Below are 72,089 nucleotides of genomic sequence, written 5' to 3' on the forward strand. Positions count from 1 at the left end.
CTTCTTAAAATATAAATTCTGATTAGTTATGCAGTCCTCAAAGAACCACAGTACAACTGTGTTTATACTTTTGCCTCTTGGATCAGTACAAAACATCATGGCACATATGAATGATCCATTTGACATTAAACTGCCAAGCCGAATAATTGTCCTTGGGCTTACCTCAATTAGGTTCTATTGAAAACTGAAGCTACAGTGATGGTACAATTAGCAATTCCTGTGATATCAGTATGACAAGCAAGCATTCTGACCTTTATGATCTCCTCCTAGGCACTGCAGCAATTGAAGGAGTTTAAGACTGATTAAAATAGATTTCCATTTTTGCCTACTGCAAGGTTTTAGATGAGAGCTGTTTTTATTGACCTTCTCTAGGGGTTAATATTTTCGCAACAGGAGCTGAAATGAAAGAATGCAAAAACATGGTGGATCTCCAATGATCAAATTCTATCCTTATCTTACTGAATAAGGAAGTGTAATTTGATTGAAATTGAGATATTCATTCTAACAGCATTTCCCCTGATGAAGAGATCTATAAGGAAAGAAAATACAGAGAAACGCAGTTTTGAAATTGCCTTGCTATTTATTATGAAAATGGGTGTCATTTATTATTCAGCTGGTGGCAAGTGTGAACAAGTTGCCAATAAGTGCTTTAATAGTATACATCTAAAGGCGGAAGCTAGATAGTGCTAGGGATACAGAACAACGGTCAAAGATTTGCCATATAAAGAGGAATTGGAAACAATTAAGAAACAGGATCTAACAATGTCCTTGGCCAGGAGTTTCCATGCCCGCCAGCGTCGGGTGTGTTTGGTGGTGTGAGCGGACAATGTGGTGTGATTGGGTTCATGGTGGCATGAAACCAGTTCATGGTCATCCGCTTAGCCCGCTGATGGCAGGCTGCATTCTCTGCCATTGGACATTGGTAACCTCTTTGTAATACATCAGCATATTATTATTAGGTCTGACCACCGGAATCGTCCCCCCGCACTGGATCATCTGCCCAAGTCAGCAGGAAAACACGCTGGTGCAGAACAAGTCTTGACAAATGTGACGTGGAGAAGCCTGGACTTGGCCGCCAGAGCCTTGCTCACATTGCGGACATCCGAGGAGCAGAAGATGCTGGAGTCTGACAGCAACGGCACACTGGAGGAACATCCATGGCACGCTGGGCGGATTCTCATGGACATGCCTCTGCTGCGAAGCAGCTCACGGAAGTTGATTAGTCACTGTGGATACTCACAATGGATGATGGTCGAGGGGGTGGGAGAGGAAGGGCTAGGATTGGCTGGGAGAGGAAGAGGTGTCGGTGGGGTGAGGTTGGGAGGGGGGAATGAAGATGTCGGAGAGAGGTTAGGCCAAGGGAGAGCAGAGGGAGAGGGTGATAATGGGGGAGAAGATGGCAACTGGGGAAGTAAGTGTAAGGGTGGTGGAAGATGTAAGGGAAGGAGTGCGGAGAGGGATGGGTGTTTGGGGGAGGAAGGGGTGCAGAGAGGGAAGGGTGCCCAGGGGGAGGAAGGGGTGTGGAGGGGTGGGGAAGGAGTAAGGGTGGAGGAAGGAGTAAGAGTGGAGGAAGGAGTCAGGAAGGGGGATGGAGTAAGGCTGAAGGAAGAAGTGAGGCTGCAGGAAGAGATAAGGCTGAAGGAAGCAGTCGGGGTGAGGGGGGTTGAGGGACTAAAGATGGTGGAAGAGGTAAGGTTGGAGGAAGGAGTCAGGAAGGAGGAGGGACTAAGCTAGGGGAGTCCGGGGGCATGGGAGGACTGAGGGGGTGGTGAAGGTGTTCTGGAGGGGGGAGGGAGTTCCAGGGAGGTAAGGGGCTCCAGGGGGGGTAAGGTTTTTGAAGGGGAGAATGGGTTCCAGTGGGTGAAGAGGTGCAAGGTGGGGGGGCAGGTGTTGCAATGAGGGGAAGGGGCATGATGGGGGGAAAGGATATGGGGGGGGGGGATGCGTAGGTGAAAGAGCACCCAAGGGAAGCATGTGCGTAAGAGCGCTTGCATGAGGACCCAAAAGACCACACACACACACTTCTCCCTCCAGAATCACTTGTGGGCCAGCTGCTCCCTCTGCGGTGACAGAGGATGAGGTTGAAGGGTCACAGGCAAAGGGAACTTGGACGGAGAGGCCACTGAGGTTCCTGAGTGGATGACCCAGGGACGGCCAGTGCCCCTCCTCCTCCCCTTGGGTGCCCGAGGGCCCCGGCCTGACTCCTTTAGGGAAAGGAGCACCTAGAGGGACATCGAGGTGCCCCATTTCCCTCTCATGTTGCCACTGCAGGAACTCACCCATGGCTACCACGATGGAATACAGGTCTGCACGCATCTTCGCATTCTTCTGAACCAGGGTCTCCATGGCGTCCACCATCCTTGGCATGGAGACCTCTATGCATGCACAAGCAGGCACCACTGCATCCCAGAGAGCAGGCAGACGCACTCCTCCGACTCGCATGCCACTCTGTTGAGGGCTTTCAACAGCTCTGCATGATGTTCACCCACCTTCTGCTGACTCTCCAGGATGAGTTGGAAGGCCAAATCTAGAGGATCATCTTCTGACTTGGACCTCACAGATGCCTCATCCCCAGCAGTATCAGGGAGCTTGGATGAACCTGCCTCCTTCTGCTGCGGACACGTGTCCGTGCGTTGACCACCAGGTTGTGAATCCGAGCCTGCTCTAGATCTAGGTCCCGCTGAGGTGTGTGTCTCTGTGCTGGTGGAGGGTGTGGGGAAGCGCTGTAACGGGTCTTCCAGGCTGCTTATTTCCACCTCTTCAGTGGAGGAGGGGTCCTCATGGCTGCAAATGAGGACATGAATGGAGCTGAGGGACTGGCTGGCTGAGGGCGTCAGTGCCTTCGCAGAGCTCCCTATGAACCAACGTAGAGATAATTAATGCATGGCAGCAGAGTCAAAAGCAGGAGAGAGAGCACCCACAGTTGTGTTGAGGGAAGGATGATGTGGTGCAGGATCCTCCTGCTGATCCTCACCGTTGCTACAGGCAGGTCCACATCCTCACCAGTCAGCGCGATGGCACTCCTCAAAGTGAGTGAGGGGCCTAATGTGGGCCATTCCACCCCCAGTCTGGGTCCTCTCCCTGCTGTTGTAAGCCAGCGTTTCCTGCATGAAAACAGATGGAGAGAGTGTGAGCAGGACACATGGCACTGCATGGAATGTTTGTGTGGGGAGCAGAGACTTGGATGGGATGAGGGCGTGAGCTCCAGAGGATATGAGACTGATGGAGATGTGAGAGTGTGTGTAAGTTACTGATGTTGTCCCTTAAGGTGTGAGATCCCTGTGGATGTGTGATGGGTCTGTGAGTGTGTGAGTTGAGAGTGATGAGAAGAGTGAATTACCCTGCCAAAATGGATGAGACCATTCACCCTGTCACAGCACTTGGGTGGCTGTCCTCTTTTGCTGGGCATTGGCACTGGCCACCGCTTGCCAATGCTGGATTGATTTTGTTGCTGCCCTTCCTGCAGCCAGAGCAGGTGTAGAGGACATCACAGCGGGCCTCCAAGACATCGAAATGGCATTCCATTGACCGCAGTCTTTGCTTTTCGTGGACATCCTCCCTGCAGTAGTCGTTGGCTGGAAGCAGTGAGATGTGTGCGCGCGGCTGGACTTTAATTATGGTGCCCAGTGTGCTAAAGCGGCGAAGTGATGGCGTGGCCCGCCTGCCATGGAATGGCATGTTCCCAGTAATGCATAAGTAATGCATTGGTTTGGGAGGATATGGTGTGAAAACCCGCCATCGCGGCTGGCGGGCATACTGACGTTTTACCCGCCTGCTGCCACACTTAGTGAAAGTCTAGGACAGTTCCACCCCTTAACTCTAATCACTTACTAACAGGTAGGCAGGCTCCTGTTTCACAGAGAAATTATGTAATACAAAGCACTTTTACACAGTGCATGAATACTGTTCTTTTCTAAAAAAAATTACACGATTTTACATCGCTGCACCACCAAGATTTGCCATGAAAAATTCGTTTATTTTAATTATTTATATTTATATTATTTAGATTTGCCAGGAGAAATTAGTCTATTTTAATTATTTATATATTGTATTATGTGCATGGAGGACAACTTCCATTTTGTAAGTTGTGGACTCTTGTAACTGCATTATTCTTGAACTCCTTGGGTTGCATAGCTGTTGGCCCAATCCATACTGAAAACTCTGAATCATTGGCTGTAATGACAAAACTTGAATTTATATAACTCCTTTGGCATGGAGAAATATGCAAAGGTGCTACACATAGGTATGGTGGAAATGGATGCTGAGCCAAAGAAGTAGAGATTAGGAGGGGGTGACCAAAAGCTTGGTCAAAGAGGTGGCCTTTTAACAAGGTCTTGAAGAAGGTGGAGAGGAAGAGAGGTTGTGGTAATCTGAAGTGCAAAACACCTTTAAGAGAATGTGAGCAGATTGACCATGTGATTGTATTGCCCAGTTGCTGTGTAGTGTGGGCTACATTGTTAATCAGTAGTTGTAGAATAGCGTTTGGTCTGAGAAGCACACGTGTTAGTCCTCCATTGCTATGTTAATAAACAGAATGTGCTTCATCTTACAATGGTCTCTTCGTTGGCATCACCTTGATTGCCAACTCACTCACCAGTAGATGGGCGTGCAACCATGTTCACTTAACAAAGCGACCCATTAGAAGGAACATAACAGAGGTTGAGCGATGGAGTTCCACAGAATGGGATCATAGGCAGGCATAAGGTGAGGACCAATTAAAGATATTAAGAAAGGCCCTGATTTATAAAATATTGAAACAAACTGAAGCTTAACTCTTTAAAATGATGACTAAGTAGAAATGGAAGTAACTATATTATATATTGTTTAAACAATTTAATTTTCACCACAATTGTTCTTAACTAGTTACACAATTTTTAAAAAGCTGTAAGGAAATGCAGAGCATTATTGCAATTCGCAGCCTCACCATCCATTCAAAAATCTTGTTTCATTGACATACGAACAAGATGAGGACCATCTTCATTCCTCCAAACCTAGCAAGGCTTTAGCTTTTAAGAAAGGGTATTTACATGAATTACATGGAATGTGAGTAGAATATTATGGGCTGAATCTTCCGAGGAGTGGCAATCACCATTGGATTGCCACTCTGCTCCCACTTTCTTTTATTCATTCATGGGATATGGGCTTCGCTGGCTGGGCCAGCATTTATTGCCCATCCCTAGTTGCCCTTGAGAAGGTGGTGGTGAGCTGCCTCCTTGAACCACTGCAGTCCATGTGGTGTAGGTACACCCGCAGTGCTGTTAGGGAGGGAATTCTAGGATTTTGACCCAGTGACAGTGAAGGAACAGTGATATATTTCCAAGCCAGGATAGTGAGTGACTTGGAGGGGAACTTCCAAGTGGTGGTGTTCCCACCAGTGGTTGTCCTTCTAGATGGTAGTGGTCGTGGTTTTGGAATGTGCTGTCGAAGGAGCCTTGGTGAATTCCTGAAATGCATCTTGTAGATAGTACACACCGCTGCTACTGTGTGTAGGTGGTGGAGGGAGCGAATGCTTGTGGATGTGGTGCCAAACAAGCAGGCTGCTTTTTTCTGGATGATGTCAAGCTTCTTGGGTGTGGTGGGAGCTAGGCTCATCCAGGCAACTGGGGAGTATTCCATCACACTCCTGACTCGTGCATTGTAGATGGTGGACAGGCTTTGGGGAATCAGGAGGTGAGTTACTCATCGCACAATTCCTAGCCTCTGACCAGCTCTTACAGCCATAATATTTATATGGCTAGTCCAGTTCAGGTCCTGGTCTATGGTAACCCCCAGGATGTTGATAGTGGGGGATTCAGTGATGATAATGCTATTGAATGTCAAGGGGCAATGGTTAGATTCTCTCTTGTTGGAGATGGTCATTGCCTGACATTTGTGTGGTACAAATGTTACTTGCCATTTGTCAGCCCAAGCTGGATTATAGCCCAGGTCTTGCTGCATTTGGACATGGACTGCTTCAGCATCTGAGGAGTCGTAAATGGTGCTGAACATTGTGCAATCATCAATGAACATCCCCACTTCTGACCTTATTATGGAAGGAAGGCCATTGATGAAGCAGCTGAAGATGGTTGGGCCGTGGACACTATCCTGAGGGACTCCTGCAGTGATGTCCTGGAGCTGAGATGACTTACCTCCAGCAATCACAACCATCTTCCCTTATGCTAAGTATGACTTCAACCAGTGAAGAGATTTCCGCTTGATTGCCATTGACTCCAGTTTTGCTAGGGCTCCTTGATGCCACACTTGGTCAAATGCAGCCTTGATGTCAAGGGCAGTCACTCTCACCTCACCTCGGGAGTTTAGCTCTTTTGTTCATGTTTGAACCAAGGCTGTGATGAGGTCAGGAGCTGATTGACCCTGGCGGAACCCAAACTGGGTGTCAATGTGTAGGTTATTCCTAAGCAAGTGCTGCTTGATAGCACTGTTGATGACCCCTTCCATTGCTTTGCTGATGATCGAGAGTAGACTGATGGGACGGTAACTGGCCTGTTGGATTTGTTCTGCTTTTTGTGTACATGACATACCTGGGCAATTTTCCACATTGCCGGGTAATTGCCAGTGTTGTAGCTGTACTGGAACAGCTTGGCTAGGGGCGTGGCAAGTTCTGGGGCATAAGTCTTCAGTATTATTGCTGGACTATTGTCAGAGCCCATAGCCTTTGCAATATTCAGTGCCTTCAGTAATTTCTTGATATCATGTGGAGTGAATCGAATTGGCTGAAGGCTGGCATCGGTGATGCTGGGGACCTCTGGAGGAGGCCGAAATGAATCATCCACTTGGCACTTCTGGCTTAAGATTGTAGCAAATGCTTCAGCCTTATCTTTTGCACTGAAATGCTGGGCTCCTCCATCATTGAGGATAGGGATATTTGTGGAGCCTCCAGTGAGTTGTTTAATTGTCCACTACCATTCACAACTGGATGTGGCACGACTTCAGAGCTTGGACCTGATCTGTTGGTTGTGGGATTGCTTAGCCCTATCTATCACATGCTGCTTAGCATGCAAGTAGTCTGGTGTTACAGCTTCATCAGGTTGACATCTCATTTTAAGGTATGCCTGGTGCTGTTCCTGGCATGCCCTCCTACACTCTTCATTGAACCAGGGTTGATCCCTTGGCTTGATAGTAATGGTAGATTGGGGGATATGCTGGGCCATGAGCTTACAGATTGTGTTCGAGTACAATTCTACTGCTGCTGATGGCCCACAGCGCCTCATGGATACCCAGTCTTGAGTGGATGATGAACATTGTACAACACTCAGAGTATCCTTGCCTCCAAGTGGTGGTGTTCAACATAGAGGAGCACTGATTCATCAGCTGAGAGAGGGCGGTACATGGTAATCAGCAGGAGGTTTCCTTGCCCATGTTTGACCTGATGCCATGAGACTTCATGGGGTCCAGGGTCAATAATGAGGACTCCCAGAGCAACTCCCTCCCACTGTGCTGCCACCTCTGCCCTGCCAGTGGGACAGGACATACCCAGAGATGATGATGGTGTCTGGGATATTATCAATAAGATATGATTCTGTGAGGATGACGATGTCAGGCTGTTGCTTGACTAGTCTGTGAGACAGCTCTTCCAATTTTGGCACTAGCCCCCAGAGGTTTTCAGGGTCGACAGGGCTGAGATTGCTGTTGTCGTTTCCAGTACCTAGGTCGATGCCGGGTGGTCCGTCCGGTTTCATTCCTTTTTCGTGACTTTGCAATATAACTGAGTGGCACTTAAGAGAGTCTGGAGTCACATGTAGGCAACGATGACACATTAGTAAACCAGATGGATTTTTAACAATTATCAACAATGGTTATTAGACTTTTAATTCCAGATTTTTTATTGGATTCAAATTCCATCATCCACCATGGTAGGATTTGAACCCAGGTCCCCAGAGCATTACCCTAGGTCTCTGGGTTATTGGGCCAGTGACATTACCACTACGCCATCACCTCCCCATTTACTTACCTTCCACCAAAGCTCCACATATCTTGCCTGGATTTCCAAACAGCATCTCCTGAGAAATGTGGAGCAGAGAGCTCTCCTTCATAATGCAGGAGGAAACCAAACCACCCCCCTCTTTATGGTACTAGCTGCAGTGTACCAGTAAGTTAAAATGTAACAAAGTCACTTTGACAAGATACGGAGAGAAGGTAAGTGTGTAAGGAAAGTGGATGATGGGGTGGGGTGGGGGTGTAGTTGGGGCATAGGGGAGATGAAACTTCCTGGGCAATTCCTATGGAATCTTTACACTGGGACTTCCGAGTGATCCCCCAACGCACCTTCTGGGGTATCCCCGGGGTATGACCATCTGGAGAGCAGAGATCTGGGCCAATATTTTTTTTTCCACAAATATAGATAATTAAGAAATAGTTTTTAAAATTGTTTCTCATGTTATCAAGTAATTAGCAATATGCAAGAGCATATCAACAGAAAAACTCCCCTGGTAACAATGGAATTAATGGCCGGGATTTTCCCATCCCACCTGCTGCAGGGCCGGAAATTCCCACCCAACGTCAACTGACCTTTGGCTGGTTTGACAAATTTTCCGTCCCACTCGCGACGATTCACACTGCAGGCAGGACCAGAAAATCCCAGTCAATGGCTCCCTTTGTTTCCAGGGACAAAGTGATGGTCCCTCTTACACTAAATGACGTAAAGCATGCAGCACAGAAACACACCTTTGGCCCAACTGGTCCACTCAGTGATTATGCTCCAAACAGGCCTCCACTTCATTCATATCTATCAGCATAGCCTTCTATCCCTTTCTCCCTCATGTATTTGTCTAGCTTCTTCTTAAGTACATCATTAATCCCCAATGACTTGCGCAGTAGCTGTTTCTTCTTTACCAGCGGGCACTGTTGGGTTTCATTTTTATTATTCAAGTCTCTTGGCCGTGACTGTCAACGAAAGGGAAATTGGGCCATTATCAGCAAAACAGGGTGGGGATGTATGCCTAAAGAGCTTATGGTAACTAAAGAGCGGCTACACTTCAGCAGCAATGTAGAACAAAGGATGGAAAGCATTCATGCAGTGAAAAGCAATGGGAAATGACTGCTCTGAAAAGAAACCTAAAGGAAGAAATGGTCAACAATGTTAAAATGATGTAAGGCCATACAGTGCAGTACCAGGGATTATAGAACAATTGAGGAAAAACATTGTGCATCTTAACCTATAGTCTAGATGGAAACCATGTCACAAGTTTAAAATACATAGGTTTCTGATATTCAGGATAACTTCTCTTTTTATATGTGGGTAGCCTGGGAATTGATAGATTGCCCACATAGATGGTTTCAATTTTTTTTTATATTATGTACTGATTCTCCTATCTTTATATACTTTGTACCATATACTATATACTTCTCTTAAATTGCACTCTGGTCTGTGGGCCTTAGCTTTGATTTTACCTGATAAACTGTACATGGATGCATGTGGGCCATTTCTGACACACCAACCCTGGTGCTGTGGCTCACTTAGGCACCTCAGTTCTCTTTGGGCTTATATAGGTAGCCGTTGCAAGGCCCCCTCTGCCAGATTGGAGCCTTGTCAGTCACAAGCATGGGTCAGAGGTGGTCCTGACATGGACTCACATTTCTGCTCTTTAACTATCTTTGATTTTCATGCATAGAAGGGAGACATCACGGAAAAAAATCCTAAATGATTTTAATTTGGATTCTTATGAGCACAGTTTAAAAAAAATACTACTTTGCTTGCTTAAAATTCAGATCTTGAATTAAGGTCAGTTGTGTAGTCTAGTAAGAAACTAATTCTTATACATTTTTGAAGGAATGCATTTAGCAACTTCCACAAATTCAGGACACCTTAAAGCACCTTACAGCCAATGAACTACTTCTGAAGTGCAGTCACTGCTGTAATGTAAGAAACACAGCAGCCAAAATGCACAGGATAAGCTCCCACATATAGCAATGTGATAATAACCAAATAATCTATTTTTATGCTGTTGATTGAGGGATAATATTAGGGAGGACATCAGGAATAACTCCTCTGTTCTTCTTCAAAATAGTTCCTTGGGATCTTTTACATCCACCTGAGGAGGCAGACCAGGGTGCATTAACACTTTATCTGAAAGATGGCACAGCACTCTCTCAGTGCTGCATTGGAGTATCAGGCTGATTTTGTGCTCAAATCCTGGGGCCGGAATTTGCATGACTTTTTCAATTATATTTTCGCCCCTACCTTCCCGTCCACCCCCCATCTGACTCCCATAATATGCTAGATGGGCGGGTGCTGAAATCAGCAGTCCTTTCCCCAAATGTAAATGAATTATTAAGGGTCTATTAGATTTGTTAGCAAACCTATTGACCTGGATAATATGCTGTCTGCTCGATGATACAGCTGCCGTGGGTAGGTGGGCGGGTGTCAGCAGACTGTTTTTTACAGCCTATATGGAAGAAGGCAGGAAAGAAGAGTGATGCACCTCATTTGGGGGATGCCCTCTACACATCAGAGACATCCCCTACCCCACCAAAATATCAGCCCCACCCTTCCTTCGACACCACCTACCCTCCAAAACCTGCACATCACTGCCCTCCCTGGGCTGTGGGACCCCTTCCCGCCCTAAAGCTCCAGAACTTACCTTTCTGTGGCAGCCATTGATCTTCTTCATGGTCCTTCATGCAGTCCCAACAGCGCCCGCTACTGAGCTGTGGTGCTGCCGAACTGCCGGAGCTGCTGGCCAATCAGATTGGTCAGCAGCTCTCGAGGGTGGGGCTTCCTCCCGCTCTCAAGCACGTTAGCCCACCCACAGCAAGTTATGGCTGCGGGAGGGACTTCTTTCATGCATGTTGGCTTCCAGCCCTCTTTCTTTCTGATGGGAAGTGAGCAGTCCGCGCCCCGTAAAATGCAGCTGCTGAAGGGGGACTTGAACCGATAACCTTCTGACTCAGAGGAGGGAGTGTTACCACCTGAGCCTTGGCTGGCATAACACAGTAGGAAAGAATATTGGCCTGGATTTTGTGGTCAGTGGCACAGCAATGGCGCTCACAGCTGATCTTGAAGAAAGTTGCCCTCAACAGTCTAATGATCTCTGTGGCGTGTTTTTCCCCTTCCCAACAACAGTTTAAATCTGGCTTCAAATCAAGGGAATGTTTTGGTGTGCATAATCCATGATGTCAGGAAGCAGATAGGCAACCAATCAAATTGAAGTATTCACACATAATAAACCATGAAGTTAAAGGCACTTAAAATATTTCACTTTTAATGTAAACTTTAAGAGAGTGAAATAAACCAATGGCTGTATTAAGACAGAAGCTAAAATAAAACTTTAAATAAGTCTTAAAAATATGTAGCATTTTGATTCAACCCGAAGAAACTTGACATTCCACAAATAGCTTTTCAGGGCCAGTGAGTGTGTTTGGCAGTAGTTATGAAGTTAGTACAATGTTAAAAAACCAGTTACACTTCATTCAACAAGGTTTAACTTCTTCAAGGGTTTTTAGAGTGAGACTAAGGCCTGAATTATCGCTTCTGAGTTGGGAGCAGAGAGCAAGGAAAATTCCCAACTCCACAAATCTGAGTAGGGAGAAAATGTCCCAGATGGCCTGATTTTCATTCCGGGAGAAGGGGGGTGGGCAGATGTTAACTGGAGTTAACTGCCCAACCAACCCCAGAAATAGCCCGGAGGCAGCCAGAGGGGTTGCCGGATGCGGAGGGGGGCTGTGTGTAAAGCTGGCCTCGGTGCTCTGGCATTTTGACCCAGCTCTAAAAGAACAAAGAAAACAAAAAACAGCCCTCTATCCCTTACCCCTCATCACCCCCCTCACCCCCACACGCTCCCCATACCAAGTCATGCCATCTCATGTCCCATTCACCCATCATGACCCCTCTTACCCCCTATAACCAATCTATGCCCCTCTACCCACCCCATGATCCTTTATAGCCCCTATGTCAAGTTAGTGCCTATTCATGCCAACCCATCACCATTCTTTGCCCTTACACCCTCCATGCCAACTCACCAGTATCCACAATGGGAAGACCTCAGGATTCATGCAGAGATGAATCAAACTTCTAAATGTCTATTGATGACTTCACTTTTTAGAAAAATATCATTCTCATTGATAAAAACCCATTTACTACATTTAAATTCCTTCAACTATTTAATTGCTGATAGACAAGCATTTGTTTTCATTGCCCCACATCAAAGACTTTATAATCGTTCAGAGCTGTCAATCAAGCTATGAACTTGCAGCCCACTGTGATAATCATAGGTTTTGGAATCAGTCATGCAGCACAAATCCCATAATGAAAGCCCTCAGGATTATGGCGACAGAGTAAAATAGCATGCACTGATTTTTTAAAACTAAAGACTATTTTTTTAAATTTAAAGGCCGGAAGATTTAAATGCCTTGACATTGACTGTTCCAATGAGTTTATCCACTTTTTAAACACATTCATATTTACTTCTAACAATCCCAAAGGGCACTTCTCCCAAAGTCTCAAAGGTATCTCAAAGGTATCCCTGGACCTATCAAAAAGGGCCTCTCCAAAAGGATATCCTACCTCTCCACCGAATTCCAGTAAGTTTAGGTATTCTCTTGAAAAGTGCCAAGCTTAAAGTCGTGTTTTGGATGTCTCACTAAAAATTAGATCCGTTTGAAGGAAGCTGCACTTTTACAGATGCAGCTGCCTCCATGAACCATGGATGTGGAAACTGCAAGTGGCGCCCGTACCACCAAGCCACCACCTCGCCAGCAAAAATGGCGGGTGCCAGGTTCAGGGGCGGGACTCTGGAATTGGGGCTCCAGCGCTATTTTAGCTAAGCTGGGAACCCTCTCCATTGTTGCAAAAATTCAGGCCTAACATTACATGAGTAATCTCGTCAATAAATTATTGCAAGAGAGAGAGCAGACTGTGGCAATCTCTACAGTGCAACCCATGGAGGAACATAAGGTCAATGACAACAATTTCTGGATACCTGTGTTATTCTGTGCATGTCCATCTCCAAAGCTTCTATCATTTTCAGTGGAGTAACCATGGTAAATGCTGACAGTTTCATCATTATTATCATAACAAAACCCAGGCTATTGATTTTTTAAAAAGCAGCTAAGATATTTATCTGTACAATAGCAGATATCACAGTTCATAAGCATAAACTTTAATGGGGCATAATGAGCTGGAATGCAGATTGCAAAGAGAGTATCCAATTAATAAAATCACTCTGAATGCGAGCCTACTTTTAATTCATTTTAAGTTAATTCACCCAATAGCCTTGATGGCAATTCAAAGACTAGGTCTAATAAAAATGCCATATGCTACAATTGGTATAATTTCAAATCCGCCCATTTCTGGTTTTATTGGATGAGAGAATCAGAGAAACAGAGGGAAGAAATTTTCGTCAGGCGAGTGCGTGCCCGACCTGCTTGAGTGTGAAATGATGCACGTTGATGTCGCCCGAGTGTGCCGATGTCAACGTGCAGTTGCATGATAGTTCAGTCGGCGGGCCACTGCCGACTCTGGCGTGCCCGCCGACAATTAAAAAGCCTGTTAAGGCCACTAAAGAATCAATTAAGTTAAAATTTTCACTGCCCGTCCAACCTTACCGTTGGTGGGCAGGCGAAAAGGCCAAGCACCCTTTGCATTCTTTTCGAAACCTCATCCGCGGGTGGGATGAGGTTTCCAAAAGCAAGTAATAATAAAATAAAAGTTTTAAAATTTAATTAATAACCTGTCCCTGCTCATGAGCGGCCATGTTTTATTACATTTTTATTTGCTTAATTTTCTTTTTCAAAAACGCTTCATCTCCCTGAGGCAGTACGGGAGTGCTGAGTGCTGCCGCTCACGTTTCACGCTGGGTGGGCCTTAATTGGCACGCGAGCATGAAATCGCGATCCCTCCCCGATCGCGGACAGCGGTTGGCTTCCCAGCTGCCTCCGCCCACCCCCGCCGAGCCTGCCCGACAAGGAATAAATTCTGCCCAGAGAGTTATTACTATACAGAAAGAGGCCATTTTGCCTGTCCTGCCTGCCCAGGCTCTCTGGGTGAGTAATTCACCTCATGCCATTCCCCATCTTCTCCCTGTAACCCTGCATATTTTTCCTTTTCAGATAATAATCCAATTGTTTCGTGAATGCCTCAATTGAACTTGCCTCAACTGAACCTACCTCGACCACATTCTTAGGCAGTGCATTCCAGATCCTAACCACTTGCTGTGTGAAAAAGTTTCTCTTCATGTCACCACTACCTCTTTTGCCAATTACTTTAAATCTGTGCTCTCTTGTTCTCAATCCTGTCATGAGTGGGAACAGTTTTTCACTATCTACTCTGTCCAGACCCCTCATGATTTTAAATGCCTCTATCAAATCTCCTCTCAACCTCCTCTTCTCCAAGGAAAACAGACCTAATTTCTACAATCTATCTATGTAACTGAAATTCCTCATCCCTTAAACCAATCTCATGAATCTTTTCTGCACTCTCTCTAATGTATAGTGCTCCAAAATGGACGCAATACTCTAGTTGGGGCTGAACAGGTGTTTTATACAAGTTTAACTTAACTTCCTTGCTCTTGTACATTACGCCCCTATTAATAAACCCTAGGATACTATCGGCAGAATTTTCGCCCCGTTGGGAGGAAGTTTAAGAGCGGGCGCACAGAGGCGCGCCTCCAATTGGCGCCCCTGATTGGTGGCGTGCCGCCATTTTACGTGGGCGGGCCAATTAAGGCCTGCCCAGTGTGACATCCGCACGGAAGCGCTATGCGTTCCCTGTGTGGGCAGGGGGTGGGGGCTTGATTCCCTGATCCGAGAGTGCGCTCTTTCGCGCATGCACATGAAAGAGCACACTCATCTCTCTGAGGCTAAGTGCTGCCTCAGGGAGATCGGCGGCAAATTCAAAAATGTGAAATATAGAAAACTAAAATTTCCCTGACATGTCCCCTCATGTGATATTGTCACATGAGTTGGGACATGTCCATCAGTTTTAAATACACTTTAATTACATTTTTTCAAACCTACATGAAACCTCATCCTGCCCGTGGTTGAGGTTTCATGCTTTTTCTAATGCCCACCAGGGCTCCTGGCCTGCCCGCCAACCTTAAGGTTGAACGGGCAGGTCCATTAATTTCTTTAATGACTCTGTCAATGGCCTCAATTGGCCACTGACAGGTCGGCGGGCGCACAGCTGATTCTGCTGAGCCCCCGCCTATCGGAAAATTTAAATGGGGCGGGATGACGTCGGGAGTTCCGACCAACGTCATCCCGCGTCATTTTACGCGTCAGCCCCCCGCTCGCCCACCGGGAAATCCTGGCCAATATGTTTTATTAACTGCTCTCTCAAACTGTTCTGCCACCTTCAATGACTTATAGATGCATATTCACACAGGCACATATACAGCCAGGTCCCTCTGCTCCTGCACCTTTTTTAGAGTTATACCCTTTATTTTACATTATCTCTCTGTGTTCTTCCTACCGAAATGAATCAGTTCATGCTTCTCTGCATTGAATTTCATCTACCACTTGTCAGCCCACTCCACCAACTTGACTGGGAGTTGGATTTAACGGTGGGGGAGAGGTGGTGGGGGTTGGGGCATTGGGTGACTGAATTACCTGCATCCTGGAGCTAAAAGTCCGTCAGCACCTCGCCAATCAGGAAACTGGATGCCCCACAGTGTTACTATGCTGGGGGTGACCTTAATAGGGTGACAGTGGGGCTTCCACCCTTCAGGGACAGGAAGTCCCAACACAGAGAGCTTCCAGAAAATCTGATTGGTTGGCAGCTCTCAAGCCCCGGCAGCTCTGAAGTCCAAGCAGTGCCATAAGCGAGCATTGGCCACTGTAGGGTCTACAGGCAGTCCCAGGGAAGAAGATGGGTACCGAACTTAGGTAGGTCTGGGGAGATCGGGCAGACACCACTGGGAGACCTCAGTGAGGACGGGAGGGGGAGAGAGGGGCAAGGGGGTTCCAGTTCAATAGGCTGGTGGGCGGGACAAAGGAGGGCACCATCTTGGTTGGAGGGGATCCATGATCGGCACATGGGAACACCCCACAATGAAGGCACACTCCCTTCCTGCCTGCCTTTAGGCCATACAATGAAAGCTGGTTGCCTTCCTTCTGCCTTTTCCTGCAGTCCAAAAAATTGTGGCAAAAGTGGAATGAGGCTCTCAAATGGCAGTTAATTGTCCACTTAGGGTCTTCAATAGGCCTAAGGTCAGATGGGCTGCCTGACACCTTACCCTATAATATGAGGGGGACAGATCGGGGGTGGGTGAGAGGGTAGCAGGTTGGCAACCCACTTTATTTTACATGCCATCCCTCCAAATACCCTCATGGGAGGGCCATAAAATTCACCCCTGTGTTTTTTTGATTGGATGCCTAATCTGCTTGTTGGGCATGGATCAGTAGTGTGATATCTTTGCAGGACAGAAATGATACAGTGTACCACATGTAAAGTCAAGTAACAACTGAAACTAGTTTAATCCAGTTTTTTCTATGTATACATATATACAAGAGGATGCTATAACACTATTACATTATTACACTGCTCCCTCCTTAATGAGAAAGAACACAATGTTCAAATTCCATACAACTTACTTACATTTCTTGTTTTCATTTATTTACAAATCCAACTTAACCACTAGTTTCCTATTTCTAAGAGGGTACCTCCTTTCTTGACCAAAACTTAGGAAAGGATTGACCCCATCTGGGCCTGAGTCTCAGAAGAGGTGTTTTCCAAGAGAAGACTAATTTTGGTCTTAACCTTCAACTGAATTTTCTGCTTCATCAGACATCCCTGCCTGACTCTGACTTGGATCTGAACTGGTTTCAGGCACAATTTGTGTTGGAGTAACTATTGGTGTTCTGCTCATATCCTAACAATCCAATTCATCAGACTCATTCGATTTTCCCAACTCCCTTCTTCTTCATGAATCTCTGAAGGTAAAGCATGATCTATATGTACAAACCTAACCCTCCCACTACCAAAAGGCTTGACCAAGTATGTGCGAGGACCATATATTTTCACAGCACTTCCTAGTAACAGCTTCAACCACTTATGTTCTTTCACCTTAACTTTCTGGTTCAACTTTGGACTTCTTTAACTCACTTTACCCCTATTTTTCTGCCTGGATGATTTCTCTTCTACTCATTGTGCTTAATATGGCTTCAGCAATGAAAACCTTGTTCTAAACTGCCTTCTAAGAAACAATTCAGCTGGTGTTCTGCTGGTGGTAGTGTGAGATGTGTTATGATAAATAAACAGTAAATCTGCCAGTTTGTAGTTCAAAGGCAACAGACATTTCTTCCAATTTGTATCTAGCATTTGTTTGACAAAAGCACGCTTAAAAATTTATACTGTGCACTCTGCTGTTCCATTTGAAGCAGGATGATACAATGGAATCTTAATGGGTGGAATGTTATGACCCCGTCACAGTGGGGTGGGGCCATAAAATGCAGTGAATTATTCAAAATAGCTGTCAGTGGCTTGTGCTCAGTTTTGATCATGAAAATATGACCGTACAAATATTTATGAAATCTTCTTACTCCAAAAATCAAGTGCTTCATGTTCCACTCACTGGCCCAAATACAATTGGTCTCTCCTTACCATTATCCAACACATGGCAGATCGCAGCACTGACTCCATATGGAGAGGAATCACATGCTAGCTTAATCATTTTGGATACATCGCAACACACAAATATTATGCCATCTACTAATTTTCTTTTACACAACTGGAATGCATTGTTGCACTCCCTTGTCCAATTCCACAGAACACCCATCTTCTAGAGTTTATTAAATGGATTGCCAAATTTGTTATGAATTTTACCATAATAGTTCACTAAGCCCAATAAAGATCTAAGCTCAGAGATATTCTGAGGGTGTTATTCATTTCTTATTTCTTGAACCTTACCCTTGGTAACCCATCTTTACCTACCCTGTAACCCAAATACTCTATAGAGTTTTGAAAGATTTCACATTTGTATGACTTCAACCAAACTCCATGGGCTGATTTTTGCGTTTGTCAGGTGGGCGGGCCCAACCCAATCGGCAGCAGGTGCGGAGCTGATCGCCGCCGATGAAGCGGGCTGCGCCGCCATTTTGGGCGGGCGGTCCAATTAAGGCTTACCCAGCGCGTTTCAGACTCCTGTGTTCGACGGGAAATTCAAATCTGTGGCGGGTGTGTTCAGACCGCCGGTTCCAATGGGGAACCAGCAGTCTGGATAAAGAATGGCCAGGCAACCTCCGTTAGGCTGTTCATCATGGCCAGCGACCAGGCTCCAGAAGAGGTGAGGGCAGAGGAGGAGGAGGGGGGCAGGCCAGTGGGGGGCCAATGTGCCCATCGATTCTCCGATGCCTGCCTTGCTGCCCTCCTGGAAGAGGTGTCAAAACATCGGGAGATGTTGTTTCCGGAGGATGGGAGGAGGAGGGCCCTCCACGTGACCAGGCAGGCGTGGCAGGAGGTGGCGAAGGCTGTAAGCTCTCAAGATGCTGTGCAGCGCACAGGAACCCAGTGCCACAAGCGCTTCAATGATTTGTTGCGCTCTGGAAGGGTGAGTACCATGTCGGCCTTGGCCACTTGACCCAGTAGGTAGCCTTAGCCTTTAGGCCGCCGCCCCCCACGTCTTAGTGTCGTTACTACATTGGGCATTTGGCGCATGCTGGATGGGCAAACAGACAGTGACCATGCTTACATCAGCCTTAGTGGTTGAGGAGAAGATGGGTTCTCCCCACAGCATATGTTGGTGTTTGTCACATTTGAGTAGTCTGAGGGCAACCTGCAGGGGAGGCAGCTAGACACATACTCAGAACTCCAACACATGTCATATTGATGGTGATGAGATGGTGGAAGGGGAGCCTCAAGGTGTCGTGGCCACGTGCCATCTGTTGGCCTCGGCGCCGCACTTAGTTGCTCCTCCTTGCCATGGGCGCTAAGACTCCCGTGTGTTATTCAAAGTGATGGACGCCGAGTGTGTCCAAAGGTGTCCGTTGGGGGAGGGGGTTGGGACCAGCCGTACTATCTTCTGGGGACTGATCACCAGTAGTGTGGACAGGAGCAGCTGGAGGCCTCAGATGGGCCACTGTGGCTGGGGTACGGCGTGCGCGTGCAGAGTACATGAGCGATCAGCCCAATAAATCCTCTTCTCTGTTCTGCAGTCAAAAACAGGGAACAATAGCCGGGAGCGTTTGCGGACTGGAGGTGGACACGCCCTGCACCAACGCCTCACCACTTATGAGGAGCAGGCCATGGAGCTGGGGAGGAGGCAGGCAGCCAGGTCGGCAGGTGTCGGTGAGGCTGGGGTGCAGTGGCCAGGTATTTGAGGTCCACAGTACCATCCACTCTGTCTCCCCACCATCCAAAGCACTGATGATTGCTGCAATCGTTAATGCTGCAACACTGCTCATTCACAGATTGATACAGTCAGACGTGTGGGTCATACACAAAGGTCCCTCGGCCCCTTGAGGATGCTCGTCTCTAGCACCTTCCAAAGTCGCCTTATCCCATTTGTGACCACTATCCCCAAGGCCTAACATGCCATGGCATCGCTGCTGCACATCCAAAGACTTATTGCATCTTAGGAGGGTTTGTACCTCCATCACCCTTTCGGCCAGTGCGTCCCACATTACTCTGTCCAAAAGGGCCTCAGCACCTCACCTGTCAACCTCATGGCACTCAACTTAAACAATTGCCACCACATTAGTCATCCCTGCGCCAAGGGGAAATGTTGCCTTCTACCCACCCGTTTTATGCCCCTCATCACGGTATGAAGGTCAATAGTGTGACCTATCAATCTCCTGTGCTCCATGGAAAATGTTGCAAGTGTCTGCAATGTTTCCTCATCACTCCAACTCTCCAGGCCAGCATGCATCCAGGTCAGGAACCTCTGCACTCTCCCCACTCCAATGCCATCCCTCCCATGAAGTACAGGTCACAAGTGAACGCAGAAGTGTAGATGTGGCCTTAACAACATTTTCTGCACTTGCAACATGACCTCCCTTTTCCTACATTCTATTCCTCAGCTAATAAAGGTAAGTTTGGCTTTGACCTTGTTAAACGCTTTATGTCCCTGTTCTGCTACCTTAACGGGTCTGCCCAGCAAGGTCCCTGTAATCGTCGTGACTTCCCACTGTCCTACCATTACTCATGTATTCCTGTACCTTGTTTCTCTTGCCCAAGTGCTTAACCGAACCCTTATCCACCTAACATTCCATGTGGCATTCCTTAGGCCATCTGACCAGCCTGTTGTATGCACATGTAATGTTTGGGCCTCCTCTTGGCTATTTATCACCCCACCAATGCTCGTCTCCTTAGATTCTTGAAGGGTGAGCGCATTATGAGTCTGGGCGGGAAGGGATGAAATGTGTTACTGACTGAACGCTAACTGATGCACTGTCCTTGTTGTTAATTTCAGCATCACCACCTCATGGCTGCAACCAACAAGTCCAGAGCCCCCCCTCCACACCTGAGGGCCCAGACTTGCAACTTGCATCATGTCCTTTCAGCGAGCCAGGCACCAGCGCAGCGACAAACACATCGGTGGGGAATATGATGTTGGCCAGTGTCCCGAGGCACAGTGAAGAGGGCACTTCACAATCACTGGAGGAGATGGCACGGACAGAGAGTGCCGATGGCGCCAGCAGCCGGAGGTCTGTAGGGGATCAGGCACATGCTGAGTCGGGCAGTGATGATGTGCCTCTGGAGATGTCAGCCATGCAGCAGCTGCAGGACAAGCGGCCGGGTGCGCGGGAGCATCTAGCAGTAGTTGCATGAGGGTGTGCTTCACTTGGTCTCTGTGGTGGAGGAATCCAGGCAGAGTGTCAGTGAAGGCATGAACCTCAGGGCAGAGCTTCAGGCTTCTTCCATTGAGAGACTGGCGACTCTCATGGAGAGGGGCTTCCAGGAGATTGAGAACCTTCTGATTGGGTTATGCTCTGATCTGCAAGCCCTCACAGCGGTAATGGCCACAGGTGGTCATTCACAATGTGGGAGATGTTCTGGGCACCAAGTGTCGTCGCTCAGTGCCCATGCATCTGCGATGAGTAGGGAGGTCCAATGTGACCTCACGTCGGTGCAGCAGCTGCCTGTCGTCGCTGCGAGCTCCTCTCAGGGCGCTCCGGATGAGGGCAGCAGCTCCTCCGCCCCTCTGCCAGTGAGCGTTACATCCGTTGAGGCTGCGACAACTGGGGAGGTGCCAGTTCTGGAACTGGCCACTCCCTCCCAAGTGGGGCCAGCACAGGCTCCACAGGCCAGAGGACGGTCGCCAAGGTCAACGAGGCCAACAGGACAGCAGAGTCAGCAGGCTGTCTCACAAGCCACTCCGAGCGATGGGGCGGCACCTAGACGTAGCACCCGCAAACATAAGTTAGGCACTCCATGGGTTTGTCACTGGTGATTTTGTGTTGGCCTTAGAATAGGGAATATTTCATTATGTGCGTCAGAGCGACATTTGTGCTTTATTTTGGTGGCAATAAAGTCCACTTTTCTGACCATGGCTGAGAGTGTTTCCTTTGTGCTGCATTTGTATGTTTCACAGACATATCATGAGTGTTTGAGTGGACATTGATGTTTCTGTACTAAGCCCTTAGTTGCAGCTGATAAGGTGGAAGATGTAGCACCTAAGTGCCACATGTGGAAGTGCCAGGCAATGCTGGTCCTGCTGATCCATGTGTGTGGAGCTAGCTGAAGGTTCGTTGGATTAAAGTGTCCCGAGGTCCCTGCCTCCTTGGTATAGTAGCGGGTCGGCGTACTGCCCCTCATCATCACCCTGTGCTTCCTCATCCTCTGAGCCACTGCTGGATTCATCATGTGCAGCCTCATCCATGGCGTCAAGGTCTTCATTGTCGACTGCATCCCCCTTTCCAGCGCAAGATTGTGCAGAGCACAGCATGCTACCACTATCAGAGAGACGCGATCTGAGGGGTACTGGAGTGCGCCCCCGTGCCATCCAGGCAACGGAAGCGCATCTTGAGAAGACCGATGGCTCTCTCCACCACAGCCCTTGTGGTGCCTTGGCTCCTATTGTACCGCTGCTCAGTTTCTGTTCTTGGATGGCGGAGAGGCATCATGAGCCACCTTCTGAGGGGATAGCCCTTATCACCCAGCAGCCAACCAACCAGCCGAGCCGGAGCACTGAAGAGTGCTGGCACCTGGGAGTGTCTGAGGATGTAGGCATTGTGGGAGCTGCCTGGGTACCTTGCACAGACTTGCAGAATCTGCATCCTGTGATCACACACTATCTGCACGTTCATGGAGTGGAAGCCCTTCCTGTTGATGAAGGCACCAGGCTCACCTGCTGGTGCCTCGATGGCCACATGTGTACAGTTTATTGTACCCTGGATGCGGGGGAAGCCAGCAATGGTCGCAAAGCCTCTGGCTCGTTGTGCCTGACTTGCCTGGTCAGAGCGGAAGTGGATGAAGGTCAATGCCCATCTGAACAGAGCGTCTGTAACCTGCTTGACACAAGTGTGGACAGCTGATTGGGAGACACCGCAAAGATCACCCACCGAGCCCTGGAAGGAGCCAGTGCATAGAAGTTGAGGGCAACTGTGACCATCAGAGCCGCTGGCAAGGGGTGTCCACCCACACAGTTAGGGGAGATCTCAGGGCCAATCATCTGACAGATATAATTCATTGTCCCCCTTGACAGTCGGACCCTCCTTCGGCACTGCACCTCAGTCATATTGGGGTAGCTGCTTCGTCACCTGTATACCCTGACAGCAGGATAGTGGAATCTTCTGCAGCCCCTTCCACCTTGGACAACCTCTTGGCCCTGCACCCCTCGTGCCTGCGCCTGGCCTCCCAAAGGTGGCTCCCCTGCTGGCTGATTGTCCACTCCTTGCCTCCTCCTTATTCTATCCCACCCTTCCTCCTCAGAGGAGCTGCCTCCAGTGGAGATGTCAGAACCCATACCCAGGCTAAATGGTGGCCTCCGCAAAGCTGCAGGCCCGATAAAGTTTGCTGACTGCAGACTGGTGAGCTGAAGCTTCAATGTACAGAGAAAGCTTGTAGAAATTGATCTGAACTGCTAACAATCACACAGGCAAGTTTAAAACACTTTATGCAACAAATACTTCAGATAAAACACGAACAACCCCTCTGAGCCCACATATCCCACCCGTGGATGAGGTGTGTTAAAAAATCAGTTACCCGCCTGCCCGTTGGGCCTGTGCGCCGAGGCGAAGATTGCACGGGCTCCTCAAAATCAGCATCAATTGCCGAGTTAAGGGCCTTAACAAGGCCTTTAATTAATGGCAGGTGCGCATCGCGCTTCATAGCGCACCTGCCCAGCTAAATATCGCGATGGCGCGCACTGACGTCGGGACGCTCGCGTGACATCAGCGCATGACATTTTAAGCACTGACGTGTGGGCTCTGCCACCCGCACGTCATACATAAAATTCTGCCCCATGTTTTTCCAAATGTTTGAACGCCTTTGGGTCTGCCTGTTTGAAGCTTAAATAACTATGCCATCCAAATAGCACTGCTCTGTGAAATCCTTGCAAAAATATGTTCATAAGAAACACCAAATGGCAGAAATGGAAAAAAGGCCCATGTATGTATTAATAGTTAAATATGACTTAGACTCATTGGGCAGAATCTTCTGTTCGGCGTGCGGGGGCGGGCCCCACATGCCGATGCGCAAAATGATGTGCGGTGACGTTGGGCGTGCATCCCGACATCACCGTGCGTCATTCCGATCTTTCGTTTAGCGCACCAGAGTGAGCTGCACGCTCGCCAACCTGTCAAAGGCCTGCTAAGGCCATTAATAAATTAATTAATGTAATTGTTAGGGCTGTCCATACAACCTTAACGTTGGTGGGCAGGCGACGAACCCAGGCAGCCTTCGCATTTTTCAAGAAACCTCATCCACGGGCGGGATGAGGTTTCATGACAGGTTCACAAATTAAATAAAAACTTTTTAATGAAAATTCATAAACATGCCCCATCTTATGTGACACTGTCACATGAGGGGACATGTCTGAATAATTTCTAAAATTTTTTTCCACCTTTACAACTGCACTTAATTTTCACACGGAGCTGCCTCAGGGATATTTCTGCACACTTTCGCCCGCAGGCCCCAACTGTCCCTCCTCCCCCTGCCTGCACAGGTAGCGCTGAGCACTACCGGGCACGTGTCACGCCGGACGGGCCTTAATTGGCCTGTCCATGTAAAATGGCAGCGCACAACCGATCACAGGCGGCAATTGGCTCCACACGCGCCCGCTCTCGACTGGACCGCCTGACGGGGAGAAAATTCTCCCCATTGTCTAACTCAAGTTGCAGATACGAATTTGTCAGATCTCATGTTGAAAAAAACCTGGCCTCCTGGGAACAGATCCTCCACATTTGGGGCAAAGTCCCAGATGGATTCCATGCCAGTACCTGATTTGCAGTTACCTTATAATCCCCACATATTCTTACACTACCACTATGGGAGTAGCCCAATTACTCTGTTCTACTTTAGAGATAATGTTCTCAGTCTCAAGTCTTTTCAGTTCTTGCTCTACTTTCCCCCTTGGAGCAGAGGGAACTGGACTAGGCCTGCAATGCACTGGTCTTGCATTGGTCTTGCAGGCATCTCTCTAGGCCTGTACGTTGGCCTTATATCTATGCATAGGTTTTCCAGTGTCACTTTACACCTGAAGGTACTTTACCATCTCATCATCCTGCATTGTGAATTTTGCTGTCCGTGGTTAACTTAAAAAGTTAAAGATAGTATCAAACTTAAAGAAAAAGCATATAATGCGCAAAGATGTGTGGCAGGTCAGAAGATTGGACAGAATATTAAAAAAAAGCAAAGAATGACAAGAAAATTAATAAGAATGCAAAAATTAGAGTACAAGAGAAAGCTACTTAGAAACAGAAAGACAAATAGTGAGAGATTGTATAGATATTTTTTAAAAAGAGTTAACAAAGTGAGCATTGACCCTATAGAAAGTGAGCCTGCGGAGTTAATAATGGAAAATAAAGAGGTGGCAGATGAATTGAACAAGTATTTTGCATTGATATTCACCATAGAGGATACAAGTAACATGCCAGAAATAGCTATAAATCAGGAATTAAATGGGAAGTAGGAAATCAAGGAAATTACAATCACCAGGGAAATGGTAATTAGCAAATTGTTGGAACTGCAGGTTGACAAGTTCCTGGCTCCTGATGGATTTCATCCTAGAGTCTTAAAAGAAGTGACTAATGGAATAGTTGATGCATTGGCTATAATTTCCCAAAATTCCCTAGATTCGGGGTAGGTTCCATTAGATTGGAAAATAGCTAATGTAATTCCTTAGTTCAAACAGGGAGGGAGACAGAACAAAGGAAACTATAGGCCAGTTAGCTAGCTTAACAAATTCAAGTTAATCAGGCAGAGTCAACATGGTTTTGTGAAAGGGAAATCATATTTAACCAATTTATTGGAGTTCTTTGCTGTGGTTAAAGGGGAATTGGTCGATGTACATACTCAAGATTATCAGAAGCCATTTGATAAGGTGCCTCATCAAACGTTATCGCGGAAAATGAAAGCTCATGGTTGTAGGGGGTAACATATTGGCATGGATAGAAGATTGGATAGCTAACAGGGAACAGGGTGTAGGCATAAATGGGTCATTTTCTGGTTGGCAGTGTGTGAGGAGTGGTGTGCTGCAGGGATCAGTGTTGGGGTCTCAACTATTTACTAATTATATAAATGATTTGGATGAAGGAACCGATGGCATGGTTACTAAATTTGCTGATGGCACAAAGATAGGTAGGAAAGTAAGTTTTAAAGAGGACATAAGGAGGCTGCAAAAAGGATATGGATAGGTTAGGTGAGTGGGCAAAGATCTGGCAAAGGAAGTATAATGTGGGAAAATTTGGGGTTGTCCATTTTGGCAAGATGAATAAAGAAGAAGCATATTATCTAAATGGTGAGAGATTGCAGAGTCCTGAGATGCTGGGGGACCTGGGTGTCCTAGTGCATGAATTGGAAAAGGTTAGTATGCAGCCGCAGTGAGTAATTAGCAAAGCTTATAGAATGTTATTATTTAGTGCAAGGGGAATTGAATACAAGGAAGGTTATGCCTATACAGAGTTATACAGGGTATTGGTGAGGCCACATCTGGAGTTCTGTGTATAATATTGGTGTCCTTATTTAAGGAAGGATGTAAATGCATTGGAAGCAGTTCAGAGAAAGTTTACCAGACTAATACCTGGTATAGGCAGGTTGTTTTATGAGGAGAGGCTGGACAGGCTAGGCTTGTATCTGCTGGAGTCTAGAAGAGTAAGAGGCGACTTGATTGAAACATATAAGATCCCAAGGGGATTATTCAGGGTGGATGGGGAAAGGATGTTTCCTTTTGTGGGAGAATTTAGAACTAGGTACCACTGTTTAAAAATAAGGGCTTGTCCATTTAAGACACAGATGAGGAAAAAAATGTTTCTCTCAAAACGGCTGCGAGACATTGGAATTCTCTTTGTCAAAAGATGGTTGAGGTAGAGTCTTTGAATATCTTTAAGACAGAAGTAGATAGATTATTGATAAGCAAGTGGGTGAAAGGTTATCGGAAGTAGGCAGGAATGTGAAGTTGAGGTTAAAATGAGATCAGCCATGATGGCGGAGCAGGCTGAAGGGGCCGAGTGGCCTACTCCTGCTCCTAATTCGTATGTTTGTATGCACCCTGAGCCCCTGATGACACAATTACCACCTGACCATGCTCTCCCTACCACCAACCATGATTTCCTTCACTAGCCATGATCTCCCCCCATTGACCCTAATCTTACCCCACTGACGATGATTACTCCTTGACCAAGCTCTTCCTTCCCCCGTCCATGATCTCTCCCCATCCACATTCTTCCCCTGACCATAATCGCATCCATCCCAAATTATGGCCTATCCCCTGTTGACCTTGGTATCTTTTCGCTCTGAGCACAATCTCCTGCACCAGACAATCATGATCTCTCCCTCCCTGGCCACGATCTCTCCCTCTTCAGCCACGATGTTGAATTCAATATTATCTGAGATACAGGAAGAGAAATAAAAAAAGGGAAAGAAAAGTTAGTTTAGGGCAGAAAGATAAAAGAAAAAGATAGAAAGAAAAAGGAAAAAAATGTTTTTACATTTTAACCTATTTTTCATAATCTCCAGCAACAACTAAAACCTGAAGGGGCCTGACATTCCACATTTGTAATAGTTAATTTTCAGTGCTGGAGAGTTGATTGGCAGTAATTTACACTTATCACATCACTAAAGGGTATTTAAACTTGGCTTGCTTTTCTGTGGTGAGTTTACATCATATCCACAGGGCAAGTATAGGAGCTTGACACTGTTCAATGTATGCGAATGGGGCATCAGACGGTGAGATGCTGCTTTCATGCAGAGTTGGACATCTCTGACAACCACTCTTTGATTATCATGTTTAATTGCGCATCTGCCCTCATCTGAAGTTGCTGTGACATTTGCACTTAAATAATGGAGAGTGCTATTAGCCATGCCATTATTTTGACAGCAATTTTTTGGGCCATTTACTGTGGACAAGGAAGGCAATTTCTTTTGATTTGGAATTGCAGTTGAGTGGCACTATCTGGAGTTTTTGAGTTCGAGTGACAGAGGTAAGTGTATTCTGCAAGCTTTAAAAAATATACCTGTTTGTCTGATATTGGTGGGAGACATTTCCTGATGCCTGCTCCAATGAGTTCTTCTTTATTAAGAAGCAAGCCAATGAGGCATGGTGAGTATTACACTTCAGGCTTTTCCCTAACACTTTAGTCATGTTCACAGCTGGAAATGCAGCTTTCGTAAGCAGACTGGGTCTCATTAGAGCCACAATATGTACCTTGATACGTGCTGTGTATGGTTAGTGTGACCCAAGTTTAACAATTAGGCTCTCACCATGATTATACTGCTCACTGGAGAGTACATGGAATAGCACCATGTTTATCTATTCCTTCTGAAAGGTAGAAATTAAAATGCCATCAGATTTATCTGACTAATACCATCAAACAGACATAAGAGGATTCTGAAACAGCAGCATACCTAAGAAAAATAATCAGTCCATACAAGGAAATATATTGCTTTTAGAGTGTGTTTCTTCTTTGTGATAAAGTGACCATTTGAATATTCAGCTCTGTTACTTAGTGGACATTCATTTTGTCCATGAAACATATCAATTTCATTTCATCTACTGAGTTTGGGCCCTTGCCAAAACTGAAACTTAGCAAGCAGAGCTGTGTTTTATGCCTTAACGTCAATCACATTACAAATATTCATTTCAAGTAAGGGAACAAACCAAGCCTTGATTTTAACTAAACCTGCTCAGTGGTATTGGGAAGGGTTCAGGTTGAGCACTCATTCTACACCCTGTCTGAAAGTATTGTCCATTAAAGCCAATCATTAGTGAAATACGGCAGTGTGTAAAACAGGCACCCGATCTGAACTTTGCCCAGTTCCTGCTGAGTGAATTGGGTTAAAATCGGGGCTTGAGTGTTTAACACATCATTAACAAAAAGGCAGCTTTGTGAGCTGAAGTGTTAACACTTCCCCCAGCCATTTCCCCAAATATTTCAGAAGTTTATTCAGGCAAATATGCTTAGAGATACAAAAGAAAATTAATTTTGTACTTCCCAATGTTACCCAATGAACATGCAGTCCATTTCTGATCACACAGCCACTTATACAGCTAGGTCACTATGCGCCTGTGTGGTGATAGAACAAAGGGAACCTTATACAAAACTACGAGAAACATAGCTGGCTAAATTCATTTTGTGTGAGGAACACTTAGGACAGAAGCTCGTGGTGTTTAAAAAATAGTCAAGAGTCAAGACCATTTCCAAGTCCTAACCCTGCATTGGCTGTCAGTACAACCACCTGGGAAATCTTCCTGGAGGTGGGCAATTAAGAGGCCACCTCTATGTCTGCAATCCTTATGGGTTCCTCAGCCCCATTGCGAGAGGGTGACCCTGGCAGTGTACCTAATCAGCCCAAAAATGAGCATTTAATTATGGAGATTGTCTACCCAATTGGGTAGCCTCTGCCAATGCTGACCTGCTTCCAGGAAGATTGCCTGAAGTGGGAATGCGGTGGGTACTAGGAAGATTCCATCCTCATTCATCAAGGGGTAAACCTGGAAAGCACTGAGGATAGCCCTCTGGAATTACAAGATTGGCTGTGGTCCTCGTGGTTTCCTGTTCAGACTAGCTGGTCACAGCACATGACTAGGAAATATTGCCAAGTATGCTCCTCTGGCCAAATGCCCTCTTGGTAGGGAGGGATGGGACTTATGGATCTTGTGCAGTGTGCTGTTCATCTGATCCAAGATTGTGAGTTGGTTTCCATGCATATTACTGTAGGTAAAATTAAGGGCAGAATTTTGCCCGTGGCATGCGGGCTCGGCGGGGGCGGGCAGGGGCGGTTGGGAAGCTGGCGCGATCAGGCCCGGAAGGCAATTTCACGCTGGCGGGCCAATTAAGGCCTGCCCAGTATGAAACGTGAGCAGCAGCGCTCAGTGCTGCCTGTGCAGGCTGGGAGAGGTAGGCAAGCGGGGCGAGCGCACGTGTGCTACATAATCGACCTGAGACAGAGAGATGCCTCAGAGAGATGCACTCTAACACCTGGATCCGTCTTCACCTGGAACTCCGCAGCCGTTCTCCGTTTAAGTAATTCTCTGCTTTTTTATTCTTCCTGCCAAAGTGAACAACTTCACATTTTCCTACATTATACTCCATCTACCATAATTTTGCCCATTCACTCAACCTATCTATATCTGTCTGCAATCTCCTTATGTCCACTTCACAACTTACTTTCCTACATATCTTTGTGCCATCTGCAAATTTAGCTACCATGCCTTCATTCCCCTCACCTAAGTCATTGATATAAATTGTAAAAAGTTGAGGCCTCAGCACAGACCCCTGTGCAACTCCATTCGTCATATCCTGCCAATCAGAAAAAGACCCATTTATGCATACTCTCTGTTTTCTGCCAGCCAGTCAATCTTCTATCCATGCTAATATGTTACCCCCTACACCATGAGCTTTATTTCCCCGCAATAACCTTTGATGTGGCACATTAAAATGCCTTCTGGAAATCCAAGTACAGCATGTCTAAAGGCCCCCCTTTATCCACAGCACATGCGGAGCATTTACTCCTTCAAAAAGCTCCAATAAATTGGTTAAAAATGATTTCCCTTTCACAAAACAATGCTGACTCTTCCCAATTACCTTGGGTGTCTCTAAGTTCCCAGATATAACCTCCTTAATGTTTTAACACCTTCCCCATGATAGATCTCAAGCTAATTGGCCTATTGTTTCCTGTCTTCTGCCTCCCACCCTTCTTGAATAGAAGGGTTATATTTGCTACTTTCCAGACTGATGGAGTAGTGAATTATGGAAAATGAACACCAACACATCTACTACCCCATTAGCCATCTCTTTGAAGACCCTAGGATGAAGCCCATCAGCACCCGAAGACTTGTCAGCCCGCAGCTCCATCAGTTTGCTCAGTACTGCTTCCCTAATGATTGTAATTTCACCAAGCTTTCCTCTCCCTTCCACCTCCTGATTTACAGCTGTTACTGAAATGATTTTTGTATCGTCTATAGTGAAGACAGAAGCAAAATATTTGTTCATTTCATCCGTCAGTTCCTTATTATCTACGATTGACTCTCTAGTCTCATTCTCTAGAGGACCAATACTCACTTTAGTTTCTCTTTTCCTTTTTAAATACTTATAGAAACTCTTGGAGGAGAATTTTCCACTCGTCGGGCGGGCGCGGCAAGGCGGGAGGAGGGGGGGTGCACGTGAGCGGCTGCGTAATGGTCTGCCGCCCATGATCAGGCCCCAGCTGCAATTTCATGCTGGCCAATTAATGGCCAGCCAGCTTGAATCGTGCCCTGAAACGCTCAGCGCTGCCTGTGTAGGGAGGAGGGTGAGCGCAGAAGCCAGCGTATGTGCGCGGATGCGCTCACAGAAAGCTCCCTGAAGGCACAGATCTGCTTCAGGAAGCTGAAGGTTTATAACATGAAAAATAAAGTTTTAAAAATTAACGTAAACATGTCCCCTCATGTGACTCTGTCATGTGAGGAGGGACAAGTGAGAAATGGGATTTAAACAATTTTATTTTGGATTAGAGCCAGTTAGTCTGGGTGCTTTGGTGTATAGTAGTTTTGAGATGTAAACAGTAGGTAGAGGGTACATTTGCATTTTGTTGAATAGAGCATTCAAGAGTGGGAGTGAAATCTTGCACCTAGCTAGGAGACACCAAGCAATGCTCATATTATTAATACAATTGGTACTATGAAAGGGGTTCAAAGGGCCTGGTGATACAATGAGAATTTACATTCAAAGAGAAAGGCTGGGTATAACAGAAAGGAGTTTGTGTGTGCAGGTCAGAGGCATGTAAGATCAAAGCCTGTATGCCTACAGCTGTCTGCATAGGAATCAAGTTGAAAGGGACCTCATTTTGAATTCGTAAGGTGAAAATGCTTTGCCTGGTGTCTGTTTAAGTCTATTCGTTATTGTTGCCTTCGTGGAAATTAATTTGGGAATTTGTTACAAGTTGTGATAGTAGTAATTTGTAGCCATGTGCATGTGTTTAATTTGTTGTAACTTAATAATGTTTCATTTCATTTGATATAAAAACCTCTCAAGAACTGATGGTCTTATTCCTGGACTTAGAGCTGCAACTCAAAACATACTAATTGAAAATATAGATTATGACAGTTATTTAAAGTTTTCCTCTGGGATATTAAATAACTCAGCCTTTACAAACTACTGTGTCATAAAAATGAAGTTTAATCAAAAATCCAAGGCTGCTTGGCCCTTTTGCCTGCCTGCCAACCATAAGGCTAGACTAGCAGGGAAAAATTAAATTAAATTAATTAATTAATGAGCTTAACAGCCCTCTTAATTGTCGGTGGGTGCGCTGCCAACTCATGCACATGCTCGCCAACCGCCCGATGTTATCGCATGGTATTTCACACTCATGAATGTCGGGCGCGTGCACACATACTGGACAAAAAATTCTCCCTCACTATCCGTTTTTACATTTCTAGCTAACTTCCTCCCATACTCTAATTTATTTCTCCTGATTAACCTTTTAGTCATTCTCTGCCGTTCTTTACATTCTGACCTATCATCTGACCTGCAACTCATCTTTGCACAGTTATATGCTTTTTTGTTAAGTTTGATGTTTTCCTTAAATTCTTTGCTTAACCACAGATGGTGAGTCCTCCCTTTAGAATTTTTCTTTATAGTAGGAATATACTTATTCTGAGTATTCTGAAATATCCCCTTAAATGTCTGCCATTGCTTCTCTATTGATCTATCCTCTAGCCTAGTGTCCCAGTTCGCTTCAGCTGGCTCAGCTTTCATTTCTACATAGTTGCCATTATGTAAGTTTAAGATACTAGTCTTAGACCCACTCTTCTCCCTTTCAAACTGGATGTAAAATTCAATCATATTGTGATTGCTGCTACCTAGGGGTGCCTTCACTCTGAAGTCATTAATTAATCCTGTCATGTTACACAATACCAAGTCTAATATAACATGCTCTCTGGTTGGTTCCAGAATTTGCTACTCTAAAAACCTTATCTTGAAAGCATTCAGCCTCCTCATCCAGGCTACACTGCCGATATGATTTTCCCAGTTTATATGTAGATTAAAATCATCCATGATTATTGCCATCCCTTTAAAACAAGCATACAATATTTTCTCTTGAATTCAGTGTGTCCCACATTGTGGTTACTGTTAGGGAACCTGTGGACCACTCCCACTAGTGACTTCTTTCCCCTACTACTCCTTATCTCCACCCAAAACGATTCTACATCCTGGTCTCCTAAACCAAGGTCACCTCTAACTATTGCACCAATGCCATCCTGGATCAACAGTGCTATCCCTCCACCTTTACCTAGCTTCCTATTGTTCTTGAATGCCATATAAACCTCCATCCTGTCATCATGCAGCCACATCTCTGTAATGCCTATCAGATCAAAATTATTTACTTCAATGTGCACTATCAATTTATTTACTTTGTTGTGAATGCTACGTGCATTCAGATACAGAGCCTTTAGTTTTGTCCTTTTGTTATCTTTGTAACATCTAGTCTTGACTGTTGGTGTATTCTTAGGTTTTATCTCCCTGTTCCTACCTGCTTTTCCAAGACCCTTATCTCCCATATGTTGTTATGTTGTTTTTACCTTGAATCTACCCCTTGATTTGCCACATCTATCCAACTTTGATCCCTCACCACCGCCCCCCCTCCCCCACCCCCCCAACCTTGTTTAGTTTAAATCCCTCTCTATTTCCCCAGTTATGTGATTCACAAGAACACATGTTCCAGCATGGTTCAGGTGTAAACTGTCCCAACGGTATAGCCCCCGCTTTACCCAGTACTGGTGCCAATGCCCCACAGACCGGAACCCACTTCTCCCACACCAGTCTTTGAGGCATGCATTTGTCTCTGTAATCGTATTTGCCCTATGCCAATTTAGCATGTGGCTCAGGTAATAATCCAGAGATTATTACCTTTGAGATTCTGCTTCTTAATTTGGTACCTAGCTCCTCACACTGACTTTGCAGAATCTCTTTCCTTGTCCTGCCTATGTCATTGATACCCACATGGACCATGACAACTGGATCCTCCCCCTCCCATTGCAAGTTCCTCTCCAGCCCTGAGCAAATGCCCTGAATCCTGGCAGCGGGCGGGCAACATAGCCTTCTGGATTCTCACTCGTTGCTGCAGAGACCAGTGTCAATCCCCTGCACTATACTATTCCCTACAGCCATTACTTTCCTATTTGCTCCCCTGCCATGGCCGGCCTACTCAGCCACCGTGCTTACCTCACCTTTGTCCACAAAGATTGTGAGCACCTCAAACCTGTTTGACAATTGCAAAGCCTGAGGCTCCTCTGCTACTGTCTGCTCAGTCCATTACCTGCCTCACTCATGGTCACATCCTCCTGTCTTTCACTGCTGGTCAAAACAGATGACCTTATTCTAAGAGGCATGACCATCTTCTGGAACAAAGTGTCCAGGTATTTCTTCCCCTCCCTTATATTGCGCAGCATCTGCAGTTTGGCTTCCAGATCAATAATCCTGGTCTGGAATTCCTCTAGCTGTTTACACTTCCTGCAGACGTGTTTGTCATGGATCGCCTTGGTGACCAAAACCACCCACATTCTACAGCTTCAACATGACACCAGTCCTGCCATTGTTAATTATGTTATTTAGTTAACTTAATTTAATTACTCACTTAATTAACTTAGAATAATTCCTATGTATACCACACCTCTTTCCTCCATGCACCAAATTCGGTAGCTGGCTCATGTTTCCCAAAGGCAACAGTTTTGCCCTTTCAAGAAGACACTAGATTAAGTATATTAGAAAAGTTTACATTTTACAGTGCAAGCACAGAATAATATCTTGGCTGCAAATAATACTTACAGAGTCGGATAACTGTGGAGGCTCCAAGAGACTAAATGTGGATCTGAGCTGCAATGCATGCTGGCTGGAGAATCTATCACTTACCTCCTGCACAGTACAGCCTCAAACAGGAAAATGACTGCAAATGAGAGGTCGCAATTTTCATTCAAATTATTTACTAAATGCTTATTTTACTTGGTATGTAAAAAGACTACATTTTACCTAGCTGAAAGTTAAATTTTAGACAAGCAGGGCCTCTCAGACAAATTTGCTGACATCACTTTTCACTGTGGTTATTTCATTCAGAGCTTTGCCAGTGAGTGAAAAGTGCTGATAAGTGGAAAACGTAAGATGCACAAAATGATAATTTCATACAATAATACTCCTCCAATGTGTAACTCCTTGGATTAATTCATTTTAAAAGTGTAAAAGAGCCTGAAAGGCAGTGTGACATCAACCATAACACTTTTGGATGTGATGCCTTTATGTGTTATTTTAACACTGATGTTTGTTTAAACCAGGAGGATTAATACTTCCATTAAAATAGTGCATCAATGACTTTCACACAAACACATTCAGTGTTTGTATGCTGATATCACAGAGCATCATTTCAAGGCATAAATAGCTTTTATTTCTTGTGTATAGCTAGTACTTATTTTGGAAAAACAATCTTAATATTCTTGTTATTGAATAGCAATGCTATCACATTACAAAGTATCAGTTTAAGGGTTGCATTGTTTGATGGTTAGAAATGGGCATAAAGAAAGAAAGGATAAGCTACTTGAAGAAACCTAGGGCATCCAGCCCTTCTAAAGAACCACAACTGCATTGTTCTTTTACCACCAGGTTACTGTTGAATAACGCAGTACGTGTAATTTCATAAAATACCCCTACTCTTCCTTCAGTGAAACACTGTTTATCCATTAGACCAATATTTTCAGATGCCCATGGCTGCGGAATCTGTGGGCGGAATTTTCTGAGCCCACTGGTGGTTGGTGTGATAGGTGGCATGCGTGGGAAATATGGCGGGACCACTTCACGATGGCATAAAGGCGGGTCGCGATCTTCCGCTTAGCCCGCCGATGGTGGGCCGCGTTTCCCGCCGTCGGTCGGGGGCGAGCTAATTGTTATACATTAGCATATAATTAAAAGGCCATCCCGCCAGGCTCTTGGAACCCCACTGTATTGTCCATCCACATCGGTGGGAAAGCACGCCGACGTGTTTCACAACAGCACGCAGGCGATGTGCACTTGGCAGCCTTCACTTTGGGGGAACTGAGGTGAGTGAGCAGCAGCGTTCTCCACAGCTCGCCCGTTGTTTACAGACCTCAAGGGTGCTGGGGGGCAGGGGACACTGATGCCTGGCCCCACAGGCGACTGCTGAGGGTGGGGAGGGTCAAGTGCTGCCCTGGTGCTGCATCTCGGGCCCAGGTGGAGGGCAGGATAAGTGAGGGAAATGGCATTAGGGACACCTGTATAAACTGACCATGCCTCTGTAACTGAGACAGATCAAGCGCAGCTACAGTGATATGATTGGGGTCAGGTACCTAGCCTGCCCTGCCATGCAAGTAACGCAGAGGCACCAAAGGGCCACCAAGTGCTCCATACCTTACCTGCCCCCCACCCACCACCCCCCCACACCCCTAACACAGACTTCGAGTCCGCCACCACTTTATTGGACTGCAGAGCAGTTGGACTGCAAACGTACAATCTCCTCACCAACGCTAGCCATGTGGCAATCACTGCTGGAGGCGCTCACAGCCCTTTGCAATCTCAGCATCCTGGTTTGGACCAGTGTCCCCCATGTCACAGGTTGACAGGGCAGCCATGTAGCGCACTCATCTCTGGCCATCCGAGGGGTGACCAGCGCTCTCTGGGAAGCATTAATGGGTGGTCACACAGGGCCAGGAAAGGTGCTAAATACAGCCATGATAACCATGTCTCTCTCTCTTTCATGCTGCAGGAGGACTACGCCAGGATCATGGATCCTGGTGACCTAGCTGTATGCCTGATAGCCTACAGAGACCGTAGAAGGTGGAGGAGAGAGCGACTAGGGCACCTGGCCGTGCAAAGGCAGGGGCAGCAACCTCATGAAGAAGGTTCATACAGCAGGGGGTCCCACACACGCTGCTCAGGAGCAACAGCGAGCCATGGGTGGTCAGCACCTAGCGACACCCAGGGTCAATAGACGCCTCCTGCCATTCCTGCAGATGACTGTATAAACTGACCATGTCGACAACTGCGCACGTCTAGGGCTCACATTTGCCACTTACTGTAGGACTTGGCGCCAAGGGGGGCATCCACTGCCAGTGACTGTGAAAGTGACCCCGGTGCTCAATTTCAATGCCAGTGGCTCCTTTCAGGGCTCCCCAGGTGACCTCTGTGGGATTTCACAATCCGCCACCCACAAATGCATTCATGAGGTCACGGATGCCATCTTCTTCATGGCACACAACTTTGTGCATTTTGCCCAGGACCGGGACAGCCAGGATGCAAGGGACATTGGATTTGCCCTTATCTCGAGATTCCCACAGGTGTAAGGTGTGATTCGTCTCTGTCGCTATGCTCGGTGAACTTCATCAACCGCAAGGGCTTCCACTTACTGAACGTGCAGCTGGTGTGCGACCACCAGAAATGCATCCTCCAAGTGTGCGCACAGTTTCCAGGGAGTGTGCACGATGCCTACATCCTGAGTCGCTCGCAGATCCCTGCAGTCTTCCAGGGTCCACAGAGGCTGCAGGGTTGGCTCCTTGGGGACAAGAGCCGTGGCTGATGATGCCCGTGCAGTAGCCTCAGACTGCAGCAGAGCGACACTATAATGAGGCTCATGCAGCAGCTCACAACTTGGTGGAGCATACCATCGGGATGCTGAAGATGTGGTTCCAGTATTTGGACCGGTCTGGTGGAGCCCTGCAATACAGTCCGCAGATGGTGTCACGCATCATCATTGTCTGCTACACCCTTTTCAACCTGGCATTCCAATGGGGAGACAAACTGGCTGAGGAGGAGATGGAGGAGCTGCACATCCCCTCCGATGAGGAGGATGCCGACGGGGATGAGGCTCTCGCACTGGTTAGGCGAGGCAGACGCACTGGGGAGGCCCTCATAGCTGCCAGATTTGTGGAGGATGATGATGACATGCAGTAAGGTGTCCCCTTAGATCTTCACATCGCAGTTGTTTGACTCCAGCCTGGCTTATCGCAGCGCCAATATCCTCTGTGAGAATGCTTCTGTCATGGAGATGCAATGGAGGCCCTAATAGTCGCTCGATCGCAGGAGGATGATGACGACATGCAGTGAGAACACTCCATAGATCTTCACATAGTCTCTGACAATGCCTGACTTCTGTCTGGCTGAGGGCAGCTCGCTTGCGCTCCATGATCAGGGCCATCTCAGAGACACAGCCATGAAACTTTAGATGCATCTGATGCTGTGTCCACCTTCAGCACCTCAGCCCTTCAGGAGCTGGTGCACAGGATCACTGGTCACAAATGCTGGTGTGATGGGGGCCAGCCCCACCTTAAAGGTACTGAGAGCACACAGAGAGAATGAGAGAACTCTGTGGTGCCTGCCCTCTACAATCTGGCGGCAATGACCAGCATTGCCGAGGTGCAGGCATCAGTAATGTTTCCAGGGAGTGTGAGGCTGGACCATCACTGTGGTCTGAAGGCTGCACAGAGTCCAAGGGAGAGGCCCTGGAGTGAGACACCTGCCTTATATCTTGTGCAGAAAGATTTCACATCTGAGTGACAAGAACACTGCTCATCAACACAAGGAGCCATGGGCAGGGAGACATTCTTGGCAGTTTATTGACATTAGTGCACATTATGTTCAAGTGATTAACACCCGTGCCCAGGCTGTGCAACTACTTTTACCTAACTTTCCTAACCCTGTCGCTATGTCTTGGTGCTCCCCAGCACCACAGTGGAGATGGAGGCAGCCTGCTGACTGTGACGCCTTGTCTGTGATGACTTTGGTGGGTGCCCTCTGGAGGGCGGAGACTTGGAGGGCCCCGGCCTGCTTTCGGGATCCTGCTGTGTGGCAGTGGCACCCTCCTCGGCTTGTGAAGCTGGATCTGCAAAGGTCACAGGAAGAGAGGAGTCAGGGGGTGGGTGGCCCCGAAGGGTGCACTTGCTGATCCTCCACCGTATGGGTGCCTGACTCTGTGAGCGGAAGGGGTAGCTGGAGTGAGATTGAGCTACCCAGCACCCCTCTCACCCAGTACACACTGTTGGAGGCCAACTATGGCATCAGCGATGGAGTTAAACCCGCGCAGCAGTGTAGGAGTGATGTTCTGGACCAAGGTCTCCATGGCGGCTGCCATTCTGCCAATGTTAACCTCTGTGTGTTGCAATACTGGCGCTATCGCTCAGCCTGAAGACGGACGGACTCCTCCATCGTGCCTTGCAATCTGAGGAGTGCAGTGGACATCCCTTCTTGATGTTCCTGAGCTTGCCTTTGCCGCTCCAGCAACTGTGACATGACAGAGTCCAGAGCTTCATCATCTGACTTGGACTCAGCAATGTTCTGGCCTCCAGCTGTCCTCCGAGTGCCGGGGACCTGGGAAGTCCCTGCCTCCGCCTGCTGTGGATCAGAAAGTGCGCTGTGCTCACCAGATTGTGATCCCGAGGCTACTCTAAAACTAGGTCCCATCAAGGTGTGTGTCTCTGTGCTGGTGGAGGGTGTGGGTGGGCGCTGTGATGGGACTTCAGGAAGGGTGCCTTCAGATTCCTCTTCAGAGGTTTCTTCGGAGCTTGATTGGAGGCTCTGGGTTGTGGACTCCATTGGCTGCTTCCCAGATGTGCCTGAGAAAGCAAGGGGAGATAATTAGTGCATGGCAGTGACCTGTGAAAGAGGACACGTCACTCACAGCATGGTTGTCTGATGGATGTTGCACTGCTGGATCCTCACTTGGTAGAGCAGCAACAACCTCACTGTCAGCACAGGACCGGTCCAGATCGTTGCCAGCCAGCTGGATGGCTCTGTTTTCAAATTCTGTCAGAACTTTGAATTCTGGCACCCCTCCACCTGTCTGTGACCTTTCCCTCCTGTTGTGAGCCAGTTTGTCCTGCATGGATAGAAATGGGAAGAGTGTATCAGGACTCCTGCCAGGCCAGATGATAAGTATCCCTGGCCTGTGTGGGTAGTGAGTTGTCCCATGGACTGGATGAGGACAATGATGGTGTGTGTGAATGAGCGAATGGTGATGTGATTGAACTGGCAGTGAATGAGGGCCCTGTGGGTGTGTGATGGGTTTGTGAGTGTGTGAGTTGGGAGTGATGAAAAGAGTGACTTACCCTGGTGGAACGGAGGAGATCATTCATCCTTTTGCGGCACTGGGTGGCTGTCCTCCTCTGCAGGGCGTTCACGCTGACCGCCGCTGCCACCGCCTCCCAAGCCAGGTTGGTGACATTGCTGCCCATCCTGCGGCCAGAGTGGGGGTAAGGGCACATCCCGTTGGGCCTCCACGGCATCCAGCAGTCGCTCAAGGGACCCGTCATTGATGCGGGCGGCTGCAGTCTTTTTGCCTTTGCTGGCCATGTCTCTCAGACAGCGGTGGTGAGCTGGTGGTGATGAGCGTTTTGCTGGTGGCTGCCTTTTAAAGATGGTGGTTGGCATGATGCAGTGGCGGGGTGATGGTGAGCGGGTGAATGAGAGCCCACCCACCATGGAAATGGCGTGTTTCGCAGGAGTGAATATACAATGAGGCGGGCTTGGGAAGATTTGGTGTGAAAACCCACCATTTTCATCGGCGGGGAGGACTCCATTTTATCTGCCCGCTCCCGCACTTAGTGCAATTCTGGAAAAATTCAGCCCTGTGTCTAATACATTAGTAACATGAACAAGGAAAATGTTAAAATGCTCGTCCTGCAAGGTTCCTTTTAATGAGATAAACCTGATGAATCAATATAAATGTTACATGATATAGATGAGAAAGGTGAAGTGGAAAGTGGTTTTGTAAATGCATTACATTCCACATGACATGCAGAGCTGAAATGTGCCAGAATAATTACAAGGGCATAGTCTGAGCCACCTGCAGACCAGTAATTCTGGATCACTGAGCCATTCAGTTTCACTGTGGAGAGAGAAGCAGAGTTAACGTTTCAGGCTTATGACCTTTCAGAACAGGAAGATGTTAAAGATGTAACTAGTTATAAGCAAGTACAGAAGTAGAGCAAAGTGGGAGGAAAGGAAAGAACAAGACAGAAAGTCTGCGATGGGGTGGAAGGCAGGTGTGCTTAAATGATGAAAGGGTGACAGGGAAAGGCAAAAGGATATGGTAATAAGACAGTAAAGAAACACAAGCTTGGGCCAGAACTTCCAAGGAGTGGCAATCACAGTCGGATAGCCACTCCACTCATTTATACTTACACGGGAATGCAGCTGCACGTTTCATGCCCGACCTTCTGACCTCGGGCCTCCTCAGAAAAATGCAGTGCAGCAGGTTCCAAGAGGCTGAGGAAAGGAAGCCATGCCCCCTTTTAACAGCACTAGCTGTCGTAAAGCAGGTAAGTTTAAAGGTCCTACTTGAGAAGCCAGGAAGGTAAGTGTGCAAGGTAAGTGAGTGGGGGATGGGAGATGGAGTGGGGTGGGGGGTGGGGTGGTGTTTGGATGGGGGTTAGGATTCGGGGTCGGGGGGGCCGAATGGTAGGCAGGTAGTTAGTTGGGGGATGGGGACAGTCGAAGGGGTGGGGGCACTTTGGGGGAGGTGGGGATGGTCTGGCAGGTGGAGGATAGTTGGGGGGGGTTGGGGTAGTTGGGGTGTTGGAGGAGTAGTCAGGAGAGTGGGGGAGTAATTGGGGGGGTCGAGAGGGTAGTTGGGGTGGGAATTGTCAGGTGGCGGCATCGTGGTCAAGGAGCAGTTGGGTGGTCAGGAAGATAGTCAGAGCAGTGAGGGAAGTAGTCAGGGTCTAGTCAGGGGGTGAGGGGGTACCTGGGGAGTCAGGAGGGCAGTCGGGGGTTGGGGGGTGGTTGGAGAGTAGTCAGGGGTTTGGGAGTGTAGTCAGTGGGGTAGGGGGTAGTCCCGGAGTAACTGGGGGGTTGGGAGGGTATTTGGGGGTTGGGAAGGCATTCGGGGGTTGGGAGTGTAGTCGGTGGGGTGGGGGTGTTAGTCAGGTGTGTGCGGGTAGTCAGGGGTCAGGAGGATAGCCGGGTGAGTGGAGGGATTGGTGGAGGGAGTCATGGATCGGGGATATCAGTGCAATAGTTACTCAGGAGTTAGAAGTGGTTTTAATCTTTCTAACATTTCCTGGGTAATTGTTCTGTTAAGACAGTCAGGACCATCCAAAGTCTCCAATTTAATTTGGAGTTTTGGATGGCTCCCAGTGTCCATTGGAAGTTTGAACTTCCCAGACAATCCCAAGTTTGCATGGGAACTTCCAGAGGCGACCCCCAGCACATCTTCCAGGGTATCTCCTGGGTCTGACACCGCAGAGGTTGGATGTTCTGGGCCAAGAAGGGTTTAGAGGAGCTGTAAATGGCAATAGCTGAACCATTATCATCTGCTGTCTGAAAAATGGGAGTAGTGATTACAATTTGAAATTTTTGGACTCGGCGCCACTTTTTAAGATAGCAGGTGTTGCTAATGGTTCTGCTATTACCATTTACAACTCCTCTAGATCCATCTTTTGTTTCCTTATTTGTCCTATTGTCATAACCTTTTGCCTTAGAGCATCATCCATTTTGGCATTTACTTACTCCTGACTTGCACCCCAGCACAAACCTTCCCTCTTGTTCCTCCACCACCTCTTCCCCTGCCTCTGTATTTGCTTAAAAACTGTTACATCTCGAACATGCTTCCAGTCCTGACAAAAGGCCATCAACTTGAAATGTTAACTCTATTTCTCTCTGTGCAGATATTGAGTTTTCCAGCATTTTCTGTTTTGATTCCATATTTTCAAATCATCATCATTTTGTTTTTGTTCAGTCCAACCATTCCTTAAGCATGTTACAATCAGGTAGGGAGGTGTTGAATGGCTCCCCTCTTTTCCCTCTCATCATTTGACCACAGCAAGCTTTTTTTAGAATGGATATACTTGCCAGTTACGTTTTGGACCATAAAAGACATGATCAGACAGGTGTGTAATCCGGTCTAAGTAAAATAATAAAAAAGCTCTGATTTTCACACACACGCACACATAGGCACACACACACACACACAGACATACAAATAGCTAACAGAGTCGGTGGTAGGAATGGTGGGTGGGGTGGGGAGTAGGGTTGTGGGGGAGTGGAATAGATTAAGTAATTTAGTTTCCTGTAAAATAAAAGGGGTATACGGCTCTTAAAGTTTGGTGTCTTGGCTGGCTTCAGGCCAAACTCATTGGTTCTGCTGCTTTCAGCATCGAGGCAGTTTAAAGCTGTAGATAGATGATATATCTGTCTTCTGGGGTTGAGTTCTTCTTAAAATCTCTGTCGTGGTACCTGGATAGTCAAAATCAGCAGACAGGATTCAAAACTTGCAAGTTGAATGAAGAGAGAGAGAAAGAGGAACCCACACAGAGTCTGTTCCTTCAGCGTTCCAGTTGCTTGTCTTGTTCTGCAGAGCAAGCAGGCTGACTTGCCACATAACTGTCTCTCTCCAACTTCCCAGTGACCCAAAAATGATCATGGTTAGCGTATTCTAATTACCTTGATTAAGTCATGCCTGGGAATTCCTCTCTCAGCCAGGCTTCCATTGTCTAAGCGATTCTGTGTAATGGTTTGTCTCCATCTAGCTAAGTACCTAGGTGATTGTCTGGGCGTTTTGCTAGTGGGGTAGGTATGCCTCATTCATCCTCTTTCAAGACAATTGTTGCTGGTGTGGCTTTCCAAACATGTTGTCTCCATTTCAATAGTTTTGGAATACAGAAGGTACAGTGATGCAAATGTGCAGCTATCTTTGGCTATGATCCCAAGTCACTGGAATGTGGCTTTAGTCTTTCGTAAAGAAAATAGATTAGGGGTTTCCAGCCTATAAATTAAAAAATTATTTTTCACAACAACCATCGTGCACTATTGCAGGAACCTGTTCTGATTGTTGTAAACCTGCATTTTGCCTTGTTCAATGGGGTAAAAAAAGGCAAAAAAAAAGGACATGAGGAAAAACGTCTTCATCCAGATGTTGATGGGTGTTTGGAATTCACTGCCTGGTTTGGTGGTGGAAGCAGAAACCCTCAACTCATTTAAAAGGCACCTGGATCTGCACCTGAAGTGCTGTAACCTGCAAGGCTACGGACCTGCTAGAATGAATGGCTAGTTTTTAAAATTTTATTTATTTATTTATTTATTTTCAATTTTTAATTTTTTTTCTTTTTCGGCCTGCACAAACATGATAGGCTGAATGGCCCCTTTCTGTGCCATAACTTTTTTATGGTTTCTAAATATGATCATGTTTGCAATTTGGTTTCATTAAATTTTATTTAACTTCACCTGCAACTGCCTGCTGCAGAGGGTGATCCTTGATATGTCTCAAGTGAGGGGTCACAGCCCCGGTCATGATAAGGCACACCAAGGAACGTAGCATGAAGTCATGAAACACATTAGTACCTAGAGTCTCGCATTTTTCAATTCCTGGTCTGAGGACTAGCTCTTTCACCCAACAATGGAGGGAAAAGCTAAGGGAATATCTGCCTGAGATATTTCCAAGTAACTTGTGATTAAATTACATAGCTGCTGGCTGTAAATGATTGATCATCCATTCTGCTTCTTTTCCAGGCTGCTGCACAAGGATATACAGGACAGGGGGAAAAAAAAGCAAAAAAAATAACTTTATCAAAGAACACCTCAGCCTTGTATAATGTAGAGTGACCCCAGAGTTGATCTACAGGGATTATTTGTTAACAAAAAGGATTTTAGAAAGGAAAAATGGTGAAGGATCACAAAATGATGTATTAAAATTAAATGACAAAATTGACTGGATATTTTGGCCTGGCTTTTACACAGTTCCAAATCTCTTACTGTAATTCCACCCGATCTCTCATTGCAACTCCACCTGATCTCCCACTGTAACTTCACCCAATCTCTCACTGTAACTCCATTTGATCTCTCACTGTAACTCTACCCGATCTCTCACTGTAACTCCACCCAATCTCCCAATGTAACTCCACCTGATCTCTCACTGTAACTCTACCCAATCTCTCACTGTAACTCCACCCGATCACCCACTGTAACTCCAACCGATCTCTCACTGTAACCCCACCCGATCTCTCACTGTAATTCCACCCGATCTCTCACTGTAACTCCACCCAACTTCTCACTGTAACTCCACCCGATCTCTCACTGTAATTCCACCCGATCTCTCACTGTAACTCCACCCGATTTCTCACTGTAACTCCACCCGATGTCTCACTGTAACTCCACCTGATCTCTCACTGTAACTGCATCTGATCTCTCACTTTAACTGCACCTGATCTCCCATCATAACTCCACTCGATCTCTCACTGTAACTTCACTCGATCTCCCTCCCTATCTCCACCTGACCTCTCATTTTAACCCCACTTGATCTCCCACTGTAACTCCACCCGATCTCACTCCGTCTCTTCACACCTTCTTCCACGGCAAAATCCAGTGGCCATCCCTTTTTTCATGGGAGGGATGGACTTCATTTGTGACATTTACTTGAAGATAAAGTGAAGTATTGACATGAGGCTGCTGTGAATAACAGAGCTAGACTTTTTTGAATTGGGTACAAAGTTGTAAATGAGTCACACATGAGAAGCCAGATGTGGATATCATTGAGATAACCTTGAGGATTTTAGCATGAACACCATCATGCATTGTCATTGTCTAACACCAACATTTCAAAACCATCAGTGTAATTAGGGTTATGAAACTTGAGCGTGGCTTCATTCTTATGGGAGCTATATGCATTTAACTTATAGACCGCTCTTTTAGGGATCATAAGGAATTCTCTCAATTTGTGATTTTTCTTTTGCTACCTGGAACATGGATTCCTTGAGTGGAAATCTTCTGCATAATATGTTTTCTGAAGTTTATATTCATAAATACAAAAGGCTAAAATAAGCATATATGCAATACCCTGTCATTTTCTTTCTTTTATCTTCTCTCTCACACTTAAACGCACACAATCTGTTTCAATATATTTTTACCTGATTAAAGCCTTTAACGCTTGTTCTCTAGTTTTCCTTCAAATAATTTTGATAGACAACTGAACAGAAACTACTAGAAACAAAAGAACAATATTCCATTCGCACAGCTGACTACACCTTAGATTATTTGATATACTGCACATAGACTGCGCAATCAAAATTCAGCCCAATGCTGGCTATATTAATTCCCATTATTATTACATACAGTGTAGAAGTGACATGGTGTTTCACTAAATGCATATTAACTGTATTACTTTACACAATTTATAATTGTCTATTTTAACCCTACTTTATACACCATGTTATCTCCTAGTTATCATATAAGCTTGTTATTTTCTACCTATTGTTACTTACTCTTCCTTTATTTGTCAATATTATAATAGAATAAGGCATCTGATTTAGCATTGTTCAAGATAAATTTGGTAAAATAAAACTGTGCTGAACTATGTAATGTACAATGTATTATTTGCAGCTAATGTCCAGATAATGCCAAAAATTTAGTTATTGTTAATTAGCTGAAGCTCTGGTCAATCAAAATTCATTTATTGTATGGCCAGGGAAAGTTGTGGTTTGACAAGTGTTTCAGGTCAGAGACACTTGGCATTCAATGACATGTTTTCTTTCTTTAAGTATAATCAATCAAAGTGTAGTTTTTTGGATTCCTTTGACAATAGAGTATTTTCAATTGCCCTGTACATTGATTTTCTTTCCTTTATTATTATTACCACCATTATTATACCACTATTATAGATATCCTTGATGTGTTACAGTATGAGTTTTCACACAAGATATTTTCCTTGGTTTCAATGCTATTGACTGTGCCTTTCGACTAATCCAACACACCTTGTAAGCTGGGATACGCCTTCACCTGCCCAAAGTCTAGGTAAATGTGCTGAAAGTCAGGAGTCTCTGGTTTACTGGAGTATACCAAACACCATCACATGGGTTCATTACCATGTGGTGAAAGGCAGGAGGCCTGACAGCTTCATCAGACAAGTGGCCAGAGTTTTTTCTGCCAAATGTAAGATTACAAAAGGATAGCTCTTGCCTTGGAAGACTTCTGTGTTAATTTGGTCACCCCAGGAAGGGTATATAAAAAAAACAATGGGAAAAGTGCAACGTAAGTTCATGAGGATGTTACCAAGATATGAAGGGTTACAGTTATGAGGAAAGATTTGGTAAGTTAACATTTTTATTACTGGATTGAGATTTTTTTTCTATTCTTTCATGGGATGTGGGCATTGTTGGCAAGGCCAGCATTTGTTGCCCATGCCTAATTGCCTGCAGATGGTAATTAAGAGTCAGCCACATTGCTGTGAGTCTGGAGTCACACCAGACCAGGTAAGGATGGCAGATTTCCTTCCCTAAAGGACTGAAGCAGAAGGGGTTTTACAGCAATCGATGATAGTTGTTATGGTCACCATTACTGAGACTAGTTTTATATTCCAGATTTTTATTAATTGAATTTAAATTCCACTAGCTGCGCTGGTGGGAATATGAAGCCATGTTACCAAAGCATTAGCCTGGATTACTAGTCCAGTGATATTACCACTACATCATCACCTCTCCTAAAAGGTTATGAAGGGTAACAATAAGGCAACCAATTCCTACAGGTCAGAGAGTCAGTAATGAAAGGACATAAATTTAAGGCAATTGCAAACAGTTAAATTGGAGGTTAGAAAAGATCTCCTTCCATACAGAAGAGTGGCTTTCTCTGTACGAACTGTCTAATGAAATAAAGTGTGTTAAATCTCTTTTAAAAGGGAATTATGTTGCTTGAAATAAAAGAATTATCACTGGAGTATACCAAAACATCGTAATGTGGGTTCATTACCGTGTGGTGAAAGGCAGGGGCCTGACAGCTTCAGGGAGACAAGTGACCAGAGTTTACCCTACCAATTATAAGTGCGTAAAAGGTAGCTCCTGCCTTGAAAGACATCAGGCTTTTATGGTAGTTTTGGGGACAAGTGTGAGTGCGGGTTAGATTAGTTGCTGACTAGTCGAGAACAACACTGGTTACATTTGATGAGCTTGGTACATTGTTACTGGGCTGGCCCATTCTATGGCCTGGAAATTCTTGGCACCTGACACAATAAATGCAGTGCAGCAGCATTGCACCCTCCCTTAAACTCAGAAACCCCATCCCAGATTTCAGAGATAGGATTGTTTGCCTTGCTTGGGCAGACCACCAGTAGTGTGGTGTGTCAATGGTGAATAACCCAGGCTGAGCTGATCTGCCTTTGTAAACCGAGGGAGGCCAAAATGTGTCAAGAAAAATTAAGTTAATTCTTTGATTGCCACCAAAACTAGTCTGAGGTGAGAAAGTAATTAACCCCTTTTGGCATTGATCAAGTTACTCTAATAAAGAGTTGGAGACCTTTAAAAGAGTTTGAAGGGACTCATCCTGGTGTGAGTTCTGCTGAGGCTTTTCAAGCACATAATGGGAAAAATGTTTCGAGAATTCTTATGAATACTTATCACTGTTGACATTGGGAAGGGAGTGGCAGGTGGAGAATCTGCACACTGGACTAGAACTTAATTCCCTGGTCCAAATAAAATGGAATCTTTGCTGAACTGAGATTTGACCCACAGTCTGCCCCTCCATCTCCAGGTGGAAATGAGACTTATGCCTATTGCAGTGTCAGGAATGTTAGGGCCTATGATTCTGATATCCCAATTAAACACACAAATTCCTTTAGGAAATAAGTAGTGAATATGATATATAATTGTAAGGCTTCATTATAGTCAGATAGTGATTAAAAACTACTCTGGTTTTACTTCTACCATGTGTCATCATCTGAAATGGTTGATGAGATGAATGCCTTGGAATCATTCCCAGGCATCCATTCTTTTCTATATAAAGTGAAGAAAATATTACATGTGATTAACAGAATGCAAATTGCATTCATAGTAGAGACGGAAACCTAACAATAAAATATGTTACTGTGAACCTGGGGCATTGTATATGACACACTGTGCATACTGATTTTAAGGAAAGAATCACTAAACAGTAAATTAAATGCAGTAGGATTTGGAAAGATTAATAAAATCTTTAAACTAAAATCCACTCTTCACTTTGAAGCACTAAAACACAGGATACTTTACGGGCTGATGCTAATAATACTTTATCTGCAGAAAAAGCCTTCAGTTCAATGCAATTCCTGGCTCACAAGGAGGAGAAGGAAGGGTGTGGCATTGCTGAATTACTGTATGAGAAGTAATTGGAGAACATTTTTATGGAAAAATAAATTCAACAATTTGAAGAAATACATTTTTTTTTACCATGTATAAAGTATGTCAAATCTCTATATAAGAAGCAGCTATTTCCCTTGATAGTTTGAGGAAAATTGGTGGGGGTTTGATTCCTGAATGAAGTTCAGGGGGGCGCGGGTGATGATGGTTATAGGACAGCTTAATGGTAGGGTGAATTGTTGATGTATTGTAGTCTAATGGAGGTAGCCTGATGTCTGACAGTCTACTGGGAGGGGGAGGAATCTGATCTGTGACGGTGTACTGGAGAAGGACAAGTGAGTCTGGGTTGTTTTCAGTCGAATAGTGCAATATGAATCTACTTTCCTGATCAAAGCTAACAGACTGATATCGGGCTAAAAATGGATTGCAAAATTATCCCACGCCTGTTCATGTAAACCTCATGCTACCTCATCATTTAAATGATAGAATTGTGCAATCCAGCGCTGAACATGCTGTTGAGTGGCTGCACATCATAGCAGAGGGCCCAAATTTGAGCAAGGTTGGCATCACTTAAAGCAAGCTTAAAGCCAGCCTGCACCTCTTAAAGGGCAGGTGCATTTGAGCTGCAGCAGTTACTGTAAGTTATTATAGGAGAATGACTAACCTACAGGAAGAGTGAAGATGTTGCAACGTGGCGGAGTCTGTGCTCCCAGATTTTCTGGTATAGCACTTGAGGCCTTGCTGCAGGAGCATGACAGTAGGACAGCGGTCCCGTATCCACAGGGCACCAGGTGATTGCCCTGGCAGGTGTTTGGAAGGGAATAGGAACAAATAGCCACAGAAATCAATGTGAACAGTGTCAACCCAAAGTGACACAAGAAGATTAATGAACTCACATGAACGTATCTTCAAATGTCACACCCGAACACTGAGCCACTAGTCTCACACACTGCTCAATTCACTGTATCCTCTTCACTCACCTATCAATTATTTCTATCAGTCACAACTCAGAACCCACATTCATATTTTCACCTCACCCTCACACAACTGGCATTGTTGCAGGCCTCACACCCACATCACACAGCTTTCACACACCTGCCAGCTTTTTAAACATGGTAGTCACATCACTTACGTATGAAATAGGAGTAGAAGAAGACTAAATAATCGATCAAGCTTGCTCCACCATTCAACATGACATGGCTGATCTTGAGCTTCAACTACACTATCCTGTCCTTTCCCCATATTTCTTGATTCCCTGAGAGACCAAAAATCTGCCTATCTCGGCCTTTAATGATGGCAAATCTACAACCAACTGAGGTAGAGAATTCCAAAGATTCACAACTCTTTGAGTGAAGAAATTTTCTCTATCTCAGCCCTAAAATGTTGGCCCCTTATCCTGAGACTCTGCCCCTGTGTTTGAGATTCCCCAGCCGGTGGAAATAACTTTTCAATACCTACCCTGTCAACGCCCTTCAGTATCTTAAATGTTTCAATGAAATCACTTCTCATTCTTCTAAACTCCAGGGAATATAGGCCCAATTTATTCAATTTCTCATCATAGGACAACCCTTCCATCCTGGGAACCAATCTAGTGAACTTTCACTGTAGTGCCTCCAATGCAAGTATATCCTTCCTTAAATATGGAGACCAAAATTGGATACTGTATCCCAGGTGTGGTCTTATCAAAGCCCAGTACAATTGTAGCAAGAATTCTTTACTCTTGTACTCCAGTAGCCTTGTAATATAGGCTAACATACCATTTGCTTTCCTAATTGTTTGCTGTATCTGCATGCTAACATTTTGTGGTCCTTGTATGAATGCACCCAAATCTCTCTGAACATTAACATTTACAAGTTTCATGCCTTTTAAAAAATATGCTGCTTTTCTATTCTTGTGACCAAAGTGAGTAACCTCACACTTCCCCACATTATATTCCATCTGCTGTTGCCCATTCACTTAACCTGTCTATATCTCTCTGCAGCTTCTTTATGTCCTCTTCACAGATTGCATTCCCATCTAGCTTTGTATCATCAGCAAAATTAGATATGTTAATCTGTCTCTTCGTCTAAGTCATTACTGTAGATTGTAAATAGCTTTGGCCCTAGTACTAATTCTTGCAGGGCTCCACTAGTCACAGCCTGCCAACTTGAAAATGGCCCATTTATGCCTATCTCTGCTTCCTGTCCATTAAACTAGTCCTCTATCCATGCTAACATATCACCCCTGACTCAATGAGCCCTGCTCTTGTGTACTAACATTTTGTATGGCATCTTATTGAATGTATTTGAAATTCCAAGATTACCACATCTAATGGTTCCACTTTATCTACTGTACTAGTTACATCCTCAAAAACTCTAAAAAAAAATTGTCAAACACGATTTCCCTTTTCTAAAACCACGTTGATTTGCTCTAATCATACTATGCTTTTCTAAGTGCATTGTTAAGACTTCCTTAATAATAGATTCCAGCACTTACCTGATGACTGATGTTCAGTCAATTGGCCTGTAGTTCCCTGTCTTTTCTCTCCCCCCTTTCTTGAATAGTGATATTACAGTTGCTAACTTCCAATCTGCTCAGACCATTCCAGACTCTAGAGAATTTGGAAAATCATAGCCAGCACATCCAGCAGTTATCTCTTTTAGAGCACTAGGAGGTAGGCCATCAGGTCCTGGGGATTTGTCAGATTTTAGTTCCTTAAGTTTCTCCAGTACTTTTTCTCTGTTGATATTATTTATTGCTGAAAAGAGAGGACAAAACACAATAATGCCAAATTTCAAATAGTCTCAACAGTTTATACTACAGGAGAAAGGGTGCTGATTGGTTGGAAAGTTGACTCTGATTGACCGAGGCTTTGCCATGGAAAAAGCAATGGGGAAATATATGCTCCTCAAGCTCCTGGCTAATTCAAAAAAGGCACAAGGCTTGAATATATTCCTTTTGTTTGCAGAGAATAAATTCCTACGTATGAATGTATGATGCCTCTAGCAAGTGTAAATGAGCTCAACTGATTGTCTTAAATTAGTTGTTAATGTAGCTCTTAGCACACTCAGGATTGTTCAGCAAGTGCTACCCAATCATGGTATCATATCTAATAGTAGATGTTTTGTTTTGGGTTTTTGCAAGTGCAAAATAGTTGCGTATGGTCTATACTCTGCCTATTAAAAACCTCCTGAGAAAGCCATGGATAAATCTTTATTGCTGGGTTTATATTTTTTAATGGAATGTATTTTTGTTGAACATTTTATATTGTTTCTTTAAATGTTTCCCACTGTTTATTTACTACCATATTTTTAGTCTATTTACCCAATAAACCTTAGCTAGCTTTCCCCTCATACCAATGTAATTGGCTTTATTTAAAGTTAAGATTCTTGTTTGTGATTGAAGTATGTCATTTCCAAACTTAATGTCAATTGTATTATGATCACTATTTGCCAGTGGACATTTCACTATGACATTACTAATTAACCCCACATCAAAAATAGCTTTATCCCTAGTTGATTGCACAATATATTGCTCAAGGAAACTGTCACAAAAGCATTCCACAAATTCATCTTCCAGACCAACTTTGCCGATTTGATTGGTCTAGTCTAAATTAAGATTAAAGCCCACAAAAACTATTACATTGTTTTAATTGCGAACTTCAATAACTTCTTGTTTAATGCTCTGTCCAATGATATAACTACTGTTCAGGGATCAATAAACACCTCCCACCAGCATTTCCTGACCCTTGTTATTCCTAATCTCCACCCATACTCATTCTACTTCCTGATCTTCTGAACCAAGATCCTTTGTCACCAATGTCCTTATTTCATCCTTTATTATCAGGGCTACCGCACTTCCTTTTCCATTTTGCCTGTCTTTTTGAAATATTGTATAACTTGGAATATTTATTTAAAATTTCAGTCACTTTGTAACCATGGCCTGGATCTTACGGCGCATGTGATTGGGGCCCGGAAGCGAATGGAAAATGTGCTTCTGCCTGCGATTGGCCCCCGGATGCAGTTTCACATGGACTGATCAATTAAAGGCCAGCTAGCATGAAACCCGTGCTGAGAAAGGCTCAGCGCTGCTGGGGGGCCTGTGAGAAGAGGGTGGGCGCTGAGAGAATGGAGGGTGCGGGCTTGTTCTCCCTGAAGGCTGACAGCTGCTGTAGAGCTGCCTCAGGGAGCTGCAGCAATTTAAAAATGAAGTGAGCTCAATAAACTGCTGCAAACTGTGAAAGTGCTGTAAATGAAAGCACCTGGCAGTGGACGACATAGCAGATCATCGCTCAAACATCTGCTTTTATTTTATTTAACCCGGACATTTCATCCCGCCCTGGATGTAGTTTGTAGTGAAAACATGAAGGCCACCTGGCCGTTTGGCCCGTTCACCAACCGTAAAAGTGGACTGGCTACATAAAATCACTGGCAAGTGGCTCCTTAATTGGCTTAATTGACTGCTTGATTGTCGGTGAGTGCGATTCCGACTCCCACGCGCGCCTGCCGGCCATAATGTTGCGCGCGAGTGCGATGACGTCGGGACACGTGCCCGCATCTTCTCACACGATTTCAGGGTTGGGCATGTGCCCGCGCAAACAGCATATGATTCTGACCCATGTCTCTGTACTGGCAGTTAGACCTAAACCATTTATCTCTCTTTGTACCACTAATTCATCCATCTTATTGCAAATGCTCCACCCATTCAGATAAAGTCATTTCTTTTTTTTTTACTACCATTCCTTGCATGCATATTACTCTCTGATGCACTACAACCAGTATACTATTTGTCCCATCCTGTCTCACTTAGATTGTATTTCCCCACTTCGATACACTTTTCCATTGCTTTCATCTTTGATTTCTAAATTTCCCTTCACCCAAACTCCCTCCCCCCTCCGTTAGTTTAAGGTCATTCTTCCCTAATCTGACCATATTTGCTTGTGTTTGTTCTGCCCCTTCATGTCACACTCTGGTTATCATTAGCCATATCCCCTCCTTGCATAATTGCCTTGTCCTTTCTCTTTAACTTTCTAAATCTCCCCTCATGTGAACCCTCCCCCACCCCCAACACTATTTAGTTTAAAGCCCTCTCTACATCCCTAGTTACATTACTGGCCTCTGTGAGGTTCAGTGAAGACCATCCCAGCAGTATCGCACCTTCTTTCCCCCATACTGGTGCCAGTGCCCCATTAATTTCTCCCATACCAATCTTTGAGCCTCACATTCAACTCTCTGGTCTTATTTACCCTATGCCAAGTTGCTTGTGGCTCAGGTAGTAGTCCAAAGATTTTACCTTTGAGGTTCTACTTTTTAATTTAGCCCCTAGCTCCTCAGGCTTCCTCAGCAGAACCTCTTTCTTAGTCCTATCTATATCATTGGCACCTATGTGCACCATGACATCTGGATCCTTCCACTCCCCCTCCAAGTTCCTCCTCCAGCCTGGAAGAGATATCCTTAACCCTTGCATTAGGCAGGCAACACAGCATTCTGGAATCATTCTCTTGACTGCAGAGAATTGTACCTATTCCTCTAACTACACTGTCTCATACTACAACTACATTCCTTTTCACTCCCTCCAGTTGAATGGCTTCCTGCTCTTGGTGCCGTGCCTCACTGCAGTCCCTGCTCCCATCCACACAGGTTGCAAGAACCTCAAACCTGTTGGATAATTGGAGGGGCTGAGGCTCCTCCATTGCTAACTTCTCAATCAGAGATAGGATCTGCATGTGGTGAGTCATCGGGCAGAGTCCGCTGCAGCCAGCCAGGAGGAAAGTGTGCTGGTGCCAGCTTGCTGGAGCGTGAGGTTGCACATTAATTCTGCTGCAGAGGACTCAGATGAGTGCTTTGAGGGGGTGGCATATAGAAAAAGGTGGATGGGCATGCACACAGAAATGCTTGGTGAATTGGCAGGCCTTCTGGAAAGCCTGCTGACAGTGACAGGGAGCATGGAAGAGTCCAGCTTCAGCTTGGCACAGGGCTTAGTGCGGAACTTGGAGCCCATCCTTTCCTGTGTGGAAGTAGTGTTCAATTCCATGAGAACACTTGCAGATCTGGCCATACGGCAGTACCTGATAGCCGATGTTTCCTTTGCATCATAAGCAAGACCTACTCAATGTCTAAGGCCAGGATTTTCCTGGAGATTTGGCAGCCTAGCCAAAAGCCCATTGACTTTCGGCGGGACTGGACAATCGCGGTGGTGGACGGGGCTGGAAAATCCTGCCCAAAGTGTTGCATTGGAAACTCCGACTGAGGTCAGGTAATCTCAGATTAGTGCCATGCATGCTCAGACTGCTGTCATCACGGCTGCAGATACCAGTGTTCAAAGGGGCTTTCAGGGTTTCACAGCAGTTCAGCAATCTGTGCTTCAGCAGATTACTTGGATTGCTCGGGTATCACCCCAGGGGAGTAGCAGTGGCTCCATGAAGCATGAATCTACTGTCCTCTCTCATCACTGCTGCTCCATCATTGCCCCAGCTGTTGCCTATCAAGCCAGCCAGCCCAAGTTGCTGCCATCCATGCCAAGGTGGTGCGGTCTGAAGCTGAGCCTCCTAGGCCTGGAGCAGCTGGAGGAAATCCTGTAAGACCATCTGCAGCCTCACCCTCTGAAAATCAGCTTTCATCAGCAATGCTGCAGCCACTGAGATAGCGCTAGGAGCACTAGGACAGGCAAAGACACATGGAAGGCAGGCACTAAGGGAACAAGCAAGAGTGATTAGTTGTGTTTTGTTTGGAATATTAGATATTTTGTTGGATAAAGTTGGTTTGGATGGTTGTTTTGTGGTGGTTTTTATTTCAGCATTGTGGCTAAGAGAACATTGTGACACTTCTGTTCCAGAACAGAAGTGGTGAATTATGTTTTTGTATTACAATGGGGATTTGGGGTTGCGTTCACGGATACCATAGTCGAACAAAGTAATCCCGCTAAGCCCTGCTGGACTGTGGATACGCTGTTTGCCTCTTTTCTTCCTCCTCCTCCTCCTGAGGTACTTGCTGTATTGCCAGTGGCTATGGTTGTGCTGGCCAGGTTGGGGAGGATGCAGCATGACCACCATGAGTTAGGACCCCTACTTCAGCAAGTAGTGGGGGAGCTCCGCCAGAGCGGTTGAGACAATGGAACCATTGTTTCCTCACTGATGTTTCTCATGGCTGCATGAATCTCAATGTGCAGTTGCAGAGTGGAGTCATGAGCCAGGGTGTAAAACCAATAGGCCTTATTGCCCAGCAGCAACCCTCTGGTTTGATCTGGTAACTAAAAGATTGCTGGAATAGTGGAATGACAAAGAATTAAAGCACCTTGACTGCTGCTAAGATAGTAGCATTCACCAACACGATATGCTGAATTTGGTCAATACACCAAATCCGCATTCGGCGGGTGATAACATTTGTAGTTAGAGTCATAGATAGAGTCATAGAGCCATAGAGGTTTACAGCACAGAAAAAGGCCCTTTGGCCCATCGAGTCTGCGCTGGTCAAACAAGTACCTAACTATTCTAATCCCATTTTCCAGCACTAGGCCCATAGCCTTGTATGCCATGGCATCACAAGTGCACTTCCAAATACTTCTTAAATGTTATGAGGGTTTCTGCCTCAACCACCCTTTCAGGCAGTGAGTTCCAGATTCCCACCGCCCTCTGGGCTAAAAACTTCTCCTCATCGTCTCTAAACCTCCTGCTCCTTAACTTAAATCTATGCCCCCTGGTTATTGATCCTCCACCAAGGAGAAAAGCTCCTTCCTGTCTACCCTATCCATGCCCTTCATAATTTTATACACCTCAATCATGTCCTCCCTTAATCTCCTCTGCTCCAGGGAAAATAACCCCAGTCTATCCAATCTCTCCCCATAACTAAAACTCTCCAGCCCAGGCAACATCCTGGTAAATCTTCTTTGCACTCTCTCTAGAGCAATCACATCCTTCCTATAATGCGGATTCCAGAACTGCACACAATACTCTAACTGTGGCCTAAGCAGCGTTTTATACAGTTCCAGCATAACCACCCTGCTGTTATATTCTATGCCTTGGCTAATAAAGGCAAGTACCCCATATGCATTCTTAGCCGCCTTACGTACCTGTCCCGCTACCTTAAGGGACCGGTGGACTTGCATACCAAGGTCCCTCTGATCCTCGGTACTTCCCGAGTCCTACCATTCATCGTGTATTCCCGTGCCTTGTTTGTCCTAATCTCAACATTGAAATACTGCACCCACAAAGCTACGTGTGTGCAGTCAATGGCACCCTGCTCCAAGGAGAAACCCAGTATCCTGGCAAAGCCACGTGCATGTTCTGCCTGCTTCTATCTGTTCAGAGAAAATACAATGAACTCTGCTGGTATAAAAAGCACCTGTCACCTCTTCAATACAGCACTGGATGGTGAATTGGGAGATGTTTGACATGTACCCTGCTTCTCCCTGGAGGAATCCCAATGCAAAGGAATTTAGGGACATGGCCATCTTCATGGCAACTGGCAGTACCATCCTGTTCTGAGGCTGCAAGAGATGGCAGAATTCTGTGAGCACCTCCCTTGTAATGTGCAGGCAACACGCGTGCACATGCCTAGCTTAGGTAAAAATAAAAGAAGTGCTTCTGAAAGCCCTAGGTAGATAAGGCCTCCTGCTAAGATCTTTTTTTCCACATCCTCCTCCTCGTTCGATAAGCAGGTTGTCCTTTTCTCTGGTGTCTTGGCTTCAACTCCCTCACATGATGTAGCCCAAGGAGAAATTACAACAATGTCTGGTAGCAAGTGGTGTGGCAAGCATTGTAGGGTGCTGGATGCCATTTGGTAGGTCTTAATGAAGTCTTCGTAGTCTTATGTAGTTCATCTGTAACTATGAGAACTATGTACAAATATACGGTAAAGGGCTGAAGCTAGGAGCTATTTCCGTGCTTGCTTGTGCACAAGCTCTGACTATTAGGTGCAAGTCATGTGGTTTCTTACATCACAGTGTGGGCTGTGCTGTACTCAGTCCCACATTAACCCTATATGTGCCAGACCCTTATACTGCAGCAAGAACCCTCAAAATTACTACCAGGATCTTCCCCATGTGCCATACCACTCCCTGCAGACTTTAACAACTCCTAAAAACATTTAACACTTCCACAAAACTCAAAGAGAGGCAATAGAAAGTAATCAGCAAATAAGCTGCAAGTTTTTGATGATCTCTTGCTGTTGATCAGGGTGGGAGGGCAGGGTCTTTCCTGCTACTGAATGGTTGTTCAGCTGCCCAAGGGTAAGAGAGGGTGTTAGCTCGGGTGACAAGATTGAAAATGGCGGCACTGGTACCAGGTCAGTCTTACACATGGATTTACAGTGCAATCTGCATACTTCTGATGTATGCTCCGAACGCATGTGCTAACGGGCACACCAAGATGGTCTTTGGCACAGGCTGAATAATGAAATGTTTCACAGAAAAGATCTGTTTCCCATAAACAGTTCACAAACAGACCCTTTAGTCAATACTGATCCTGGTATAAGTCAGTGCACGAAGAGGTATTTTCACAGCTCACCTGGGATATATTAATCAGGCTTTTTTATGCTGTACAACATTTCTTCCTTTTTTGTCATCGCACAAGGTCTTTCTGGGCCACTCGTTTTTGAACAGTTTCTATCTTTCCACCAGTTGCTATCTTCAAACTTGATTGTACAGCATGTAACAATAATAAGTTGACCATGACTGTGACTCTGCCTTTTCTCATCAACTCCTGACAAGACCCCTGACCTCCGGTCTGCACATTCCCACAGCAAGAATTAAATTGGCAACTCAGCAGAGTGGAGGAGGCTTGGAAGGGTGCACACATAGCGCCAGTGACATTATGGTACCAAACAGTGTTGAAATCGTAGGCACTATGGAGCCCAATTTTGCAGCCATGGTCTTTTGAAGAGAGTAGTCTTTTTGATTTCTGCTGCTATTGAAGTGACTGTGTATCCATTCTGCATTTGTGGAGATAAGAACAACTTCAGAGGTAGTTTAGGAAGACAGACACATCCAATGTTAGCAACTACTGTTTTGCAAATAATCAAATTTATTACTGCCAAATTTAAGTTCAATAGATATCTGGGTTGTGACTCCACTTTGCTTTCCCATCAATTATAATTAGAAAGTAGTTATTTTCCTCCAGTTTTCCAAAAGGCTCAAGCTTATCAAATGCCAACACTTGCAGGCATTATTTTCAGTGCCAGACTATCTATGACAGTGTCTAAAGATATAGGGTGAACTAGTGCTTTGTGGAATTAACAGTTTCCTGAATATTGCAATAGTTTATTTCTCAGAATATTTTACATATAACAAAATGTTTAAAAAATGTGTTTTCATAGCTTACGGCAGTACAATACTTAAACAAACTTCAACCTGTTTGTTTTGCTGCACTTGCTGAGCCATCCTGTTCCTTTAAAATTTATCTAATTTATCTTTGGAAATAGTAGCCTGTCTGTCACTAAGTTAATAAGGGGAAGCTTATATTCATTCCAATTGATACCGAGATAAAACAAATTCTGAAATCAAAATTCCACTAAGTATAGAATTGAAATGATTTGCCTTTCTCCTATGAAAAGATCCGCTTGATTTTACATTAAGTTTTATTTTTTATCTGTTGAATCCAAAATTATAAAATTAGGAATGGTGCTTTTTATTTTATTTAGTGCACTAGAAGTGGTTAAGACTTGGCTTTGCTTCAACCTTTTGGTGATATTCTTGGGATCGATACAAATGCATTTTTGCTCATTATTTAATTGTGAAGCTCCAGTTAAATGATTCAAGCTCGTGCAGTGACACGTACTACACTTTCATTGGCTCACTGTGACATTTGATGTGCAGAGTGAGGTCAGGGGAAGGGAAAGTGTGGGATTTCAAAGCTAAATCCAATAAATGACTGACATTGCAAGTCACATTGTCATCCTAAGATATCTTGCGCATTTGTAATTTTTCCAACATTGCTAGTTACGTTAAATTGATTTCTTGCCCTGTAAATAAATTGGAGGCATCATATATTATGGACGTAGAATTTATATTTTATGTGGTTGCAAATTAGTGGATTTAATTCTATGGCACTGTAAAAATGCAGGGAATGCTGGTTCCACATTGAAATTGCTCTTGGAGTGGAAACTACACTAAGGAGGAGAAGAAAGTCCTTGTATTCAATCTAAACTCCTAGCCATATATGTTTGAGGGTGTTTTCATCAATGTTTAGCGTGCAGCCAAGTGCAGTTATATCACCTGGGGCAGGATGCGGATGCGATGTGCAAGCCAGGAAGCAGCTGGGAAATGGGCCTCGACTGCGGTTTCACGTGGGTGGACCAATTAAGGCTCTGCACTGGCCGGGAAGGGGCGGGCGGGGGTGGGGGCCTGTCAGCTGCTGGGTCCAATGGCGGCCCGGCAGCCGGTTTAAAAACGGCCCAGGCAGCCCCTGGAAGGCTGCCGCGGAAGGACGTGTGTTCTGCGTGCCCAATGGAGTCAAGTGCGGTTGGACACGGCAGGCGGGAGGGCAGGTTTGGGTGGGCACTTGGTCCCCCCACCCCCTCTTTTCCGACGAGCCTCGCCGTCCTCCTGGAGGAGCTGGTTGCCAGGAGGGTCACCCTTGCCCCCTGAGATGGGATGAGGAGGATACTGCACCTCACCAAGAGGACATGGGAGGAGTTGGCAGCAAAGCTGAGCAGTCATGATGCGGACGTGCACATGGGCGCAGTGCCGGAAGCGCTTCAATGACCTGCTGCGCTCAGGAAGAGTAAGTGCCATGTTGTCATGGGTCAGTGTGCAGCAGTGTTAAGGTGTGGCCGTCCCCCCATGGGCCTCAGGGGTGCTAGAGTCTGAGTGCTAACTGGCAATCAGGCTGGAGCTGGCCAAGAGGGTGAGCCCTGGCTGCTTGGCCTGAGTGCCTTGGGACTTGAGGGCCACAACTCGGAGGTTTTCCTTAGTTAGGGTTGGCCAGGCTGCAATGGCACTGCAGGTAGAGAGTGGACTAGTCAATGTTCCTCTGCTTTTTCAAGAAAAGACTAGCCATAACCAGGGAGAGAGGGGAAGCGTAGGCGGAGGGCCACCCAACCCTCTGCTACACAGCAGGTTCAAGCAAGATGCGCTGGAGCTCAAACGCTCCAGGTGCAACTGGGCTTGGAGAGGCTGGGGTGCCAGATGAAAATAAGAGTGCAGTGCACAGAGCTGAGAGTTTTGGCTTGTGCAACCATTCTAGTGTAGCCTTTTCATTGATGGGAGCCTCGAACCTGGAGTCCCCATTGATCATTGAAAGATGATGGCACCATGATGCAGATCTCCATTGTCTCACCAGGGTGCCTGGCATGCACACTGACAGTGTGATGACTTTAACTAATGACATTTTGCCTTGTTTTGCCTTTTAGGTTTGCCAGCAGGTGATCTTAGGTCTAATCATCTGACAAATGGAGGTCATGGTCTCCCTTGAGCAACGGAGCCTGCTTTGGCATTGTGCCTCGGACATACTGAAGTAGCTGCATTGCCGCCCATAAACCCTGACAGCAGGATAGTGGCATCTTCTGTGGCCATTTCCGCCTTGGACTACCTGCTGTCCCTGCGCCCCTTGTGCCTGCGCCTCTCCTCCCACAGGTTGCTCCCCTGGAAGCTGCATAGGGGCACATGGCCTCCTTTCCCTTCTGCCCCTCTCTTCCTCCTCAGAGGAGGTGCCTCGAGCGGAGACCACAATCCCCATTACCAGGGCAACGGAAGGCTGTCTGATACCTGGAAGGGTCTACAATATCTGAATGCTACAGGGGCCTTGCAGACAGCACAGAGCCCTGAAATGAAGCCTAGAAATGCTAACAATGAAGCCCCGAACAGAGATGAAGCTGCCAAGTACCAATAAGCAACCAGCAGCAAACTATCTCCAAAACTCTTCACTACTCACACTGGCAATGCCGCGGACCCTTTTTACCCCGTCCCTAGATGGGGTTTGTGAAAATGTTGGCTGGCCGCCTGCCTGTTTGCCCATGCGACAAGCATGAAATCGCACGGGCAACGAAAAATGAACGTCATTTGGACTGTTAATGGCCTTACGTGGCCTATTAATTAATGGCGAGCACGGTTCCGGCACCTGCTCGCGCCCACCGAGTGAAATGTCACCCGAGTGTGCGATGATGTCGGGACACTCGCCTGACGTCATCGCATGCTATTTTATACCTGATCGGGTAGGGCGTGTGCCTGTGAGATATAAAGTACTGCCCCTAATGTTGCCTTAAAGGCATAGAACTAAATAAGTTACGCTACTGGTTTTGATGCAGAATAATTAAAGCCGCATGCCATTCACCTCTAACACGTCACTGCAAAATGCTTTCATTTCACAGGTTGCAAATGGTGGACCATTGCTGTTTGTGTGTTGACTTTGTGTAGAAAGCAGGATGGATTTCTTGACCCTCTCCCCAGATTTCCTGCAAGCTGCACAAGTCACCTGATGAACACATCATTGCAGTGGGCAGGCCTCAGTAGCAGCAGTAAAGTTTGTGATTTCAGTCTTGCTCCTGCTCTGTTCCCATTAGAAGACACGAACAGTAGAGAGACCAAAATTGGGTAGCCATCTTCCATCCAACTTGTTTGAACCTGTCACCTTCAGCTAGGATCCTCAATAATAAACAAAAGTTTAAACGCATATGAGGAAAAAAAAGCTGTTTAGATCTGACAGTTCCTTGTAAGAGTAATTGGGAATATTCTCCTTGCCATGGACAGGGGAGGTGGGCAAACTGAAAGCCTTTAATTTCTTGCCATCTGTAGTAAGCAGAGGTGTTTTCATTTTTGAAGTAGGCAGTGACATGTTTCCCCAATCCCTCTGTTTGTGATGTCATTTTTAAAGTGACTCGCAGCAAACTCTCTTTATGGTTAAACCAGGAGCATAGTTGATTCATACAGTCAAACTGGGGATGGTCGCAACTTTATACACACGCACACACAAGCACATAAAAAACGATAGGAAAGAAGAGTTTTTACAACTATGAATAACTCATAAGAAAAAGAACCGCAAATATGGATATCAGTTCATGTGATTGACAGGGTCTAGAAAGTCAGAGTCCAGTGAGAAATCCTTCAGGTAGGAGTTACAGTTCAGGTGTGTTCAGTTAGCTGGAAGAAGGAGTTGCAGAATTCCAGTAAAGTTGATGGTGACACAGTGAGGTGAGGTTCTTTATACAGAGACTTGGTCTGCTCAGCTGGTGATGGCAGGAACCTTCTAGAAAACCAGGCTTTGAGGAGGCTTTGAATTGACGCAGAATGTTGGTCAGCCTGGAGCCCTGCTTTGGCTTTTTTGAAAAATTCATTCATGGGATGTAGGCATCACTGGCTAGGCCAACATTTATTGCCCATCCCTAATTGCCCTTGACAAGGTGTTGGTGAGCTGCCTTCTTGAACCGCTGCAGTCCTTGTGGTGCAGGTACACCCACAGTGCTGTTAGGGAGGGAGCTCTAGGATTTTTGACCCAGCGACAGGGAAGAAACGGCGATATATTTCCAAGTCAGGATAGTGAGTAGCTTGGAGGGAAACTTCCAGGAGGTGGTCTTCCCATGTAACAGCTCCCCTTGTCCTTCTAGATGGTAGTGGTCATGGATTTGGAAGGTAAAAGCAAAATACTGCGGATGCTGGAAATATGAAATAAAAATGAAAATTGCTGGAAAAAGTCAGCAGGTCTGACAGCATCTGTGGAGAGAAGGACAGGGTCAACGCCTCAAGTCCGCTTGACTCTTCTTCAGAACTGAGAAGAGTCATGCGGACTCAAGGTGTTGACCCTGTCTTTCTCTCCACAGATGCTGTCAGACCTGTTGAGTTTTTCCAGCAATTTTTGTTTTTGTTATGGATTTGGAAGGAGCTATCTAAGGCTTGAGGTTAAACAGCAGACTGAGTTGCAAGTTCAGGAAAGTAATAATAACTTTCCTAAGGGCCAGAAGCCTAGGTCAGGTGATGTTACCCATTAATTAGTCAGTGGCAGGCGAATAAGCAGTTTTTGAGCCTCAGGTCAAAATCCATTGTTCACCTTAGGAGGTAGATGGTGGCTATTAGTGCCTCGGCATGTATAATAAGTTATGATGGCTCTCTCTTTGTTATACTCCAGACTGGGGTGACAGATCATCCGCTGGTCCCTAGTTTTGTTGATTATAATGTGTCCTCACAATGAAGGATGCAAGACTCTATAAGGATGCGTGTTGAGCTTTTGTCCAGAAGTTTCCAGAAACTATGACTAACTTGTAAATCATGTGACCAGTAGCAGCCATCTTTTGGTTCAGCAAAGTCCATTTTTTAAATAGGCAAAAGATAAGGTTTGATTTAAAGAGTTTACGATCTCTTTCATGCCTTGTGGACATGACATCATGATTAAATATTTAATGAAAAAAATAAAGATTGGAGATAATAAGGCCTATTTTGGATCTAACTGCTAAGTGGAAACTGGGCCATCATATAGTTCGATACCAATGTGATTCCCTGCACCATTCCCACAGATTATAAATGCTCTTTTGAGCATGTGAGAGAAAGACACCTGGCAGAATGCTGCAGGTCCTTCTTTAAATGATACCATCAGGGTCTGACTGCAATGTTAACCAGAGGCCTGCATGTTATTACTTCACTACCAGCCCAACTTGACAGCAACCTGAGGAGCCAGGGCCAGAAAAGCAAGTGTGTTTTCTTTTACCTTTTTTTTTCCATTAGTGGGGCCAGAAAGAGCAGAAGTGATGCCCTCTTATTGTCCCTGCAACTTTCAGCCCCTGACCCTTCCTTGAGGCTCTCTGTCTGCAGCCGCCTGCCATCTGAAATCATGTTCCCACCCACTGGCTAGCTAGCTAGCACTTCCCAGTGGATTTGTGTGGGAGACTGATTGGGCCTATGCAGACGAGGCTCTAGGAGTTGGGCCTCAACCAGCAGAAGGCAGAACCATTTGTCATCTACATTGGACCCTGCTCATCTGTAGTTAAAATTGCCCCTAATAAGTAAATAGTTCCACGTTGTTTTTTCTTTTAGAAAACTCCTATGTTTTTATGTATATAAAGTACCTTAAATTGTACCTGTTTTTAAATCAAAGGTGGTGCATAATTGTGAGGTAAAGGACAGATTGTTTTCCTTTTTTATTTTTGACTGTTTCACCAAAGGCAAGGTTTTAGGATGAACATAATGTTCAGTTTTAGTCAATGCTGTGTAATACATTGTAAACATGCGTGCTTAGTTTATGGTGCTGTAAATCCTACAAACTGGAGACCATTCCACACGAGGTTAATAAGGTTTTATAGCCAGCATTTTAATGACCTGCATTCTATTTTATGGGCAGTACAGCAGTCAATTTTAATTAGGAAACAAACTAGCTCATCATACCTTAAAGATGCACTCACATGAAATATCAAGACTCATTAGCCCCAGAGCCAATCGTGAAGCAGAATGTGGATGAATGCGGTATTTTTGAGAAATTGTAATAGTTATAAAATGTGGCATTATCATCAATTCCAAAGTACAATTTTACACTTATTGTATTTGTTGAACATTGGAGTACACTGCAATGTCAGCAAGGATGAGGTATCAATAATGCAGAGAAACACATTTTTGTACATTAACAAACTAGGTAAAGGAAATTGGATTAATCCCCTGTTAAATGTAGCATGAATGCAATACAAAGTAAAGTCACAGATGACCTGAAAGGTCACACAGTCGCTTTTTATTTGTATTCAGTTGTGCAGTATTACAAGTCCAAGAGACTACAGAGCAAGTTCCTGCTTTCAGTTTAGATGCAGTAATGCAAGTGAGTTAGGACTGCTGGTCCTGTGTTGCTCGTGTATGGTTATAACTTACAACTCAGGTAACTTTTAATATTAAAAAAGCCAAATTTTTTGAATGCTGGAAATCTGAAATAAAAACAGAAAATGCTAGAATTGCTCAGTAAGCCTGGAAGCATCTGTAGAGAGAGAAGTAGCATTAAAGTTGCTGGTCCATGACCTTTCATCAGAATTGGAAGAAGTTAAAGATTTGGCAGTTTATAAGCAAGTGCAGAGTCAGGGAAAAGGGGGAGGGAAAGAAAGATAACAGGGAAACAGGTCTCTGATCAGGCAGAGGACAGGAGTGATTAAATTACAAAAGTGATGATGGTGGGAAGGAATTAGTCCTTTTGTAATTTAATGTTTCATGCCTCCACTGTTCCTTGCCTATGTTCCATCTTCCCTCCCTCACCCACCCCTCTATTCACCTACCTACCTCTTCTAAAAATGGAAAATGCTAGAAACATTCAACAGGTCAGACAGCATCTGGTGCAGTGAGAGAAAGTGTTAACATTTAAGGTCAATGGCCTTTTCATGACAAAATGTTAACTCTGTTTTTCTCTCTCCTCAGATGCTGTCAGGCATGTTAAGAATTTCTAGCATTTTCTGTTTTAATTTCAGATTTCCAGCATCCTTAGACATTTTTCTTTTGTAGCTAGCTTTTTTCCCTGGTTCTGTACTTCCGTATACACAGATAAATCTTTAACTTCTTCCAGCTTTGAAACGCCATCTAAAATATTTGCTCTGTTTTTCTCTCTCCACAGATGCTGTCTGATCTTTTAAGTGTTTCCAGAATTTTCTGTTTCTTTAGCTTTTACTATTAATGAGGATTAACTTTTTATAAAAATGAAAGGTTTTACAAACTGGTTTTCATGAGACCAGTCTTCTTATTTAGTTCAAGCTGGCAAAGTGACCAATATTCAGCGAGCGCTTCAATGGCACAAGTGAAACTGAGGCATTTTCTTACTAGACTTTTGCAATTAAATGAAATGCAGTATCCTGATTTCCCGTTTCCATGGGAGTGAATTGAGTTGCAAATGTACAATTTTCTTCATTCACATTTTACAGTTTCTTCTTTGTCCCTTTTTGTTCTCAAGACATACCATTCATTGGCATTGAGGAAGAGGGAGACCTTTTTCTGTGTCTATGATATTCTGTGATTAATCATTAGGAGGCACTTGAAAATGACTCTGGCTGACTCAGTCTCTGATTTCTCTCTTTATTCAAATGCTCACAAAATGCTTTATAGCAGCTGATTAGCCTCATTGATGATGCTGATGTTAACTGGATACATTGTAAATGCTATGTGTGTGTGTGTGTGTATGTGTGTGTGTATGTGTGTGTGTCATGAAGATGAGATCAGATTCAAGTGTCAGTGCCATAGTCAAATGTGCCAAGAACATACATGAGAACGTGTTACTTGAATCAATATCTATGAAGAAATTTATTGGAGGAGGGGAGAAAAAGGAGGGAATTGAGATTTCTAAAGGAGTTGATGATATCAGAACACACAGGGTAAATATGGAAAAATAAACACCAGTAGATCCATTGAGCCCATTTATTCAAGTGAGCCATAGACAGCTGGGACTACCTCAAGCTTCATAATTTATTTGACCTCTTAGATAAAACAGCCAATATTTCCAAGTTAAGAAAACTAAAGAACCTTCTTCAGGGCATTCCAGCTACACAGGTACCCAAGCAAAATGTTTCACACTATTAATTTAATTTATCAAAAATAAATTGGCGACATTCCACGAATTAACATAGAATACTTGAACACACTTACCCCTATAACTTTTCAACTCTTCCATAACTAGATATATATTCAACTTCTTTTAAAAGAAGATTTGAGAACAAGCTATGAGATAGAAGCCTTTAAAATTATGAAGGGGCTTGATAGGATAGAAGCAGAGAAGAGGTTTCCACTTGTGGCATACTCCATAGCTAGGAACCATGAATATAACTCACTAATTTGTGACTCCTCAGATACTAAAGCAGTCCATGTCCAAATGCAGCAAGACCTGGGCAATATCCAGGCCTGGGCTGACACGTGACAAGTAACATTTGTGCCTCACAAGTGCCAGGCAATGACCATCTCCAACAAGAGAGAATCTAACCATTGCTCCTTGACATTCAATGGCATTACCATCAGTGTACCCCCAGCTATCAACATCCTGGAGGTTGCCATTAACCATAAACTGAGCTGGACCAGCTATATACTGTGGCTACAAGAGTAGGTCAGAGGCTTGGAATCCTATGGCAAGTAACTCACCTCCTGACTCCCCAAAGCCTGTCCACCATCTCCAAAGCACAAGTCAGGAGTGTGATGGAATACTCTCCACTTGCCTGGATGAGTGCAGGTCCAACAACATTCAAGAAGCTTGACACCATCCAGAACAAAGCAGCCCGCTTGATGAACACCTCAACCACAAACATTCATTCCCCCCATCACCGACACACAGTGGCAGCAGTGTGTATCATCTACAAGATGCGCTGCAGGAACTCACCAAGGCTTCTTAGGTAGTACCTTCCAAACCCACGACCACTGCCATCTGGAAGGACAAAGGCAGCAGATAGCAAGCCACTCATTATCCTGACTAGGAAATACATTGCCTTTCCTTCACTGTCGCTGGGTCAAAATCCTGGAATTCCCTCCCTAACAGCACAGTGGATGTACCTACAGCACAAGGACTGCAGCGGTTCAAGAAGGCAGCTCACCACCACCTTCTCAAGGGTAATTAAGGATGGGCAATAAATGCTGGCCTAGCCAGTGATGCCCACTTCCCATAAATGATTAAAAAAGAACTAATAAATCCAGTGATGAATTCAGGAAAAAAAACTTCTCCACCCATAGAATGGGGAGAATGTGAAACTTAAGGAGTGGTTGAGGTGAATAGTATAGTTACATTTAAAGAGAAGCTACATAAGAACATGAGCGATAAAGGAGAAGAAGAATAGCTTGGTAGGGTGAGATGTAGTATGATGAGAAAAAGGAGGCTCATGTGGAGCATAGACATTAACATAGGCCTGTTGGGCCGTATGGCCTGTTTTCGGTCAAAGATTCTATATAAGATATGTTTCATAGTTTTGCAATTAACATAAGAAGTCGGAACAGGAGTAGGCCCTATGACCCCTTGAACCCACTCTGCCATTCAATATGATCATGGTTGAACTTCTGCATCAATTTCACTTTCTTGCCCTATCCCCATATCCTTTGATTCCCTTAGTGCCCAAAAATCCATTGATCTCAGCCTTGAATATACTCAATGACTGAACATCCACAGTTCTTTGAAGCAATAAATTTCCCTTTGCTCAATCCTAAATAGCTTACCCCCATATCCTAAGACTATGGTCCCTAGTTCTCGACTCTCCAGTCAGGGGAAACAGCTTCTCAGCATTTACCTTGTAAAGGCCTCAGAGTTTTATATGTTTCAATGAGATCACCTCTCATTCTCCTAAACTCCAGAGCCATTCTGTGCAATCTTTCCTTATAGGACGGCCCTCTTATCTCAGGAATCAATCTAATGAACCTTCACTGCACCCCTCCTAAGCTAAGTATATCCTTCTATATGTAAGGAGACCAAAACTGCACACAGTATTCGAAGTATGGTCTCACCCAAGTCCTATATAACTTGAGCAAAATTTTCTCACTCTTTGACTTCAAATCTCTTGAATAAACACTAACATACCAATTGTCTAATTGTTGACCATACTTGCATGTAACTGTCCTGTGAATCATGTACAAGGCACCGAAATCCCTTTAAATACCAACATTTACACTCCTCTCACCGTTAAAAAAATGTTCTGATTTTCTGTTCTTCCTACCAAAGTGGATATTTTCACATTTCCCCACATTTTTCTTCATATGATACCTCCATGCCCAATCACCTAACTGGCCTAGATTCTTTTACAGCCTCTTTATAACCTCCTCAGAGCATTGTGATGTATATGTACCTTTAAGATGGCATATCTTAAACAACTGTCAATCATTACCACCAAGACAGGATGTGAAATAGTAACCCCATGATTTAAACTCAGTTTACAGCAGCAGTGGTCAAGGTCAGGCATGTGTATATAGTCTCCCAATTAATATTGTATGTATATAGTCTTACCCCTAAATAAATAACCCACATTATTGTTTCACCAACTCATGTCATATGATTGGTAAATTTACATTGAATAGAAGAACTTAACATGGTGGCAGTGTGGTTTTTGAAGATTTGATTGAGAAGTATTCAAGCCTTGACCCTCTCACAAGCAGCAAAACAACTGGTGTAGAAGTGAAACAACCATCAAGTACTAACTCACCATGTGAAAGCTCTGTAGGAATTCTATACACCGTACCTTAGTTCTGGGACATTGCATCTTGCTCCAGGCAGCAGGCATTTGTAAGATTGTTAAAATTTGTGAGAGCTTAATTAGTATAAGCCTAAATTTGTGCAGGGACAGAGAATAAATAGCTGACTCTGAGGAGGTGGGGGGGAGGGGGGGTGGGGGGTGGTCTAGCTTTAAGCAGCTCTACAGAAAGATGAATCAACTACTGCTGCTTACTATCCCTAGAGGAGGTCAGGAGGAGAATAAAACACTGCAAACTGGGTTAGGAAAGAAGAGGCAGTCTAGTAACAGCTCCCAACAGCTTCTAACAGCCAGAAGATGTCTGTTAAAAGTATTTTTATTAACTGTTTAATTTTACTTCTGAAGCCTGCCATCCATTTTCATACCAATAAGATGGTGGCCACCTGAGGTGCTGTATCCCAGGGAGCCAAATAGCCTGAATAGTATCAGATAAGGTCTTAATAATCCTGCAAAAAGCCCAGGATGGCCACAAAATTTCCAACACCCAATTGGAAGGCAACGGACCTTCTATCTGAGTTTACTGTGTTCCCACAATGCATAGAGCTGAGTTTTCTGGATGTCAATATTTCCAAACCAGGGAAACAATCCATAGGAGTTAAAATAGCTCTAGCAATGAAGGCCTCCACAGACCGAACACTTCAGTTCTGTTGGACAATGACCTTAAAAATCTGGATAAAATATGGTCAACAATGGAAGATCAATTACGAGTGAAGCTCAACTTCAGAATACACCATTGGACTTCATGGCCAGTATCTTCTGTTCGGCATGCGGGAGTGGGCAAAGAGCCCAGGCGACCTTCGCAAGTTTCATGAAGGATTTATTAATGAAATAAAAATTTTCATCAAAACTCATAAACATGTCCCAGCTCATGTGATGCTGTCACATGAGGGACATGTCTGAATAATTTTATTTTTTATTTTTTTATGACTTTACAACTGCACGGAGCTGCCTCAGGGAGATTTCTGCACTCTTGCGCATGCATGTGCAAAAGAGCGCAGACCCCCACTCTCCCTCTTTGCCCCACCCTCACAGGTAGCGCTGAGCACTTCCGGGTGCACGCCGCGTTGGGCGGGCCTTAATTGGCCCGCCCATGTAAAATGGTGGCGTGAAGCCAATCGCCAGTGGCAATCAGCCCCGCGCCTGCACCCGCTCCCGACCGGCCCGCCCAACGGGGAGAAAATTCTCCCCCATGTCTTTTAGGCAACAACCAACAGAGACCATTGATCAATTCATAAGTAGATGCAGAGACAAGGGGTGTGAATTTATGGCATCAGAGCTAGCTGACAGAATAATTATGCTCATGATAGCATCTACCTCAATAGAAGCATTCCAAAAGACTTCTTGGACCAAACCAAAGGTTACATTGTGGAAGCACTACTGCAAAGCAGACACAAGTACAAAGCCATATTATTGTCAAAAACTACAGGCTATGCATAATGTGTTCACCGTTGGCATGATAGCCAACGCAGGCTAGACTAGCAAGCAATGCTGTTGATGTAGCCTCATACATGCACCCAAAGTTAGTTGCCCCGCTTTTAACGATGCATGCAACTCATGTGGCACCAAAGAAGACAGGATGCGCCAATGCAGGAAGCAATGGCGAGAACAAGGGGTTCAACATCATGAGAAGCCACAGCTAGAGGCCAGACAGGCACTGCATTCCAATCAACCATGAGCACATGACAAACATCCTCCAAATAAGATCCATGAAAATGTCAAGTCAAGCTACAGGATCAGGTGATGACGATGCCCAACACATCGACACATAAAACGAGTCAACATTCCACACGGTGAACATCAAAGTTTGTATTGGCACAGTGGTACCAACAGAAGTCTTTGTCACCACCCAGATTATATGGCCACAGATGCAGGGACAGGACAAATTGTATGTAAAACTGGACATTGAAGCAGGTGCAAACATCCTTCCACAGACATGGCAAGTGATGATTCAAGCAACCGCTTGCGAACACACTGCCTGCAATGGCTCAGAGATTCCATCCCTGGAATCTATTACACTCAAGTGTCACTACAACAGCAATACCCTGGTCATCCCCCAGACATTTTATGTTGTAGACATCACAGGTCCAGTGAACATAGGCCTACCGATGTACACGGACCTGTCCCTGGCCATCATCTACGGCCTCATCAAGAGAATGACGAGGATTACAGATCCCAAGGAGCACCATTGGAAACACTGCGCTTACACTGGGAGAAGATCACTTAACTCTGTAGTGCAGATCATCAGCCTACAGGCTACGTAGCACATTTGGAACTGAATATGTATTCCCATTCCGAACTTGGAAACATCATCATAATGTGGAACCAACACAGAATTGCTATTCAGCAGACAAGTGTGGATAACCCTCCCCAGTCACCATTTGTCAATACTCCCAGGAATATGTGATGCATTGATCAAAAA

Source organism: Cetorhinus maximus, chromosome 10, assembly GCF_964194155.1.
Source record: "Cetorhinus maximus chromosome 10, sCetMax3.hap1.1, whole genome shotgun sequence".
In the NCBI taxonomy this organism is placed as follows: Eukaryota; Metazoa; Chordata; class Chondrichthyes; order Lamniformes; family Cetorhinidae; genus Cetorhinus; species Cetorhinus maximus.